The sequence below is a fragment of the Colias eurytheme genome, chromosome 1, assembly GCF_061535395.1.
Source record: "Colias eurytheme isolate Ceu_HAF_F1 chromosome 1, ilColEury1 Martin Lab GWU primary, whole genome shotgun sequence".
Classification (NCBI taxonomy): domain Eukaryota; kingdom Metazoa; phylum Arthropoda; class Insecta; order Lepidoptera; family Pieridae; genus Colias; species Colias eurytheme.
Genome location: NC_142980.1, coordinates 7261178 through 7327818, shown reverse-complemented (window position 1 = coordinate 7327818; position 66641 = coordinate 7261178). Strand labels below are relative to the sequence as shown.

At 32.7% G+C, this 66641-nt stretch overlaps 1 protein-coding gene across 1 annotated transcript; it reads left to right on the top strand.

The window, feature by feature from the left end:
* The first annotated feature begins 20100 nt into the window (after nt 1-20100).
* Nucleotides 20101-62171, top strand: TrpA1 (Transient receptor potential cation channel A1). The gene is made up of 21 exons (XM_090109132.1): nt 20101-20250; nt 30272-30424; nt 50906-51062; nt 53495-53585; nt 53723-53792; nt 54661-54786; nt 55044-55340; nt 55467-55706; nt 55863-55970; nt 56266-56444; nt 56636-56915; nt 57064-57233; nt 57460-57604; nt 58500-58598; nt 59386-59659; nt 60145-60380; nt 60496-60702; nt 60919-61191; nt 61319-61478; nt 61561-61691; nt 61830-62171. Exons 1-21 carry the CDS (start codon nt 20101-20103, stop codon nt 61962-61964), a joined length of 3681 nt encoding a protein of 1226 aa, XP_089965258.1. The 3' UTR covers nt 61965-62171.
* Nucleotides 62172-66641: the final 4470 nt, after the last annotated feature.

The following is a 66641-nucleotide window of genomic DNA, read 5'->3' as shown; positions in this document are numbered from 1 at the left end:
GTTCTATAAAGAATGTTCCACGTCCATAGTGATAGAACCACTGGATTTTTCCATAAAGAATCCATTGAAATAGTTCGATTCAAACTCAGCACGCATGTGTAGCGGGTGGCACGAATGACAGCTCATTTGACATTCGCGTCGCGATGACCAAACCTGACACGCTCCCGTGGCGTTCCGAAACCGTTTTCATTTAAAAAGAAATATAGGTATAAAGCGTGCATGCAAATGCGAACTCTACGCATCCGCGGGGTAAGTTTCATGTTTGCATAGCGATCGTATTATTTAGGTACTTTTTTAGGTTCATACTGGAAATACGATTTGTTATTTTTCTTTTAATAAATTATAAATAAAATATGTTTATTTCATAATTTTATTTAGCTATGGTTAGAGGAGCTTTCTTTGTTAAAAAAAATAATCAGACAATACTCCATTTTCGTTATAGACTTACAATCGATTTTATTGAATGGCATACAGTTTTCATTACTTTTAAAATAACGGTTGTTCTGTTTAACAAATTTGTATTGGATAATCTTCGCACCTCCACTCATCCATACTAATATTATAAATGCGAAAGTAACTCTGTCTGTCTGTCTGTTACTCAATCACGCCTTAACTACTGAACCAATTTGCATGAAATTTGGTATGGAGATATTTTGATACCCGAGAAAGGACATAGGCTACCTTTTATTGCGAAATATGTACCACGGGCGAAGCCGGGGCGGACCGCTAGTTATTTATAAAGTCTAAGCATTTAATCTAAAAAGTATTTATTGCAGATCAACTATTTCCCGATATTAATTCTTCTTTATTCGCAATCCTAGATTACAATTGTGCAACAAAATTTCAGGTTTATTTACATTGCGGGTTATCTGTTGTTATCGCAAGAAAAACACATGATCATTACCGTTATTTAACTTCGATTTAGAAGGATTCCCGCTTATCGCAAACTATTAACTAGAGTGAAGTGACGCCATAGCATCGGCAATATACATATTATGTCTTTTGACAGCTGTAAGCTATATCACTTGTAGAAAGCGCAGATAAAAATAAAAAATAAAAGGTTTTATAACATTATTACCTCTTAAAGTGTACGAAAATATTTTTCGATACAAAAGCAGAGAAGATACGAGCGGGCAATGCAGTGCTATTATATCCCTTAAGCTGCAACTGCATCGCAATGCAGTCGGTGCTAGTTGGAAGGATAAAATGTGGATAAAATCAATGGATACATATTATCGTACCTATCTCTTTGTTGTTTACTTTACCGTTGGCTTGGCCATTTTCTAGAACATCTAGAATGGGATTTATATGTACCTACTTAAAACAAATTGAATATTCGCAACTTCTCTCAAAGAATTATGGGTTGTTAAGTTCTCAATGAAGACGGGTAGCCTTTAAATTCACTGAGAATACTCAACGCATATTTAATTAATTTTAATATCTTTAAAGAAAGGCTATCTATTTTTGAAATAATTTTTTATTTTCGAAATAAAGAGATAGTGGAAGATAGTTCAAATGGTTCCGAAACTCAAGCTAACGTAATTAGTAAATAAACGAATTTTATCGACGTCTGGGTTGACTACTGCCGATAAAACCGCATCGTATTTGTGTATTATCGTATTTGATTTTTTAAAATTCAAATTCAAATTCATTTAAAAAGAAAGTAACTATGCAAACAAGAAAGACGAGAGAGAGATAATAATATTATGTAAGGATGAGCGTTGTTTTTTACAAATAATTGAAGAAAGTGAGGGTGTTTGAATTCATTACAAATTTTGTAATCTAAGGCCCTTCGCTCATGGAGCTACTCAAAAATGACTGAACTAATCAGTAATTACGATTACAAACCAGTTACAAATTGTATCTCGCATACAACGCTACTCAATTTATAAGGTTTCAGTCACTTGTCAATGTTTGCTCGTTCATTTTTATCATAAAAAACAAAGAAACTCGGGAAACCAGTAGCGTGGAGACCGACACGACGCGTCGCGCGTGATTTGTTGCTAACGCGTTACTCACCAGTTAGTAACTAGTCGCGTCGTGTGCGAATCTCCATAGAACATGTATGGGCTGTGACGCTCAGGCAACTCGTTAGTAATTTGAGTTTGTGACTAGTTCTTTTTGAGTAGCTCCATGAGCGAAGGGCCTATGATTACAAACATTAAGACAAACATGTTGTTAGGTGACTGCCTGTTTGACGTTCAACGTATACCTATGTTTTAAAATTGCCAATCTAATAAGAAAAATATATTTTTTATACTTACCGTCTATATATGTAGTTATGAAATTTGCCGAATATGTCACTGAATACTGGTAGCAGGCTACTCCAGAAAAGATGGAAACTTTAATTGCGGAATTTTTGACATAAGAATACTCCAACAGTTGGAAATTTGGGAAGGTTTATTTGGCCCAGAACTGTAAGAAGCTAGAAAAATAATGATCTTACAAGTCTTACAATGTATCATAGACTAGAGTAGATAATTTTTGAAACAAAAAAAAATCGCAGTCGGATGAAACCCATTAGAAAAGGAGGGGAATATGATAAAAATGTAAGGAAAAATAAATTACGGTCAATCCGAGTTCGGGAAGCGGGAGGGGGGAGCTTTTAAGAGAAAAAAATGGTTTCTCTCGATTTCCGACAAAACTACAAGTCCTATAGAAAAAAGTTCAATGGCAAAGTTGTAGGTAATTAAAAGTTCTACAACTTTTGTATTCACAATTTTTTCACATAACCTAAAAATTTAGGTGAAAAATTCAAAAAACCAAGTTTTTGGTCTTTTATTTCTATCTACTTCAAAATTTATTTTTTTTCTACGAAATTTGGTGGAAACTTACTTTATTGTGTCCCAAATACACTGTAATTTATTTGATTGAAAATATTTATTTTTTCGCCTTATTTTGAATTAATACCAAAAAAACAACCTAATTTTCAATCGAAAAGTCACCCGTCAAAATATCAGCTTTTTTCAAAAACTTGGGGTGCCTTTTATTCATTGAAATCTCTACTTTTATATGGTGTAAAAAAAATAAACACCACCATAGTAAATGTTCTCAGGAAATGCATACAAACAGTGTGAAAATTAGCTTTTACTAAATCAGGCACACTTATCGAACTACCTGAAATGTTTTTATCGACATCATTTTGCTTTTGAATATGCTGTAAAATATTAAACTTAGAACAGATAATTATTATTCTTTTGAAATATTACCGAAAAGCCGATACAAGAGAAGATATAGAGTTCAAGAAGTGTGCCTGATTTAGTAAAAGCTAATTTTCAGACTGTTTGTATGCATTTCCTGAGAACATTTACTATGGTGGTGTTTATTTTTTTTACACCATATGAAAGTAGAGATTTCAATGAATAAAAGGCATCCCAAGTTTTTGAAAAAAGCTGATATTTTGACGGGTGACTTTTCGATTGAAAATTAGGTTGTGTTTTTGGTATTAATTCAAAATAAGGTGAAAAAATAAATATTTTCAATCAAATAAATTACAGTGTATTTGGGACATAATAAAGTAAGCTTCCACCAAATTTCGTAGAAAAAAAATAAATTTTGAAGTAGATAGAAATAAAAGACCAAAAACTTGGTTTTTTGAATTTTTCACCTAAATTTTTAGGTTATGTGAAAAAATTGTGAATACAAAAGTTGTAGAACTTTTAATTACCTACAACTTTGCCATTGAACTTTTTTCTATAGGACTTGTAGTTTTGTCGGAAATCGAGAGAAACCATTTTTTTCTCTTAAAAGCTCCCCCCTCCAGCTTCCCGAACTCGGATTGACCGTAATTTATTTTTCCTTAAATTTTTATCATATTCCCCTCCTTTACTAATGGGTTTCATCCGACTGCGATTTTTTTTATCTTTTCATTATTTTCAAAGGCTTCTACCCCAGTCTATCAGCCTTAGGTATCAGCTTATTGTTATACCTTTTCGGGTTTCTGTTATACTTTTCTCTACTCGTGTTATTATTAGATAGTATTTAATTTTTATTATACAATAATCAGAAATCAAAATTCGAGTGGTAATGACAAACCTCGTAAAATTAGAGCTACAAACTTTATTGGGTGTTGGCGCTATAAATTTGCAATTATTTAATTATGGAAAGTGATCTTCTATGAAAAAAAATCAGGTGATGCACTGCTGAACGATAATACATTTTTAAGGCCTTATTTCAGTATTTTATGTTGAATAGTATTGTGAAAACAGTCTCTACTGATTTAACTGTAAAGAACAGGGCCAAAGATATGAGTTTCAGTAACCTAATTCTGATTGCAAGACCATTTCCTGAAGTGACTTTTTCTAAATATTTACACCTTTGCTATTATCTTTTTAAATAAATATGCTAATTATTATAATAACCATAGCGATTATATGTTTCGTTTCACATGTTTCCTTGTAATTAGGTTCGAGAAAATGACATTAAAGTAAAATAGCCATAATTATCTTAGAACACAGAATACATAATAGTATCTAGCTAATGTCATGACGTAGGCATATCATTAGCATCTATGGCTAACGCCATTTTAAAGCATTAATCATTCTATGAATAACATGAACGTTTAATGTGGTTTAAACATTACCATAACAGTTTACTATGTGAAAGAAAACGGAAAATACTTTTTGCTCTAAAACTTTATGAAATGAAATCTCGTTCCCCTTGAAAACTATTACATAGCATTCTATTCTATATCTGCTATAAGTTGTTTAAGATTTAAGTCTCAAAGTTCATTTACGAAGTAGTTTCATGCTCTTGTTAGTTACTGGATACCTTATGGACAGTTTGTTGCCGTATGCAGATTACTTTGAAACTTTAGAATTCTTTAATCTCCTGCTAGATCTTTGAGAGGACACGTTCTGAAATGTAATACTTACTTGACTTTCAGATAAGTGCCTGAATATTTTTTAAATATTAGATGCATAAATATAATAGGTAGTCTATTTTAGACCTCTATATTATTGTACAGATGAACAAAATATAGTTCGAGTTTGTGTTTAAATTCACAATTGAATGAATTATATTCATTCAAGAACAAGTGTAAATAAATGGAAGCTTATAATAATATAGAAAATTAAGAATCGAAATATTAATTCTAATATATTCCAAAATATTAAGTCCAAAAATACGTGTAAGATCTGCAAATCCTTCGCATTATCAAATCGGAATACACATTTAATCATTCACCGATGCTATATGATTCAGATGAGTAATATTGAGAAGCCCCTCACAAGCCCCTCAACAGCCAACACAGATTCAAAATGTCTATGTCCGAACAAAGTCAAGAATGACAAAGAAATAAGTAATATGTGGAATGGTAATAATATATTTTATAATAATACATGAAAAAAGTTACATTGCATTATATTACTATGAAAATATTTTTTCCCGTTGAAATTGTTAAATATGTTACTGAGAAGGTTTCCGTCAAAGAATATAATACCTATACCTAGTGTATTTATATTGTAAACATCATAATAATGGTGTCTAAATATAGGTAAATTATATCTAACAGCAACTTTAAACTACTACATATATCAGTCGAAATTACATTTTAAATGTTTGTACAATGAAAGCCACAATGTAACAGCACACAGCAATGTAACCAACTATTGGTCGGTCGAACTATAGACTGTATTATGTGTACTTATTGCTATTATATCATCATATATTGCACACTTAGAACATTATGTGACTTGGCTTCTCTGTTATTGTCGACGGAATTGCACTATTACGAGCATTATAATATACATTTGCGTTATCAGAAACAGCTGGTTAAGATGTTCTTTAGATAAAGAGACGCGGCATTTGATAGGAAATCAATGTTGATGTTATTTAAGGCCGGCTACTCACGGGGCATAGGGGCAATATTCTAACAATCTTGGTTAGTCGGCGGTCGGAGCAGTTTCAGTTGTTCTATAAATTGCCCCTGCTGAAGGTACGTAAGTAGCCGGTTTAAAGTAATTCATCGACATCATTTTAAGAGTATTGTAAGATTTAACGGGACGTAACCAAGAATAAGAAATGAACAGAATAGTATTTATCACTATATATAACTTATACGCACAGTGGTTTTATAATTTCATTAATAGAATTTAAAGCTTGACAAGGGTGTAATTAATTAAATATTATTTCCACACGAGAATTGCCGACATAAAAGATGAAAGAAATCCCCACGATTTCTTTCATCTTTCTTTACTATGATTAACTTGAAAGCATGTAGATACATATTACAGCTATTAGTTATTTAGTCATAAAAGCAAGGCATTCCATCAAACTAGATAGAAACTTCTAACTCGATCATTTTCGTTTTGAAGGAAGTTTTATAAAGTTGCGAATACTTAAACTGAAGTTTTATGAAAATGTTTTTTTTTTATAAAATACAAAAAATGTTGATACATTTTCGCGCATATTGTAATTTAAATGTATATCGATAGTATAACTATATCAATACTCTTAATTATTTTTATCTTATGATAGTGGTGATCCATATTACTAGATCTTATACTATAGATAAGGGTATAGTTAGTATCTAGGTACGGCAAGGCTTAAAAGAAGAGGCTGCATTATAATGGGTAATGCACTAAGCCAAAAAACAACGATGTAGAGTTTGTGATGTGGTTTCTAATTTTTGTATATTTAGGTAGTAAAACCAATTACGTGATTACATGCCAAAGGTTGAAATTGAATTTAATTGTTATTTTTAATTACCTACTAAGGCTTTTTATAATGATAAATGATCTTAAGTACCTATAGATACATATGTATATGATAACATCTATTCTTGTGCTACCGCAGTGACGTTATTGAAAGCATTATAATAAATAATTATTATAGTATAGGTATTGCAAAAATGTATAGAACCATAAGAATTTGATCGTATTTTTCCCATTATCACCATGAGTTATATTTTCTTCTCATGAAAGGTATTTTGAAGCGTTAAATTTTCAATAGCACATTTTGAACTAAAACTCCTTGAAAAACACATTAAAACGCCATATTTCAAAAGAATAAAACGACTGCATCGATGCTTACCTAACTGCAAGATTTATCGCCGTACTAGCCTCACGTCCCAATGTTCTATAATACTTTTTACGTCCTTATTCCTTTTCTTACTCACTTGAGCACTTATGTTTATGATTTTTTTATGGTCCAGTGTCTGTTTCATAACTTTTGTTATCTACCTCTATATTATACGCTCACTGATGCCGTGTTTTGTTAAGGCGTCTCAGTTGTTAATCTACGTACATTAATATGATAACAAAAATAATTATTCAGTACAGACAGGAGATTATAAACACAATTTTAAATTAGATTAGTTTGAGCACGTAATTTATCACTTATACGATAGCTATATTTTTAACCGACTTTAAAAAAAGTCGGTGACAAGTACTAAGCACTTAGTATTAAGCCCGTATAAGCCGTTAGCCGGAGAGCTAGTGATATGTGATAAATATTTATAAAAATTGTTGACTTTGATGCTATGAATTTTCTATTCACTAGCATTTAAATTATATTTACGTTTGAAAATCGTTCTGGTTCATGGAAAGAAGCCGCGATAAATTTAATTTAATCCTTGGAAACAGGCCATAAATATAGTCTGTTTCCAAGATTTCTCATACAATGATATGATTTCAGTTTTATTGCTGAGATGAAAGCAGAAAACTTTGACTGCATTACAGGAAAAGTCGTAGTTTTTTCCCAAGAGAACAAAATTTCTTGTAATGAAAAGAAGAAAAATATCCACTATTTTTTCATTTGAGTTTTATTTCTTCCAACTCGAAAGCCAAAGCTTGTTAGCATTTCTTAACATTCAAGTTACAACCTTCTTTAAGGTTTCACTTTGAAAGATGATATTTATCGTGATGTTTTTTACTATTTCTTATTAAATTCATCCTAAAAGTAAATGCGTCTGCTTTTTAATGGAAGTGATATTCATTTAAGTGTATTTCCAAGACTTCACTCATGTGTATTTCAAGTTGTTGCTCAAATGACGTTCCCATTTTATTTTCGCAGTAAAACCGATATCATTATCTATCTCCTCTCATTTATAAAATGAATATTCATGTAGATTATAAATCGGTATCGCTCTATCTATCGGTATATCCTAAAATTTATTGAGTGAAACTACCTATATTGTGTACCTATTTATTTATAATGCATTATACAAAAAGGATAGTATAATATGGGTTCCAGAGTTAGCAACATAATATTTCCCGACAAATTTCGTCCGAACTGCCACATTGTTCGACCACATTTATGAAAACATCGTGAATCTCAATCCTGTTTGAAATTAAACAAAATCTATGTAAAAGTGTCACTTCCATACTTAATATCGTGCAGTTATCACGACCATGACTGTCCACATAACCTGTACCGACAGTCCATTCCGAGTCGGTCAAATGTAGATTGTCGGGATTGGTTTCAAATCGAATCCTAGATGAATTTCAAACTAGAATTTAGAATATGAGGTTTTCGTTCCGGGGTAACGACAGTCGGATTTTGTGGTAATAGTGGTTATACTACGTATGACTTTGATGCGTTATTGGGAAAAATAATTGAAAATAATATCGTTTATCCTTCTTTAAAATAACATAAGTTTATAATATCTAATAAATTATGCAAAGTGTGTTTGTTTGTTTGACTTTCTTTCACGCCGCAACCGAGGAGGATATTGAAAACTTTCCACGTAAACGGCGGTTTTGGCAATGATAATCTTATATATATAAAATTCTCGTGTCACAATGTTAGTCTGCATACTCCTCCGAAACGGGTGGACCGATTCTCATGAAATTTTCTGTGCATATCGGGTAAGTCTGAGAATCGGCCAACATCTATTTTTCATATGTACCACGGGCGAAGCCGGGGCGGACCGCTAGTCTTATATATTACATAAAATATCATTGGGTTTTGGTGCATTTTTTAACAATTATACTTATTTTCGTATGATTGTTTCACTCAGAAAAAATTGTAAATGTAGTTTATTTTAATGTATCTACTTACTTACCTACTTCAATTACAATATTTAATTTTCATAAATTTTATTCAAAACAGTAAAGAGATCAGGCATAAAAGACAAAGAACTTCTGCATTGGAACCAGCATGAAGTATTAATCACTAGGATTTTAATTTGATTAACTGAAACTTGAAATTGTGCCAAGAAAATTTTATTCGCCTATCTGGTTTTTATTTTATGTAACTGGTAGAAGATTCTCTCAATGTATTGAATATTATCTTTAAAAATACGTTAAAGAAGGTAATCTTTGTATGATAAATAAATAAAAGAAATTTAGTGACTAACCAGATATAGAGATGCCACTTTCTCTCCTTCAGGTAAAGCAGGCGATGAATTTTTTACCGTTTTACCCCTAAAAATGGTAAATTCATTTTCAAAATACTGGCAGCATACGTTGAAGTTTTGAATTCCTTTGTATAGGTATGTAAAATTTTTATTTGTATACAAAATTAAATAAGCCAAATAATCTACAGAAAACCTGTAAAACGATGTTTTATCTTTTTGTTTGTTTTCGGGAACAAATTTTACAGCGTTTTAATATCACAAGACAGCATTTTTTTACTAAAATATCAAACCCCTTTTGACGTATTGCATGACACTAGGACTCGCTATAGCACTGGCGGAGGTTCGTATTCGTTTTTGATTTCGTATTTTCTTTGACAAGGGCGATGGACGATTGACTTGCTCCATCTGCCTTTTATTTTGTAATCTAAGCCTGAAGTAATTTCTGTTTGATTTTCAAATAATTGATGATGAAACATTTTGTTTTTAATATCGCATTGTAATTTGTATTCACTTGCATAGCAGTTCTAAAAGAACTTTCAAAATTCGATCGCAATTTTACAAATCATTCTTCAATCTTATATTTTCTTACATCATATTATTAACTAAATCTATATAAAAGAACATATTACATTTTAATGCCTGTATTATAAAACTATTATTCCTAGATTTAATAAATAAACCTAGGCTTTAATAATTTTCTCGGAATATTACAAAGTACGAAAATACTTTAGCGGTTAGCGAATATAAATACCCTTTAATATAATTAAAATAATCAAAATAGATTAAACTCGTTTCATGGAATCGACGCGTGTAAAATTTTGACACGTGCAATATTTTCCTTTTGTTGTTATTAATTATTTTGAAATTTCATTATTACGAACAATTTTGTTCAATACAATTCAATTTTGTTCGAATAATTTGATTAGATACTGGTTAAAATTCCGATGAAGACATAATTATATTATAAATACATTTATATTTTAACAGTTATTTATAGTCCCAAAATAGATTGTTTAAAATAATTCGATGAGATATTTTAACTATTTTTATAAGAATAAATATAGTATTCTAGATAGGTACACTGCCTAGTAATAAATATTTCTTACTAAAGGAAAATCAATGTAAACTCAATTCAATAAATATGATATTATAGCATGTAAATAGAGGCATTGTACTAAAATTATATTCTAAATTTATATAATATATTTAATATTTATCTATAAGTAATAAAATTAGATTCTAAATGTATATAGTGCATAACTATATAAATTTAGAATAAAATTTTACTGGTTCCAAATAGTAGGGGAGCCCAGGATGCTAAATGTGGATTTACTCGAGCGTCACGGGAACCTATTAGAATTGGTAGATTAGACCATAGCGAGAAAAAAAGGTCCTATAATGTTTTCACTTTTAGCGGTGGGGAAGGGTTTTTTGATTTTTTTAATTTAAAAAAGAAAAAAATTGGCTTGGAAATACTCAAGCGCGTTAGATATTGATATTTTGCATGCTCCAGGACGTCACTGAAAAAAAGTATACGTTAATCTGACGATTTAAGTGGCGATTTAATCGCTATGAAGAAAGGGTAAAAAATTAAAGTAATATTATTCGAGCGCGTCAGATTAATATATGGGGGGGTTAATTACAATATAAGAAGTCCCCATTTCGCTAATCTGACGATTCGAGCTCAACCTTAGGGAATTATGGATTATTCAAATTTTCCAGCGGGGCCCCTGAGCGCACCCACCAACCATAACTGCTCATATTGACTAGAGGTACTAATGAATAGCTAAGGTACCGTCCCTTATAGTAATCTGACGCGCTCGAGTAAATCCCAAAATCCCCTCTTGGCCTCCCCTACTAAAACACTCCTTGCAAATTCGTTCTTCCTCCTACTACGGTCAAACGCGATATTATTATGTTTGAGACGCATCCCATTTATTTTTACACTGTTACCACAATAAAAATGCTTAAATATAAACAAGTAACGCATTTAAACATAGAAAAAGACGTAAATATCAACAACAATACAACGTCAAAACAGAGCCTATCAATAAAGACCTTCGTAACTTCATTATAAAGTTTCACTGAGGAGTGAGGACTAAACTAAAACGATCTTACATCATAATATTATATATATATGTATTATTATTGTAACTACGCTTTTGACGAATACTCCTGGGAAATATCCTGTTATAATATTATGTAAAAGATCATTAAGATGTAATCATTTCATTTCATTTCATTTGCTTTAATGAAAATAATTAATGAAGGTATAAAGTAAGCAATAATAATCAATATTATCATTTGAAATTTTATAATTGTATTTGTCTCTAAAAAAATTGAGCATTCAGGCTTTTTGAAATCATCATTTAAAGTAACGACGAAAAATATTTGTTTTGTTTCCTAATCTATTTGTAGCTTACGACAGATTATGTTATAATTTTGTAACTGCATTCTATTCCACTATAAAACAGATGAAATTTCAATGATTTTGACACCATGATTCAATAAACGAGGTTATCGTACGTCCTTTGTCCTAGCATGAACGTAATAAGGGGTTGAAATTGACGCTTTTTTGATCCTTGATTTAAAATGCCATGAACAGAAATGCTTCGGAGGGTTTTTTATTATAATTTAATCATTACGTTATGGGCCTTACCGACATGAGAGCTTTTTATAACTATTGTCTTAGATTTTTTATTATAATTTAATCATCACGTTATGGGCCTTACCGACATGAGAGCTTTTTATAACTATTGTCTTAGTAGGTAGAAAATGGCGCGCTTTCTTTGTCTTCATCTATAAAGTTAGATCGTAGCAAACGAACGAATTTTAAAGCTTTCATGGTAGAAAAATTACGTCGCAAGATCTGCATGGTGGAGTTTGTTTAATTGTCGTTTTAAACCTTGTCCTTGTGGTTTTAACCATGTATTTATACGCTTATTTACTTAAAGTAAAAGTAAAGTAAAAAAATTATTTATTCTTAAATAATTTTTATACTTGCTTCAAGAAAATCAGTTTAACTACGAGACAGAAGCAAAACTTACTAAAAAAAGCGTAAATAAAGCGTTAGCATAAATAAAGACCATGCATGCAAAAATATTTTACTAGATGGTTGGATATTACAATAAAAGCTAACTTTAAAAACAAGATCTCGTGTGGATTTTAACTTAAGTATCTATGTACATTAGCATTTTAGCATTTAATACACATAGGTACGATCTACTCGTATGCTTGCCTTGCCTTGTTTTCTATATTATTAAATAGTTTGGAAAATCCAAAAGTGCACGCCTCATAATTTTTTTTTAATAATTACATATTTATTAATTATTATTTTTGTTTATTTAATAACAATTAAACCACATCGAATCAGACCCTGAAAAATGAAAGGGTTCTATTCCTGAGCATACTCAAGCGTAAGAGAAAAAAAAAAAGACTCGATTAGTAAAGTATTTCGGTCGCTATCGTGTTAACAAGAAAAAGGATCCGCACATACAGACACACGGACGTCCAAGACAGAACTTTTTTAAAGTGTTTTTTAACTAGTTTAAATAACAAAAATGACATCAAAAATATCATGAATGTTAAAAATAGTGTTTTTTCTTAATATGTGTGTGTATGTATTATCTTACAAGTGCAATGTATGATACATAAAGACATTTTAAGTTAGAAAAATCAGATGTTTTGCGCGTGGCGAGGCGTGCAATTAGACAAGTAGCATGAAAACATTGTATTTCATCGTAAGGTAAGAAAGAAAAAAGACGTGTGGCACTCGGGGACAGCCGCGGTAAAGCGATTGCATGTTATGCCTTCAAGCCACACCTCCCGTCGCCCGCCCGTCGGAGTGGGGAGCGTGAGGTTTTTCGTTACGCAATTTCTGGATTCGGTCCTCGCGCTCAAGGCTATGCAATAGCTTAAAAATTAAGAATATAAATTTCTCTACGCATTTTGGTAAAACTTTGCTTGAGAAAAGGAGTAAAAGTCGACGTTTTAACAGTGAATAACTCTTATAAATAGACATGAACACTTGGAGTAATCGAACGGCTTAATCAGGGAGAAGCCTGTGATGGTTAGATCATTATTATTGTCCCAATCGAGAATGCTATATTGAATGTTATATTGCTATAACGACAATTTTGAGACCTATTTTCTTTGGTAATTATTATGTAAATTATTTTATTCTTAATTCTTGTTTATCATTCCGTGTGTTAGTAAATATGTAGGTACATATTTGGTATTCCTCGTTTTAAATGAAGATGTTTACAATAGAATAAGTTGAAGGCATTTGGAGACATTTAATCTTCTTCAGAACATCTTATTTCTTGCCACAATGTTAAGAATTTTGTACGTCTGTCACGTAGATACTGCTTGCAATGTAAAAGCCCTTAAGGTCACGTAGCAAACACTTCTCAAAAAGCGTGTCTACGAATATTATTGAATATGTCAACCGGTAAGACTGAATATACAATTCCTTTATTTTTCTAATGATATTTGGTCGTATTATTAACTAGCTGTGCCATGCGGTTTTACCCGCAGTGCTTCGCTCCCGTTGCTCTTAGCGAGATGATATATAATAGCCTATAGCCTTCCTCGATGAATGGGCTATCTAATACCGATTTAATTTTCAAATCGGACCGGTAGTTCCCGAGATTAGCGCGTTCAAAAAAACAAACATTAGTATAGATACAATCGTATCCTTGCTGTAATTTTTTTTTGCAGAAATTAATATTTTCCCTTCATAAACTAGAAATATATTGCCCACTTCACAAGGATTTTTTATTATAATATAGTGCTTCGAGAAAGTGGTACTTGAAATAAATTTCAAAGAAACTGAAGCAGATAACAAACGTAATATAAGTGTTCTTCGTAGAAAATATAAAAAATATGCATATAATGAGTGCTTCATAGAAAATTTGCTTGCGCGTGTAACCCGGACTCCTTGAACATTATGAGCGCATTCAAGAGTCTGCGATATAAAGAAAAGCTCCGCTTATATCATTTGAAGCTTTTACACGAGAAGGAAAAACAAACTGAATATCAACAATAGCGTACCGATCAGAGAAATGAACAATACATTTTTCTTGATTTTACACTACTTTACGAATACTTAACGACTACATAGACATGTTTCAAGTATCGAACGTTTAAAGTATTTTAAAGTTTGTACAATATACGTTATCACGACGTACCTTATGCGACCTGCTGGGGAAATTATTTGATATGATGACACGTGTAACAGGAACGAGATTCTGTTTGATGGAATTTGGAAAAAATCCATACTAATATTATAAATGCGAAAGTAACTCTGTCTGTCTGTCTGTTACTCAATCACGCCTAAACTACGGAACCAATTTTCATGAAATTTGGTACGGAGATATTTTGATACCCGAGAAAGGACATAGGCTACTTTTTATCCCGGGAAAATGATGCAATCCCGGAAATCCCACGGGAACGGGAACTATGCGGGTTTTTCTTTGATTGCGCGGGCGAAGCCGCGGGCGGAAAACTAGTAGAAAATAAATTGTTATTAACCAAAACTGTAGAAATGAATATCATGCATACAATGTTTAGATTTATCAGTTTGAGTAATTTGGTTTACCCCTCCTCCTTCTCTAAGGGGGGACGAACGGAATCTAACAAAATAATATTGGACAGTAATAATAAATATATCACAAGCTACTTCATCATCAATGAATATTATTGCTCTGGTGTGTAACCATCACGGAACAAAGGAGAACTGAATATTTTTATGTTTTCCGAATGCCTGATTCCAAGCCTCTCTACCATTTGACTATATTTTAAATATACAGAGTCTGTTCTATCTGGAAGTATAATCACTTAATTGAAGCATTATTTTCGGGTATTTAAATTATCCAAAAAACTTATCACTTGTCCGAATTAATTATGGAATTGTGAAATACGACAATAGCTTCAATCTCATGCAAAATTTAAATGTTTATTAATCACTATTAGAACATTTGAATAGATGTGATGATTGTGACTACAATAGTTTTCAACCAAACATGTGCATGTCAGTTACAGCCTCAACTGTCAATTTTATGGCTGAAATGAACACATTTTAACAGCTATGGAAATATTTACTGCTATTAATTCGAAACAATTATTAGAATTAGTAGTAAGTTATATTAAATTGAATCAACTAGGTACTGTAGCTGTTAATGAGCTGAACATATTTAACAAGATAATATTAAATTTGGATGTTTGCCAGTGTTATCTTTAAGTTGTTAAAATCTGGTTGTAATTGAATAGCTTGAGAATATTTGTCCAGTTCCTTGACGTAATTATTATTGTTACAGATTCAACGCTAAATAAAATACTGACATGACACCTTTCTTAGAACAAAATAAAATTGAAAATCTAAGTTGTTCTTATATTGTTAATGGAATTGAATTTTTAAGTTTCAGATTTCTAAAATAAAATTAGCTCGCTGGTTCCACTTTTATTAAACTTTAATTTAATTAGAAAAACTACAACGTTTACAATACATCATTATCAGGCACCTGATGAAGCGAGTTCATTTTTAATTTGAAACACAAAATATATCAGTGTCTCATCGAATATTCGTTATAATGTAACTAAAAGACAAAAACACAAGCCAATCACATTCATAAGTCATAACATATGTGTGACACGTACGAATACGAGACGACGGCAGAAGCTTTCAAAAGCACGTTTTGCGTGTATTCCTCCGATGAGTGCATTGTTACTCAATTAAATTAGAGTACATCCGTCTATCAATCTTTTTTACCAACGTTTTTTACAGATAGGGAGGCAAAGGGGTGGCGAATTGTTGTTGTGTATGCTAGTACTTCTCTTTCTATTTGTTGTATAATAGTATTTGTCTCTCTATTTTGTGGTATAATCCAGTTGCATTTTTGCTCTTGGAAATGGTGATTTCACTGTCTTTACTTTTTATTTAACTAAGCTAATACACAAGTGATTGATGATGATTTGTAAGAGGATTTCAGTTTTATATTCCACCGCCTGACCACACCTGAGTTAGATAAAGTTATTAAAGAGGGCATTTTAATCAGTTTTAAATTTCTATCGTACAACCACATAAATTCTTCTGTTTTCTAAAATGACTGTTGATACATGCTACGAAGGACAGAATTTATATGCTACGGAGCTACGTCATCGTAGCAACATGTCTGCTACGGTATAATTATAACTAAGCTTTTACTCGGGGACGACTATTACTTTACTTTCATGTCACGTTAGCTCTACTTAATATGATGTTCGTATATTTTAAGTGGTTCCATATACCGGTTAAGCTCGTCTCATACAGGTTCGAGGATAGAAAGTTCCCTACGTTAAGTACAGGTTCCAAACTAACCGTGCGATCAATAAACATATATTTACAAGAATAAGACTACTCGTCATTCTTGTAGTAATTATTTTAATAAAATTTCAAAATGTTAAAACATGTAATGAAATCTGCATCTTTTGGAACAAAGTTATGCATGAGAATTGTTTCAGAAATGTCGTTGTTATTTATATCGCCGATTAATCACTACATAGTATAAAACAAAGTCGCTTTCTCTGTCTCTATGCCTCTTTAAAACTACGCAACGGGATTTTGATGAGATTTTTTTAATAGATAGAGTGATTCAAGAGGAAGGTTTTAGTGTATAATTTATTAGGTTTTAGACAAAGCAGGCGAAGCCGCGGGCGGTAAGCTAGTAAGATATAATTTACAAAAAAGGTGGTGGATGTGATGGATGAAGGATGGTACGTGTAAAATGTACGAGATGTATCAATTTAAACCTATCCAGTCAACATAAAAGAGAGAATTCTAGAAGAATTTATCCAATAACAATACAACTATTTTTCCATAACCGTTTATACAGCTCACGTGATCATAATCAATTTGCCAAATAGAATATCTTGGTTACAATTGTTATAGACTCGGTAACTGTGGCCAATTTACGTAATTTGATGTGAGTATCAGCAAAAAGATCACTCATCGGGTTAATGGGCCAACGCCTATTAGAAACTAGAGACCACGTGTCTGGAAACATGTGTTTTGCGTGCTTTTACATGTGAATATTCGTAATTAATTAACTTCTTACGATGTTACTTGCCGTAATAATTATTTGGCTTTACTACTTAAGGGTGGAGATAATAGAATTTCATTGTCATATCGATTTCATATATTTTATAGATTGTAACAATAATATTGTCTCTTTTTGAGACAAATATTTTATATTCAATGCGAATTGAAATGTATTAACTTGACTCACTAAATGATAAACAAGATACTGAACTAATTAATAGTCCACCAGTAGTCTCGGCTTTTCTTATGTAGGTCAGTTCCGTTGTATGTACTATTACGAGTAGAGCCACGCACATCAGACTATTTCATACTAAATTACCTGTTAATTAACAAATACTTCAGTGAAGTTCACTTTGAATATGAAAGTAATTATTTTGTTAGCAAGTCCCTGGAGTAAAGCCGTGTCGGAGAAAATAATATGAACATGTAGTTATAATAATTATATATGGGAAATTTAATTTCTTTGACAATTCTACTTTTTAATCTATCTAAAATATATATATAATAGTATAAGATCCCACCGCAGGATTAGTGCGTTCACAGTTTTTTTGCTAAAACCAAACTTTTATGAATATTTATTATTCTCTCCATAATACACGGGTACCACCAGAAGGAAGATACCCGGTCCTTTGGAAGGCTTACGTGGGGACACAGGTCCAACACGCAGAGGCCCTTTAGAGAATTTAATGTGTTGTGGGACACCAGCCGCAGCCTGCCCATGACTGCACTATAGAGATACAGCCCTGGGCAGTCCGCGGCCAATGTAGGACTATTGCAGAAATATGGAAATGAACAAAACTGGGTTATGGAAGGGGGTGTTAGATGGACTGGTATATTGGTTCTATGGGGACTATGGACGTCTGCCTTTTCAATATTAAAAATTGAAAATAATGGCAGACGGTGACTCGCCAGTTCGGTCGATGGGCTCCCAAAAAGGTTACCGAGAATGGCAACAAGGGGGCAACATCAGCTGAACGGCTAGGGGTGTAGAGAGGTGCGGCACCGGTTTCACCATCGCGGGCCCGCGGGCCCGGAGCGGGTTTCCCCGCTATTACGCCATTAGACACTTCCACCCCCGAGCATATAGCTCTGGCGGCTCCACTCTGGACGGCCAACAAAGGCAAGCCAGAGGTGGGGGATCCTGAACCTCGTCATTGTTCACTCCGAACTGCCACTGGGACAGTCCAGAGGTGAGGACAGGGACCTCCCCCGGGAGCGCTCGGTTCCCGCGGGGTCGCTACTCCCCGACACCTCGCCACAAGGTGCCCTGCGGGGTGACTGACTGCCCGGTTGGGATATCTATTGTAGATATGCCAACCGGGGGCGATGGGGTCGTCACATCCCTACGCCTTTTATTATTTATTATTAGGAAAATATAATTATATCGACTAGGTTGCCAGTCAAAATTTGGCAACGCACTAATCCTGCGGTGGGATCTTATACTATAATATGTTCGGGATTATTATTACCCCTTGAATATATATTTTATTCAGTATAATTGGAAAATATCTAGTATTTAATTGCAAAAATCTGATTAACAAAAGTTCTTAATGGATGAAAAATATGGAATGTGCACCCTTTATATAAAAAGCACGTGTAATATGAATCGCGTTTTGGAATCGTCAAAAATACAGTACAATAAAAAGGCGTATCCACACAGAGCAATCAGCCTCACGAAGGAATTGCTACGCGAAGCAGCTGGATCAGTGTGGACATGGCTTTTCGAGAACATTACAGCACACGCGTTTTTCTCGGCAGAGCCACGTCAAGTCAATACTCTGACTAACTTTTAAGACAGTTCTAGGTACCTTCTCTTGAAAACAATATCAGAATTATATTTCTATAACAAGCCGTATATATAGCCCCATTGTTTATCAATATTAATTTTATTTGCCCAATAATAATGAATCATTTCATCCCGCGGCGAGCAATAAAATGTTCCATTGCTCGTCTATAACAACAGATCTAATTTGTATTTTCTTCATTTGCGCTGTACTTAATTTTATTCACGACCCCATATAATGTCCTTCGAGTTACAATGAACATCATATATCATTGTCTGGCCGAGTCTAGACGTGAAAAATATACTAATTATTCATTCGCTTATTCATGTAGGAAAAAAAAATATGCGTAGGAGAAGAGTACAGTGACTTTATTTACCATGTATTTTGTGTCATTAGTATTTTGTGAATAAATATGACTAATATTGTATTACACACCTATTTCAATTTGATATTGTAATTGATCGTATTTTCAAATCTTACAGGTGATATTTTAATATTATTTGATGGATAAGTTTTAACCGAAGGTTGAAAAAACGACCCTTACTTATTATGATATAGGGCCCAAACATAAATAGCTTATCAATTAAAAATAACAGCTCGATGTAATATTTATGTCGCCGTCATCTGTTTGAATCTGCTATTTGATGGAATGACTAGCGCGTTTATTTAATGACGACATTCAATTGAATGATTAGACCAGCCCCTATTTCGAACTAACGAGTTCTCCTTTAGTCAACCAATTAAATGTCGCAATTCAATAATTATTGGTCTAGTCATTCAATCGAATAGCAGATTCAATTCAGGTGACTGGTATATAAATTTATTGTGTAAATTATTAATACTTTATTGCTCAAACAATGAAACCTTGTTCATAATAAATTAAAACAATTGCCGGTCTGATCGCTTATCGCGTATTGTATATATCTACAGGTGCGGATGTGATGATGTGGCTGTTCCGAGGTGGTAATATGCAGCAGCCAGATCCTCCTCGTCCTTGCAACGGGCCAGCTATCGTGTCAGCGGACGCGCCGACCGCACAAGTCGCCACCAATAATGTGTTCAATGAAGCGTCCAGGAAATCTGGTATAGCCGTAAGTCACTGGCTTCCAATTCTATCAGTGTAGACGATCGGTGCATAGTTAGGTATAGCGAAGATATAGTGCTAGGTTATTTTAGTTTCGGTTCGGAAGTTCTGGTTTATAAATATTGTACTTACCGTTTAATAGATATTACAGCAGCACGACACTAAAATGACATAATAATAGTTAACTGCATTATGAGCAAAGGTTTGAATCTAAAATACGTTTGTTTATCATATTATTATGTCTTCGTTAGCAACTTATTAATTGCTAACAAAGAAAGTTTGAGCATTGAAGCAGTTTATTAATGTCCAAATTTCGTCCGAACCCACAGACATCGAATGAATAATACGTAGCAATCCTGAGATGTCAATACGAAATAACAGTAATTAGAACTAAAACCAAAATATCTCAGGCTCAGCGCTCGATGAAAACAAGTCGAAGGTCTTATCAGGAGGACAAATCGATATTTTATAATAAACAGGACTATAAACCACTAGAGGATAACTTCATTAATATCGTCTTCACCTTCAGAAATTAAGATCAAGGTACAACAAACTCTTTGCAGTGTTTTTACTTTTTATTTGGTAATACCTATGGTCATAATATGCTATCAACCATTCGTAAATAATAATATTTAACTTGTATTTAGACCACAGATTTAGACTATGATTTAGACTCTTAATGGTTAGGGAGCCAGGTGCAAATTTGGTTAACTATTTCCTCTCAAGAGATAATTCGTCAGACGCATGAGAGTATAGTATTATAAAGCCTCGTGAACGTCAGCTGGCGCTCGGTTGGGGGGGTGAGCGGTTGTAGCCTCCCACGCACATAGGAAAAAAAATACATTCATTCATTCATTTCCTCTCAGCTAAAAATTTGTCAAATTGTAGCTAACCCAATATCTCAACGAAAAAAAATAGTCAGCTGGTTACAACATGGTGTATTATACGTCAGCTGGTGTCTCGAACATGAAAGTTAAATTTAAGGAAAAATTTATTTTCCGTTATTTCCTCTCAAACAAAAATTTACCTGATGATAGCTTATATGTAACTGTGGATAAATATATATGTCAGCTGGCTGTATCTTGGTGGAAAAACCGTCAGCTGATACGGGAGGCTACAACCGCTCTTCCCCCCAACCGAGCTCCAGCTGACGTTCACGAGGCTTCATAATACTATACTTTGATGCATTTTACTAATTACCGCTTGAGAGGAACTTGGTCATAAAATCTGCTGCTGGCTCCCGGACCATAATGAAAGTGTCAAAAATATGATACTTTGATGCGTAATAAAAACTTGTTTTGCTACATTTTTAATTCTGAAACCTAATAAATATATAACGTCCCGGGAGTAACTTTCCTAGCAATTAATCATGTTGTATGGGTAATCTCCCACACAAGCGAGGATTATGGAAAATGTGTTAAAATAATATATTATCAAGTAAACATAATATTATGAAATATGAAGATGATTGATTATCGAGACAGACTTTATTGCTTTTTTTAAAGTTTCTTTTTTACTTTGAAGTGACTCAAAAATTAAATAAACTTTTAGAGAAGATATTAGTCATGTATTTCTTTTCAACAGATACTTTAAAGTTTAAAGTACACATTAATTTCAATAATTAAAGAATTGTTTATATAATTACTAACTAACTGTAATTAGTAGGTACTAACTGTGTCGAGTTACACTAAGCTAAAAAACATCATTTACGACACAAGAACAATTATTATTACAAATGGCACCTATAAAAGCCACACAATACGAATACGTAGAAGTGTTTCACCTTGAAAAATTAAAACACAGTAATATCAAATCACTGGTCCATAGGTGGGTACTATCCTTTGCATAATCTGATTGTCTATCTACGTCCCTTGGCCACAAATCGCTAAGTAATCAACACGTAGTTCGGATCGTAATCAAATGAACGATCCATACGTTATCTAGTAGGCGGTTAGATATTATGTGGTATGGCTAAATAAACCAATATGTGCAGCCATCTGAGCGAATTTCGTTGAAAATTAGCCGCTCACTGCATTAAATAGCCGCAGGCTGTTACACGTGTACACTCTATAATCTATTTCGAACATCATTTTTCTAGTTGCAATATCACTCCTATTTTTAAACTTTAATCAAAGTATGTAGGGATATTACAGTCAGTTTGATCAAGGTTTTAAAATTTGATCCAGTATTTGGAATATGAAATATTTTCGGAAAAGCATGCAAATCATATCTTGTGAGATTGGTTGATAACTTTATTACATTCATGCTTATCTTGTAAAATCTTCATATGACTAGAAATAAACAATCATGAGAGCTTTTCGTTTATCGAATGAATGAGGAAACATATAGCAGAAGAACACGAAAAGCGTAAAGTCGGTAATTTTCCGATTGAATTTTCGTTTCATTAACATAATATGAGCGTAAAAAGTAGTAATAAGTAATTAACTTGCATATTCGATTCCTATTCGGTGGACACGCGAAACTCGCGATAACTTTTAATTTTAACGTGAGAAACCTCGAGAAGGATAATTGTAAATGGCACGTGTTTTGCAAAATATATTCGACGTCTTCTATCGAGCGAATGAAACAACATCGTAAAGTCAGGCTGAGTGCCAATGAATATTTAACAATGCATCATTTGTTTTTGAGAGCGTAATCCCGTTTATTTTATTTAAAACTATATATTTTTATGAACATAAGATCTAAACTAGACAACTAGGTACCTAATCAATAATTTGTTTGAAAAGAGAGCACCTACCTACATGTATATATTGTATACATTTTGAATATTTTTATATATATAAGATGTTAGTTATGTGTGAGTGAGTGTGAAGTCCCGTGTCCCCGTAGTGGGGTAGGGGGCAGATGCATTATTCATACATCTGTTTCACTGATCGATTTTTCTTTAGGGACAAGTAGGTGATCAGCCTTCTGTGTCCTGCCAGACCGAGACATTTTTTTTTTCGTCTCTACCGGGAATCGAACCCAGGACCCCTCGGTTCTACGCTCACGCGTCAACCACTGTACCGAGGAAGCGTCAAGTTATGTGTAGTATACATATATAATGATAATATAATAAATATGTATAAAAATCATACGTTCTTTAAATTAAACATCCGGGTGTCTATAAATTCTCATATTTCCTGATACTATAGGATTTCATAAATATTCAACGTGTTGTTTACGCAAATCTGGATTGCTGGTGATAAGGTTGGGGAACTAAACGAATCAACTCACAAAATTACGAAACTCTTGGGAGTTGTGACATAAAAAACATTATTGTTCATGAATTTAGCTTAAATGTTTGCTTAGTTCTTTTCAATGAACACAATTTAGATATTGAAAATTCAATTCCAGAATTTGGAAGAAAGGAATATAGGGAAAGAATTTATGAAGATACTCGGGACCAGGTGGTGCACGTCGGAGGAAATAACTATAGCTTTTCTATTAACTGATCACGATACAGCTTGTGTATTTTTGCATGAGAATAAGAACTGGCATAATTACATTGGAGATATAAAATTGAATTAGTAAAGGGTTTTCCTGTTGATCTCAATCCCATATAATATAATTATACTAGCTGCGAACCGTGGTTTCACCCGCGTGGCTCCGCTCCTGTTGGTCTTAGCGTGATTATATATAGACTATAGCCTTCCTCGATGAATGGGCTATCTAACACCGAAAGAATTTTCGTGTTCAAACAAAAAAACAAACAAACTCTTCAGCTTTATAATATTAGTATAGATTATGCGAAGCAATATGTTCGTACGTATATTTCGCTGAACGAAAGCATTATTGATGTAATACCTACATAATATCCACGAAATATTATGTTGGATACGGGCAATACAAGACTACTAAACGTTATCGATTTACTTTTCTCTTTTATGTTGGTATTATCATAGTCTTTACTATGGAATTATACTTATCTTATATATAAAATTCTCGTGTCACAATGTTAGTCTGCATACTCCTCCGAAACGGGGTGGACCGATTCTCATGAAATTTTCTGTGCATATCGGGTAAGTCTGAGAATCGGCCAACATCAATTTTTCATATGTACCACGGGCGAAGCCGGGGCGGACCGCTAGTATTTCTTATATTTTTTTATTCATTTTTTTATCTCTAAGTTGGTACAACTTACGTGTACTTAATCTACACAAAATGTTTATCGTATCCTTTTCCAATTATTATAAATTCATTATCATACTTCAAGCAACTATTCGCGATAAATAATAACAGAATCACTTCAAGTACATTGTGAAAGTTGGCTCCTTAAAGAAATCCTACAAAGACGTAATAAACTAACTCATTTCAAGGGCATCATTTTTCAATTAAACCATTGAAGTATTTTATCTTTATCCACGTGATTTACTTGTTTACACGTGCGATGTAAATAAATTCTGCTCTAAAACGGTCGTAATTGCTCTAACCGTTTCAGCAAACGATTTTAGTTAGTGGACGATATTTTCGGAACGATAAAAAATAGCGGGGTATTTTTGAAATATTGTGGGCTTCTTTTTCATAGTTACACGTGATACATGAGTCAATATTTTTACAGAGATATTTCTGGAAACAAAATTACAAACTGTAAGAGGATAAAGGTGAAGGAGCGTCTAAACATTATAACTGATAATTATTTTATTTTTCGCTAAATTCTAATATCATAAATTGACGTCTTTTTTATTCATTTTGTTTTCTTATTATTTTACTGCTTTTGTCCGCCTACTTGGTGCAATGACGCATGTGCGTAGAATCGTGGGGCCCTGGGTTCGATACCCGGTGGAGACGAAGAAAAAAAATGTCTCTGATCACTTACTTGCCCCTAATCGATCAGTGGAACAGGTGTATGAATAATGCATCTGCCCCTTACTCCACTAGGGGAAGCTGGTCTTCATTTACCTACTTACTACTTATTTATCCCTGCTTTTGGTAATGTTTCAGAAACTTAAAAAGATATTAAACGATTTTTAGTACATATATCGATACAGACCTGAAACAACTCTCAACAACTTTATCACGGTTAGTTTTAACACAAAAGTAGAGATAAATTACCAAATAACTCAATAAAGTCAAAACAACCCTCAGGTAAGCTTAATTGATTTTATTAAACTAATACAGCGCTATAGTACTACTAGTTTTCAGGCCGGTATGGAACGAGGTCTGGGTTGATTATTTAATTATATTGTTTCTTTATTGTTCTAAATTGTTAGATACACTGTCACACCGAATAAAACCATTATCAAAGTATGTATTTATTTTTTTTATTATTATAGAATAGTGTTACAAAATTCTAAACGCAAAAAAGTAGAAGTATTTTTGACTGTCATATATTTTTATCAATGGTATATACCAAGGTATATACAACAATATTGATATTTGTACTTTTGTAGGATCGATACTAAGTCTTAATAATATTTACGTCAAAGAATCGGGTAGATGTCAATACTTAATGTCAATATATTATTATTGACATTTTTTATTGAATAGGCATAATCAAGGCGGAAAATAGTATAATTATCAAATTCCGATTCCGCCCAGACGGGAGGCCCAGTACCTAATAATAAATAATAATATATCCTATATAAAATAAATAAATAATAATAATATAAATAAATATATATATAAATCTCGAGTCACAATGTTTGTCCTAAATGGACTCCTAAATACGAAATACTCAGTTGATTAATATTCGTCAAAAAAAATTGCCAATGCATTTGGTTCGATCTGTCTTGCTTCGGACAAATGTTTGCAACAGGTGAACATGAAAATCTCATACATTTCTTATTTACCCTCTATATCCCGCTAACCCTGACTTAATTTCACAATAATACCAACAATGAGGTCACGGTGGCTTTAACATTGTAGGTATATTACTTTAATTGAGTCATTTTTTTCCTGGATTCTTAAATATTCTAGAAGTTTTAATGTTTTGCATATTTTATATCATAAACTAAACATTATGCTTAGAGCTTTAACTGTTTGTTGCTTTTTAAATTTTTGTAACGCTAATATTTCTTAATTTACTATAACTAAAATAGTAAATTAAGAAATGTATTATTTATTATTTCATGAAGTATTCCCATTTCCTACATACATTTACATATTTACATTTCCTACATACGAACACAACCAATCACCGCGCGCTATTAAGCTCCCGCGGCATAATTTACAATGTGAAGTATTGTACTGGACTTGGTGTGCCTGGCGCGAGCTGGAGGACCCTCAACCACGCACGGTGTCAAGTTCCTGGACGCTACTCCCTCTTGCATCATAACATATCGAGGTATGCGCCGTGTGTTCCCGTCTTTACCTCTTTTCTGTACCACGTAGATCGAGTTTCACAGTTCGCTTGATATCGAAATAAATATTTTATACGAATTATATATATTATATATATATATATTGGCACGATATATAAAAAAATACGTGTCGTTACTAATTCGGCTTTCTTCTAGATATAAATAATGACGAAGATTGTAGAGAAGCTTTTTTCATTTTATTCTTGTGTTCTATATCGCTAAGGTTTAAGCCCCTTGTACATAATCTGCTATGAAAGTTTGTTAAAGTGTGATATTATCGTTGAATGGATTTGCTATGACTTCATTGTGAAGAACTTTTAAATATTGTGGGTGAAGTATGCATAATAAGCGCCTTGAGTGCTGTAACTGCATATAAAATTTTATATAATACTAGTGGTCCGCCCCGGCTACACCCGTGGTACCTACATGTTTAAACTATCCTATCTCTCAAGTTGGATCGAACTGCACGTGGTGTGCGAATTTTATTATAATCGGTTAAGTGGTTTAGGAGTCCATTGAGGACAAACATAGTGACACAAGATTTATATATATTAAGACTAGCTGACCCGGCAAACGTTGTTCTGCCTTACTCTCATCACTTACGGGTGTGATAATAGATGTAGGCCGATTCTCAGATCTAACCAATAAGCACGCAAAATTTTATGAGAATCGATCCAGCCGTTTGGGAGGAGTATGGTAACTACTGTGACAGGAAAATCCATACTAATATTATAAATGCGAAAGTAACTCTGTCTGTCTGTCTGTTACTCAATCACGCCTAAACTACTGAACCAATTTGCATGAAATTTGGTATGGAAATATTTTGATACCCGAGAAAGGACATAGGCTACCTTTTATTGCGAAATATGTACCACGGGCGAAGCCGTGGCGGACCTCTTGTATTTTATATATAGAGAAGAAAAGAGATAATTTATTATCACGATGACATGAAGTTTGACGCACGGTAGTTATGAAAGAGTCTAAAGTAAAATAATTATTTTATTTCCAATCTATATGTATTATTTAAAATAATATATAATATAAAATATTTCAAGACATTTTTCACACACGGCAAGATGTGATCCCGTACTAAGCTTTTCACACAAATATTTTCCATGGCGAACCCTTGGCTGGCTTCGAGTGCCTGCCTTCTAACTAAGCCAACCGGTCAGTCAAAAATATTTCAATTTTCTCATCTTGAAGTTATTTTGTTAGTAGATTCGAATTGTCCTATTTTAAGAAAATCGTGTCCATAAAAATATCATTTCTACAAACAGTGAGTCGTTATGTAAACTGAGTATTTCGTCGTAAATCGCTATACAATGGGTATTACACGTTTTACGTTTTCATTTTTCGCAATTTCTTCATTGTTAATTACGGTAATCTTTATTTGGATCCTATTTTAATTGCACGCTCGTAACCGTTCGTCTGCTTTATTCCGTTCTTATTTCTTGTTACTAAAAATATTTTGACTTAAAGAAAAACCTCGATATTTTCTTTTAACAAATAATGTAACAGAGCAATTAGCACTAGAATAAAGAGAATTCAAATAATTATTTTCAGCTTAGCATCAATAGCGATTATTCATATTGTTAAGTTAATTTGTTTAAGCCCTTTCCTACGGTTCGATTTGACCAATTATATCCAGATACAATGGTTTCATTCAAATTTATTTATAGCCAGATCATAAATTACAAGAATAATATTTATACTGATGATATTAGTTTAGTTACACAGAAAAATATTAATACTTTATAATATAAAGCTGAACAATTCGATTGTTTGAACGGGTTAATCTCGACTTACTTGACCGATTTCCAAAATTCTTTCACCATTTGTAGGCACGTGATCCCTGGCCCTATGTACCACGGGTGAAGCAGGGCAGTAAACTAAACAATATTTTACCCAAGCCAAAATAAGTTTTATTATAAACAGAATCTAAAGTAATTCTCGCAGTACCTCGTTTATTATGCCTCAATTTATAGTCGAGAGATAGCACTCTCATAAACAATAGAAGCAATCGCTTTTATAACACCATTGGCTTTTTCTCCGACGCGACTTCCACATCGCTCCGTCAGTAAGTTCTTTCACGTCATGCTTATAAAAAAAAGAATTAAAATATGAAAATATTGTAAGACTCTTAAAACTTTTTCAGTACGGTTTACAACATAGATTCAAACACAAATAGTATTGTACAATATTATCATACATATCATATCATTTCAGCTACTTTTGACGATAAAAAATAAAAGGACAAAGTAAAACAATATCAAAGTTAACCACGTATAAACAACTAGCTTTCCACCCGCAGCTTCGCCCGCGCAGTCAAAGAAAAACCCGCATAGTTCCCGTTCCCGTGGGATTTCTGGGATAAAACGTATCTTATTTCCCGGGATAAAAAGTAGCCTATGTCCTTTCTCGGGTATCAAAATATCTCTATACCAAATTTCATGCAAATTGGTTCAGTAGTTACGGCGTGATTGAGTAACAGACAGAGTTACTTTCGCATTTATAATATTATTAGTATGGATTAAACACACACACATAATATGTCATACACAACATTTTTTTCTCGACATTCTGGATTGGATATTTGCCATGGGTTACATAAACATTTATTACAGCAATTTACCAACTCCTTACTCCTAAGTAAACTAGTCCATTATAATTTACGATCGGCACTTGATTCTTGAGCCATCAGTTCTATAAGGTATGGACTAAATCATGTGAGTAGACATACATAGTCCATTGAAATGACATGAGCTTTGCATTTTTTGTCCGTGGACAAGGGTGGCGACCGCACAAGATTGGAGTTAAGCTTCTATTGACCCTCTAGTCAAAAATAAAATTGTGTCCTCTAAAAATGCAATATTTGGTCTTATTTTTGTAATATTTCAATGGACTAACAATCCACCATGAAAATGGGTAAAGCGAAATAATAAAAAGTGTACGACTGTACGACCCTGTAAATGTTGTACCAACGATTGTTTTGATTGTTTTCTGCTCAATTTATCTCTATTCTCTAAAGGGGAAATAATAAACTAAGAAAAACATGTCATTTCATGACGACAAATTTCGTAATATAAACTCAGCACTTTACCACATTAATTAATCATTCATAATAAATATATTAATTCATGAAATTCTGTTTATGAATAACTGATGGTTAAAAAATATTATATTGCGAATACGATTTCAGAGGAGACTACGTACTCTAGTGAAAGATAAATCTCGTTTCACATAATATAAAAATATATTTAGATGACCATGCAGATCAGTATTTAATTGAAATGTATAAAAAAACATATTTAAATAAATCTATCCGTTTTAACAGCGCTGGCAACCATTACAGTACTACAGTTGTATAATAATAACATTGAATCAGTTTCATTGTTTCCAATAATAACATGCCTGACCGCATCCATGTTATATTATGTCAAATTGTCATCAGAATGTTGCGTTCAATTTTACACAAATAAATGGATGGTTAATTATTTTAATGAATCACGGAAATTTTGCTTTACCGACGTGCACGTGTAATGTCCTCGTGCGGAAATATTGCTATTTTGAAAACTATTTCCCTTATTTTAAATGAAGATAGTTTTATCATAATTACAAGTACCTATTCTGCATACTGACGTTAATTATTTCCTTTACGTTATACGTATATTTTTTCAAAGAATTGTAAAGAGCAGTGTGATATAATACTCATAAACTTTTCTATAGAATTGGCTGTGGAACCTGACCGGGCGTCGCCGCCAACGCCGAGAGAAGATGGGTGACCCCGGTGGAGAGATGCAGGTGATGCTGACCACACAAGACAGAGTTAATTCCGGTGACGTGTGTCTATTGACCGAGAGCCCTTACAGAATATTGAGGGTAAGTCATGTCTTATTAAAATTACAAGATTATAATCTTACTTACTACAACCGAAAGTAATAATGTGTCTCCTATCTTGGATTGCATCAATCCTCGATTATTATATTATATTAGTCGACCGATATCTAATATGCATGCCAATACAAAAATAATCCTTCTGTTGATCAATTTATGCTTGCGAATTTTAGTTTAGGATTGATTATATTATTAACATCGGCTATCAATTTTCATGTCTAATATATAACGAGTATTCCGCAAGATGGTTTTCCTAGATGCAGTGTAGATAAACTAGGTATTCACTTACAAAAACATAACTGTATTAACGATAAGTGTAAATGATTAATCTAACAATCATTGAATGAAACAACATTTTTAGTACGCTTGCTAGCAGGCCAAGGAAGTTTTAATGAAATAAAATTTGCATATTAATGGGAAATCTGTTCATTAAAGGATCGATATTTCTCGATAGCAATACCATCTAACGTAAATGACATGCGTAGCTGAAGAAAACTGTGTCAAAAGTGTGTCAATTACACAATTGAATCTTTAAACTATTATTTTATAGAGTTTAGATTCTGATTGTTACAATGAACTGCGTGATACGATGAAAATTTTAATTTTTTAAGGAGAAATGAAGATAATTTCTAGGTTATGTAGTCAAAGAGAGGGATGTTGAACTGTAGAAGATGAGTAGTCATATCGATTATATTCCCAAATACTTACAAAATACCAAGTTGAGATTTATAGAATTTGATAGTTCGTAACGCACCACTAGACTTTAAAGTTATAGAATACAAAAATAATATCGGCAATACTTTTTTTTAGGTATGTTGCATTTTACCTACGGAAGGTTAAATATCCGTTGTATAATTGTTATTTTCCATAAAAATTCGTTGCGGATTAAACACTGAAGTCTGAACGATGTTAATTTTGTTGCTAGATTATAAAAAAATAAATTTAATATTCGTTAAGTCGTATTTGCCACTTCATCTTTTTAATAAACATTAATAATTATAACTTACTATGAATTTTACGCTATCTCAAACAAGACCATCATCACCTTACACTCAAGACCTTAAATATATCTACATGTGTTTAATATATGTAATTATGTTCGACAAACCTTTCAGACAAAGACATCCGATCTCGATTAACTTCGTTTTTACAATTTAACTAGCTTTACATTAGTGCTCAAGCAATGCGCTTAATTACAGCCTGAAACTAGAAAAGGGAAAATGATATCTACTTCACTTTGTTTGCCTGTTTAGCCTTTTAAGATCCATTAGTAAGCTTTTTGTTATTTATTCAGTCTAATTACTAGAACGAAACATATTATGCAGTATTGATGAGAAAAATACGTGATAAACATTCATCGATTTATAGCTAACATAAAGCTTTGGCATTTAGATAAAGGTTTATTTGCACAAGTAATGGACTAATCGGGTTTTACGATTAGAACTAGCGGACACTTGACATGCGTGGAATCATTTAATATCTATGTAACTCACGGAACGGCATGAAACAAAACGTCAAATATGTGTTGATGTGAACCATCGAAGAATTATGTTAAAATTTCGTCGAGCGCAAACACTACCCTGCTTATTGTTGGGAGCAGCGACGTTGAGAGAGGTTAGTTTTTATATTCTTGAGAATGTTTACCACAATTATTATAAGATTATGTATATGACATTGATTCAACACAAGTATCAAACTTAAGGTATAGGTAAGTATCAATCCCTACGCAACTACTCTAATATTATAAACTTTACTTTTTCATTAATTAGTAAGTAATTATCGTACTAAACGTTCGAAAACTGTCTTCTCAACACGTAATTTAAATAAAATTTTACACGTGCAAATGGAATTCCCGACTTTTCTGGACAGACCAACTTTTATCCGTTTATCTCAACTAGGACACGTATCGTGATCGAAAAACAAGTTCTCTTCAACTAAAACTGTAAGTTCATGTCATCATGTGTATGAACAAATACTTTTCGCATTTAAGTTATTCTTGACTTGTAATTCGGTTGCATAGAAAGTTAAATGGACTCAGTTTAAACTACGCGGTGTTGTTAATTGCTTTGTCAACCTTCTGCTCTTGTTTTCTTGTCAGAAATCATATTGGACTTTTATGTTTGCTTTTAATTACTCAAAATTTAAATGGTTTTACATTATTTGTTAAAATAATTATACATTTTTTTATCATAAATAAAACGCGATTATAAAAATTATACAAAATATTTAAGCATTTAATTTCTTGGTAACAAATAGGTACTTAATTATTGAAAGAATAAAACTCTCCGTATTTCGAAAAAAAAATAATTGTAAGTTTGTCCTAAAGTCAACTTTAAAAAATAACATTTATTTTGTGATCTTTTACCAATCTGCCACTTTAAATTAAGTCGGATTGAATATCAATCAAATACTTTTCAGCTAAAATCTAACAAAAATTTAACGCTCTTAAATATCCCTAAAAATAAACATAGCTTGCTGCTTGTGATAAAATAGAAGCTTCCTTTTGTACAGTTTTGCTACTTTTATTAAGAAATTCCATACGAAATACGAACCCATGTCCCAAGTCCCTTCGCCAATAAATGTTCCATATTATTTACTTAATCATTATCAATTCGTTATCGAACAGATAGGAAAAAGAAAGAATTACGACGATAAAATATTGAGCGATATAACAGGAATGTTAGCTCATTAGGAAGTGAGAAAATAGGCAAAAGGTTCCATTGAAGTGCAAAGCTTTGTTGAAATCTTCAAGTTTTATCGATAAAAGAATAGCGTGAGATCAAATAAAGAATAATATTGGTATTATAAATACTAGTACATAAAGATTGTGTGAAATAGTACTAGTTCTTTGTTGATACAAAGTTAAAAATCGTAACATCACGCCCTTTTGAGATTGCTATGATAAAGTAAAGATATTTGATGTGTAAAACTGAAATATTATTACATTTGTAATTTTATACCTTTTCTAAAACCCAAATCATCTAATCGAAAAGCTAAACGTGTATGTTGAAATGTGGTTGGAACTTAATCACTACATAGTAAAAAACAAACTCGCTTTCTCTGTCCCTATGTCCTTAATTATGCTTAAATCTTTAAAACTACGCTACGGATTTTGATGCGGTTTTTTTAATAGATAGAGTGATTCAAGAGGAAGGTATTAATAGGTAATTAGGTATATAATTAGGTATATAATTTATTATGTTTTAAACAAGTGGGCGAAGCCGCGGGCGGAAAGCTAGTTGTAATATAATCTACAACTTCTAATATAATGTTTGCCAAAATACGTCCTTGCTACGTTGCATTGATAAAAAGTATTAATTAATATATTTTTAACCTTTTACTTGCTGATTTCATTAGAAATAAAAAAAAATATGAAGTTTTCTGCAAAACTAAAAATAACATTATTAGTTCATTTTTACTACTTTTATTTAATCTTAGCTTAAACGCCTTGCTCTCAGAGTATCGTCATAAAAGAAATGAATAATTTAGTTTTGCCTATGTTTGCAGAGATCAATATTTGTATACTTGCTTTAAAAGTTTTGCGACAAAGAAAAACAACGTCTTTCCAGCTTAAGATATTTTCGTATTAATAAAATTAGTAGGGTCATTGACCTATAACTATTCGTGTCTACACACATGTATTTTGAACAAATTTATGCAGCTTCTGTAAGATTTTTCTAATAATCCTACTAATATTAAAAATGCGAAAGTTTGTGAGGATGTGTGTGTGTGTATGTTTTTCTTTTACGCAAATACTACTGAACCGATTACAATGAAAGTTAGCACACATATAGAGGGTAACTTGGATTAATACATAGGAGAGGTTTTATCCCGGAAATCCCACGGGAGCGGAACTATGCGGGTTTTCCTTTGAAAACGTGGGCGAAGCCGCGGGCGGAAATCTAGTAAATAATAAAAGTAAAATGAAAAAATTAAAGCTATATTTTAACGTTAAACCGATAGCTAAACAGTACACACAAGTATGCCTTTTATTGGACAGCTTGATTTTAGTGAAAACTAACTTAAATATTAAATTAAGCTTTTCAATATGTATCCTAACGCACGAATTTACGGTTTATTTTAGAATAACATCCCTAAGTATATGAGACGTTTTGTTTATTTTTGCTCCAATACGCAAAAATTCGGCTTTTCTATAACAGAGGTTGTCAATTTTCAATAGATATAACTTTGAACATAAACTCAGAAATAAGGTTGAAATTTGTGTTAAACGTGATAATAAGAATGGTCGACTGTGTCATTCATTGTTATTTCGATTACTATGGTGACACTCGTAATACTTGTAATTAATATTCTATAATTTTAAGGAAAAACGGCAATATTAATTTATAAACAAAAATGCTTACCGGTGAAATGTTATTCCTTTATTAGTATAATTACAATTTATGGAAGAATTTCCGCACTGGGAAATGCTGTAACACACCATGTTTACTCACGCACGTGTCAGTAACAACTGAACAAGCGACCACCAAGCGACGAACAGACTTGTGGCATGGTAACCACCTGAGCGGCGACAATGTCACGCGCGCTTACGACTTCTATTGCTTTGTTATTTAGATTTCTATGTAGTGTAAGCTTTTAAGGTTATTATAGTCAGACTGGCTTTCAGCAAAGACATGTCGTGTAGCACTAGTGCATAGTCAAGTTAAAGCTACAAAACTATGTTCTAATTTAATTTCAAGTTACTACTTAAGAGTAGTTATGCATCTCGAGCGATAGAGCTTTAAGTCTCCAAATGAAATTGTTATTGTATCACTATAACATAGTATAAAAGACAGTCGCTTACGCTGCCTTCACGTATGTAGAGCTTAGATATTTAAAAGTTATATAACATAATATGTATAGCTCAAATTACAAATATTATGTTTAATATATGTAAATATTAATGAAATTAATAATGTTGCAATCAGCTGAAGCTTTAATTATTTTATTTCATAAAATAGGCATATAGCATAAACGTACAGTTCTACAAAAGTAATAATGCGCATAGAAATCTTCGTCACTTTTCGACAATGTCACATTCCCGGGGTCCGAAGATGATAATATGTATAATGTATATATAGAGTAAGATCCCAGAGCGATTAGACATAACTTATTTTCTAAAAGATGAAAATTTAAGTTCTCAGTAGTGTCTCATGTACTTTGTATACCTGCGTGTTTGTGAAGTTTGCCCAGTGACACCTGGGCAGGTACCAGGTGAGAAAGGTGACTAAAAATAAGAGTTACTTTACTTAAATTTAGATGGCTGATTTTTAGATATATTTTATAGAATATCATTCTCAAATGGTATCGCAAGTATCAGACACTGTTCATGGACCAAAACTTTTGTCAGACGCTTTAAAGCTCCACCAAAAATAAATAAACTTTAATTATTTTTTAATGTCTGATTTTTTATAATAGAGTGGTTAAATACATTTTGATCATGCATAATTTAGTCAAATTATGTGTTTTAATATTGATATGTAAGTAACGATTTTGTTTCGATAATTCCTTGTAAGTAAATAGCGAGGATAACCCCACGATTGCGAATATATCTTTGTTGGATTGATTTACTTGGAAAATTTTATACTAGTACTCTTAAAGTGTCTTACTGAAGCTGGTGTAATGATGGAAGAAAAAAAGGTTAAAATAACACAAAATTTATATTGTATAAAATATGGTTTTCAAACACAAGTTTACATTTAAACCATATAAATCTAATCATTAAAATCTCAGTTCAAAAGTATTTACAGTACTTATCATTCTTCAATATTATGACATTTACATAAAAAATAAAAATAAAAACAATCAAAATCAGGGATTATCTTTATTTCTGACATTTTAGATATGTAATTTTCATTATGCCCTTCTGCATTTTCATTTTCTCTACTGCCTTCACCTGTGTAAATCATTACATCGATTAATTCAATTCACCTTTAAAAACAAAACCAAGAATGGTATGTAATAGCAGCTCTATATAATTCCACACATAGAGAACACGTGCAGTCACCACCAATATTTAAAGACGACTGACGGATTTTTGAGTTTTTTGACTGACAGGCTACCGTCACTTACCGCCCGATTTATTTTTGATTTTGTATGACCGTGAATTGACGTCTATTTCTTTTGAACAAGGTGTAAAATGCAAGTGCATTTTTTAGGGCTCTTACGATTCAATGATTCGAGTGTTTTCGGAAATACGACAATTAGCGAAGATTTGTATGCGCATTATTAATTTTGGAGTACTGTATATATTATGCTACGTTATAACGTAGCCATGTGCTACGTGGCTACTACGCGCACTAAGTTATTATAATATACATAATATATGTATTATATATTGTGTACATACAATATATTATTTTTGTAGTTGTTGCATAATTAGTACAGTATTATATTATCTGTGGCATAATGAAAGCTTTTTCGTCACCACACAGTTGTTTAATGTATTTGAATATATTATCATCGTCACTTGTAAGTGAAGAATACACAAAAATCATGTAAATATAAAACGATTTCTTTTTTATAGACATAATATTTTAGATTCAAATGTGGCTATGATGTTGGATTAATCTATGAAATGAATACTAGGAAATTATTAAAGCAAAGTGGATTTAAATCATCTTTGGACTTTGTTAAATTAAGGAATTACTCAAATCTAATTTTGATTTCTTGTAATTTAGTTTTCCATTTCAGTCTTACAAACAAAGTTACAAAGGGTAAATTTATGTAAATATATTTCATTGTTGTCAAAATTAATGGATCCCAAGATGGTTCCAAACATTATTCTTATTCCAATATATTTTATCTAATTAGGTAATTAATTATGATTTGTAAAACCTATACTTGCTGTAATAGGAAATATCCGCTAATCACTACTCATTTCATGGAAACCATGACACGTATTTGCTGTTTAAATATGTAACTTATAAAAAAAATGTAGGTACGTACTTGGAATTTTTAACAATAATTTACGTCTAAAAAATGAGATAGATTTAAATATTAAAACGTTTTTAATACAAACCGTTACAATATGTAATGCATAATACACGAGTATATAAATAAAATTTTAACCATAAAACATAACCTGAAGTAAAAAATTGTGCATATCCAGTCATCTAATTAAAACGCGAGTCCGGGCTAGAGTTTCAGTCAGCCATAGCTGGAACGTGACGAAATACCGGGAGCCGGGATAGGGCGTGAAGCCGGGGAGAGACGCGCGGACTGCAGTCGGAGACATGCAGCCACCCAGAGCGGTCGTCCCCAGGAGCGAGCTTTCGGAGTAAACTTGTGCAACTAGTGTCCTCTCACTCTGTGCGTGATACGAACTGTTTGTATGTGACATTGTGAAAAACTGTGATTGTTCAGTGAATTTAAAAATGATTCCACACATACGAAGACGAATCACTGCGACCGTGAGGGCAAAAGAAAACGGCACCCCCGAAATGCCCCCTCATATAGCCGCCAAACTTCAGCCTACGCCAACTGTAGAAGACGTACTAATGGTAAGGAAAATAAAACTTTTTGTGTAATTTGCGGGTGCTTTTAAAAAACTGCTGCGAATTGTTTGAAGCGTCTAATGAAGTAATATCGTATTTTAGTCGCGTTGAAATCTTTTCTTGTATTAATTTAATTTATATTTTGATTCTAAAAACTAAAGTAAAAAGCTCAATATTTCATAGATTTTCTTGTCAATAAAGATTTTTTTTAATTTTCTTCAATATTTTTGCGCGAACTTTTAAGTACATTATAAATGATTTTCAGTCCATCACATTTTTCCCGGATTAGTATTACAATAATTGATAGAAAAATAAAACTTGTTAATTGTTATTTACTTTATCATTTTTAATGTTTTCGATTTACTTAACACTAGATTTTTATTTAAATTTGTGTTACCTCTGCATAGATAATAAATCACGCTGGCGTGTATGCATGAACTTATACAACAACATGCAGATGCATATGCATGCAAGCATGCTCAGTAGCGCATAGCCATGCAAGGATGTAAACATGCATACATCCAATGCATAAGTATGTAAACATGCTTCGTATACAAACATGTTTAAACACGCAATAATAAGCATGCAACACAAGCATGCAAGTATCAACATTGAAGCAGATGAATATGCAAGCATATATTTTATGTAATGAAATAAAATTTCATCAATATTCAAATTATCTGTGGTTCATGTTATCTGTGGCACGGATTGACGTAGCAGTGGGAACACAGGGTGGGAAGGAATGGAGATACGATTGTGTGTTGTGTGTTGTGTGCTGGTGTGCAGCGCAATCTATACTAATATTATAAAGCTGAAGAGTTTGTTTGTTTATTTGTTTGTTTGTTTGAACGCGCTAATCTCGGGAACTACTGGTCCGATTTGAAAAATTCTTTCGGTGTTAGATAGCCCATTTATCGAGGAAGGTTATAGGCTATATATCATCACGCTACGATCAACAGGGGTGGAGCCACGGGGGTGAAACCGCGCGGAGCAGCTAGTTTATGATAAAACTTAAAGATGGAATGGATATAGTTGGGGATTTATTATATGTGGACTTTAAATGTTGTTTCTTTGAATTTACAGGTGGGATTGCATAATATTTTAAGTTGTTGTAGTAACAAACTTGTAAATTGACTATTGTAAAACTTTCTAAAATAAAAACTTTGAATTTACAGAGAAACAAATTGGTTTTCTTGAAAATCCTCAATAATATTATATCTTATATTTATATGCTAGCATGGAACATGCACACGTGGAGCACATAATTATGTAAGCATGCAAGCATGCAACACAAGCATGCATGAATCAACAATGAATCATATCATAAAATATACATGCTGATATGTAAGGTGCAACCTATAAATGCGTTGTGATTTATGAATTCTTTTAATCCATACTATCCATAGTCACTACATAGTATAAAACAAAGTCGCTTTCCCTGTCCCTATGTCCCTATGTCCCTTTGTACGCTTAAATCTTTGAAACTACGCAACGGATTTTGATGCGGTTTTTTTTAATAGATAGAGTGATTCAAGAGGAAGGTTTATATGTATAATAACATCCATTAAATAGTGGAGAAGTACTGTTATTTTTGAGGTTTCTAATGTGATGTCGTAAAAAATTACATTGTTTCCGCTTATATTGCAAACGCAGGCTGAACCCTACGAGTTTTATCAAAATAATGTACTAAGTATTATACATATTGAAAAGGTCTACAGAAAAGTCCGCGATGGTATATGTCTATCTCTTATGGATAACCCACAATAAAATTTTTTTGTCATTTACTTTTTACGACAAATAAAAGCTAATTTTCGAAGCGATTTTCACCAATTTAGCATTAATCCTTAACAAATTAAATACCTTGAATACATTGTTCATTTAATATAGATCTATATGGCACTTTACACCGTATGATTTAAGTGAATATTTTCGAAGATATTACAGATTTAAAAATTGCGGGACGTAGCGTTTGCGGCGGTACCGGCCGGCCGGGCCGCTATGTTTTTATATACAACGTTCACAGTTTTTCTGTAGTGTATTTAGTATCAGCATTGCACCCGTGCGAAGCCGGGGCGGGTCGCTAGTAATATTATAAATGCGAAAGTAACTCTAACTGTCTGTCTGTTACTCAATCACGCCTTAACTACTGAAGCAATTTGCATGAAATTTGGTATAGAGATATTTTGATACCCGAGAAAGGACATAGGCTACTTTTTACCCCGGGAAATAGGATAGGTTTTATCCCGGAAATTCGACGGGAACGGGAACTATGCGGGTTTTTCTTTGACTACGCGGGCGAAGCTGCGAGTGGAAAGCTAGTTTTTTATAAAATTAATTAATGACTGACAAGTTCACCGACAAATCCGCGCGCGCACACACACGTACGGATTTGTCCGGCGCGGCTCGGGTGCGGCGCGGCGCTCGCGTTTCCAGACGGCGAGCCCGCGCCGAGCCGCGAGCCGCGCACACCAACACATACACACGCAGATTGGTCCGCGGACTTGTAGCCAGCTACAAATCCAGCGGATGGGTGCGCCTGTGAATGGTACCCATAACAGTGACGCGTCATCAAATTCATAATGGACGAACTTTTTTTGACTAAAGTTTATCACTTAGGTATTTAGAAGCAATCGGATGCTAAAAAAAAATATTAAAATGAAAATTATGATATAATTTGAGACGTCCACATTAATTATATACATAATCAAAAATCAAACTTAGGTACGCTTACGCTTTTAGTTATTGCTCAATTATGGCTCAAATCAAGCTTCATAATATGGCGGAACATCAAATTTAAAAATATTAGAGATGAAATACACCAAAATCATAGAATTATACGTTATCTTTAAAACATAACAGCATACCTACTTAAAGTAAGGAAATCGTAAACTTCGAACAAAAGCTTCCCGACTATTGTAATTGGAAGCCTAGTTCGATTCCCTTATATTTTACCGTTTCAGATAAAATAAAAGCCTATAAAACCAATGGTTTCACGTTCAAGTCGACCTCTTTTGGGTTCAGTAAATTACTGTTAGGTTATTTCAACTATGTTTCTTCAAATCAATCTATAAAAGAAAATGTCCATTTAAATAATAATTACAAAGAGGCATAATGGAACAAACAATGCATCGGTATTTTTACTTTACGATTTTGAAAGTGCCAAGGATTTAAGTGTTTTCTTATAATTGTGAAATATCTTAAACACAGTGAGGCAGGGTTCTCGTGTTCGGTTTTATCGGACGACTTATTTCAGTTTACCTCAGTAATTGAGTATTTGAATAAAAAAAAATTATTGACTTTTTTTATGTATTTTGAAACTTTATTATTAATAATATTGATATTTAATGCAAATAACTTACAAAAAAAAAATGTTCCGTTAATTATAAGCAATTAAAAATTGATGAAATTTAAGTTAGAATCACGTGACTAAAAACGCGCCATGACTGGTCACCACAGTTGTGACGTCATAATGTTATAGCTATTATTAACTGCAGTACATAGCGTTTACATACGATCTGTTAGTTGGTTCCGAATTAGTTAGTTAGTTACGAATAATATTCTTGATGTTGATATATTTATGATCACCGTTGATATATTTTGTCAGGAGTTGCCTTTGTAGTATTCGTACATAATGGTACAAAACGATAACTTTTGAGGTTCGCCATTTTTAATATAAATTTAAATAATATAATTAACAATTAATATAATTAATATGTAATTTAATAATGACAACAAAATTAAATAGATCAAAACACTGTATTTATTATTAACACGCTTTTATTATCTTCACCTGTATGTTTGTATGTAACCGACTCCTTTCGAAGTTTCGACTCGATTTTGACCCACTTAAAACCGACGGATTTTGTTCAAATTTTCAACACTTATCAAGGTCCGATGACAATACAATAATATCATAAATTTATCCTGATAAGGATCGCCAGGATCAGCTTAAAACATATGTTTGTATGTAACCAATTCTCCTTTCGATTCGATTTAGACCCACTATAAACCGACGGATTTAATTTAAATTTTGTATACTTATAAAAACCCGGTAACAATATAATAATTTCATGAATTTATCTTTTTATCCTGTTTAGTTTTTCAAATTATATTTAATTTTCTTTCAACTGCAATGAGTGAAAACTAACATTATGACGTCACACGCGCTCGGGTGACGCTTCGGGAGTTGTCGGCGTGTCTTCGGTACTGGATTCAAAGACTAATTTTTATTTTGAAATAACTTTTGAATTATTGCAAAAAAAATAAAAATAAAAACAGTTTTGTTATAAAACTAATATATAATCTTTCCATTTATCACAAAAAAAAATTTAATTCAAATACTCAATTGAATTACAAGTCTTTCCATTTCTGTTCGGTAGGAAAATCTCAGTCATTTATCAAGAGATGCGAGAATATCTCGATTAGTATGATTTATTTAGATCACGTTGGTACAATTCTAATAATTATTATCATCGCTTATTACATACAATCGTAATTTCGAAAAGAAAATAATTAAAAGCCGTTGTAGAATACCTATACTAGGAACTACCCGGCCATATTTGGCCACGATTACGCATTATATATTCTAGACTAGCGATGCCCCGCGGTTATACTTGCATTAATTGAGGAATAATTAACAATTGGTACATAAACCTTTACACAAAGGAAGATCTCAAGAATTATTTCTTCCGACTTTTGCATCATTTTTCATTTTTCACTTATATTGGTTGGAACGTGATATTATATAGCCTATATAGTATAGCCTTCTTCAATAAAAGGACTTTCTAACTAACAATAATATGTCAATAAAAACAGTAGGTAAGATTTCCGTAGGTTCAAACCAAACAAACTCAAGATTTTCTTTAGTAGGGGAGCCCAGGATGCTAAATGTGGATTTACTCGAGCGTCACGGGAACCTATTAGAATTGGTAGATTAGACCATAACGAGAAAAAAAGGTCCTATAATGTTTTCACTTTTAGCGGTGGGGAAGGGTTTTTTGATTTTTTTTAATTTAAAAAAGAAAAAAATTGGCTTGGAAATACTCAAGCGCGTTAGATATTGATATTTTGCATGCTCCAGGACGTCACTGAAAAAAAGTATACGTTAATCTGACGATTTAAGTGGCGATTTAATCGCTATGAAGAAAGGGTAAAAAATTAAAGTAATATTATTCGAGCGCGTCAGATTAATATATGGGGGGGTTAATTACAATATAAGAAGTCCCCATTTCGCTAATCTGACGATTCGAGCTCAACCTTAGGGAATTATGGATTATTCAAATTTTCCAGCGGGGCCCCTGAGCGCACCCACCAACCATAACTGCTCATATTGACTAGAGGTACTAATGAATAGCTAAGGTACCGTCCCTTATAGTAATCTGACGCGCTCGAGTAAATCCCAAAATCCCCCTCTTGGCCTCCCCTACTACTTTATGTGCTTTTCTATTGTTTTTCTTTTCTTTATGCAAAGAAAAATAGAGTATAAATAATATACCTAATTTGTAACACCTATGAGTAATGTCATGTTGTTTATAATAATTAATAATAATCATCTCTAGGATTCAGTGATCAGAAAATAAAACGATTAAAAGCACAATGAAGCTACTTTAAACTCCATGGAGAATTCATGTGATCATGTTTTCTTGGATTCAAGATGACATATTTTCTACGTTTTCATAATAGACCGGACTCTCAGTGGAGTTTCGTTTGCAAAAATAGCGGACCTAAATCTGACTTCTGATATATATTGTATAGATCCCAGACATCCTATAGACAGATGTTGCCAACCAGTTTTGTGGTTCCCCTCCCCCCACCCCGGTAATTAAATATGGCATACAAAGAAAAAAATAAAAATTTCCAAAACATGCCGTGTGGGGTATCAAATGAAAGAGCTTATTGAGTAGATCACGAATATATAGCATACTATAACATTTCTTACACTTTATCTAAGATTTTTTAGAAAATTTACGAAAATGCTCCATTTTTGAGTTAACTTTGAACCACTATAGATTGAAAACTCATGAATATATTTTTTAAATTATTATTTTAAATAATTAACAATAGTCCATTGTTTACGATTCAATAGTTCTTACAGTGAAATAGTTGCATGGGGGAGTGGGGGGAGCATTCAAAGATGACGAGTATATTTTCAAGTTTATGCCAGAAATAAAGGCCTAATACAAAAATATCGGTGTAAGGGCTTAGAATAATTATCTCTGCAATATCGCAGAACATTCTTGAATCAGCCTCTGTGTGATTAGACTTCAAATCGGTAACTTCAGTGAAAGTTGCGCCTTGCAATTTAAAACATTTTGTGGGGTCATCAAATCTATCACTTATTACAAACTATTGAATCGTAAACAATGGACTATTGTTAATTATTTAAAATAATAATTTAAAAAATATATTCATGAGTTTTCAATCTATAGTGGTTCAAAGTTAACTCAAAAATGGAGCATTTTCGTAAATTTTCTAAAAAATCTTAGATAAAGTGTAAGAAATGTTATAGTATGCTATATATTCGTGATCTACTCAATAAGCTCTTTCATTTGATACCTCACACGGCATGTTTTGGAAATTTTTATTTTTTTATTTGTATGCCATATTTAATTACCGGTGTGGGGGGAGGGGGACCACAAAACTGGTTGGCAACATCTGTCTTTAATCCTAAATCTATACAATATATATCAGAAGTCAGATTTAGGTCCGCTATTTTTGCAAACGAACATCTCCTTGGAGCCTGCTCTATAATAAAAAGAAGAAATATAATAACTCGACCGTATTCTTGATAAAAGACAAGTGCCGAGCGTCATATTTTACATTACTTTCAAAACTCGTCTCGTGTTTCCTTTTATTACAAATGATGATTACACAGCTCAACAAAAAAACAATTTTTTTTTGTTGCCCTGGATATTTCTAAAGATTTATATAATTCAAGTACCCAGTTTGCGAATGTAATCATTAAAATTATTTAATTGGCTCTAGTTTTTTTTTAATTTGGATTTCCATATATTAAATTTTCTTACGGCCCTTTAGAATACGGCTTAATAACAAGTGTTTATTTTTTGGTGAATTATGTTTTCTGCACATTTATTCGCTCAGACATAACCCTATTCTATAAAACTGGCTGTAGAATATCAGAATAATAAATGATTTCTGTAAAAAAATCATTTTTATGAACAACAATGTCCGATTTGTATTGAGTTGAAGAAACCCAGTAGCACTTGTTCAGCAAAGTGGATAGGTATACGAAATTCCCTTGATGTTTTTATTAATAGAATTAGACAAAGCAAATTAATTAGGAATAATTAATAAATATGAGAATTTAGGCCTTTGAGGGAATCTAGAAGTATAAGAAGAATACCCGACGGCCCTACAGGACGGGCGTGTCGAAAATTGATAAAATATGGAAATTTAACAAAATTTTATAACTGATGCGGAATGTAAATTATGGAGAGATATAGTATTGATAAATTTAAGGTAAATTTAAAACACCAAATTATAAAGAAATTGCACAACAGTTGTTAAAAAACTTCATTATTTTATCAGCAATTACGAACATAAAGCTACACTTTCCCCACAGTCTTCTGGATAGATATCCAGTAAATCTGCGAAATTTCTGTGAGAAACAGGAAGAACGCATCGAAAAAGAAGTAAAAATTATGGAATAAAGGTACCAGGGTATATGGGATCGTCACATGATGGCAGATTCCTGATGGTCCATAACAAAAGTATTGTCCCAAAATTAACTAAGAAGAGAAGCTTATAAAATCTATTTCCTTGTACTATTTCATAAGTTTTAATGATTTTTCTCTATTTTTATATCCATTTGAATTAATTAAATACTAAAACAAAATAATTAGTAAAACTTTGTAATAAATAAATGATATTAAACAAATATACCTTCTATTTCATGCTGCGTTTTAGAGTCTATAATAAGAAAATTAGGATTAAAAAAAAACTAGAGCCAATCTACCAAAACAATTAATAGTTTTATATATAATATGCATTAAATTATTCAAAACCACTTTCACATCCAGGGCAACAAAATCATTGTTGACCAGTGTTATCTGTGCCAAATTTCATCAAAATCGGTCCAGTAGTTTATGCTTGAAAACCATACATACATACATACAAACCTTTCCTCTTTATGATTATATATATTACTAGCTTTCCGCCTGCGGCTTCGCCCGCGTTTTAAAAAAAAAAACCCGCATAGTTCCCGTTCCCGGGGGATTTCCGGGATAAAACCTAGCCTATGTCACTCAGAAATGATGTAGCTTTCCAACAGTGAAAGAATTTTTCAAATCTGCCAAGTAGTTTCGGAGCCTATTCAATTCATACAAACAAACAAACAAACAAAAAATCAAACCTTTCCTCTTTATAATATTTGTATAGATGTATAGATAGTATAGATTATAAAACTATGTGTCATAAGTGCATTATCAAAAACAAAACAAAGACGAATAGAATTTTCGAATATCTCCATAAATATTAAATTTTTTGTCAAATTCAATATATAAATTTAATCCAATTCCAACTGCTCGTTCACCTAATGGATCTTCGAAAATAAAGTTAGGCGTCGCGTCGTAGAACCTTTCATTGCCTTGCGGTTTCCAAATATTGCAGGTTAAATTGTGTTACTTATAATAATTGTTCATATAAAAATATACAATACTAGCTTTCCGCCTGCGGCTTCGCCCGCGTTTTCAAAGAAAAACCCGCATAGTTCCCGTTCCCGTGGGATTTCCGGGATAAAACCTAGCCTATGTTACTCGTGGATAATGTAGCTTTCGAATGGTGAAAGAATTTTTAAAATCGGTCCAGTAGTTTATGAGCCTATTCATTACAATCAAACAAACAAACAAACAAAGTTTTCCTCTTTATAATATTAGTGTAGATTATAATATCCATAAAAGAAGAGGTAAACAAAAAAAAATTAAAAAAATTAAAATGGCTATTCTGATCATTCATTTTTATTTCAAGTGTGTTTTATTACAACATAAAGAAATAAGTTCGTTGCATTAGATATGTATGTGTATTACAAAAAATAGGACTAGAAAATAAATAATATAAGCAGGATATGCCGCACTAGCAACCGGCCTTCATCACGTTTCAATAAGACTTCCACATTATTCAGTGTGACTTCGGTATAGGATATATTTAATTCCGCCCTTGACGTGACAGCGGTAGAACCAATAAATTCTTAAACATTTTCATGCTTCTGCTAAGCATAATATACCTATGATCAACAGTTTATTGGAACGTGCTAGCCATTCCTTTTTTCTTTATAAAAGTTTTATTTCAGAATTCAAGTATTGTACCTATGACATTTTCGGATGTAAATAAAACTTTTTCCGTTGAAAATTCAGTGCGTTTTCCACTATAGGATATAGAGAAATTATTCGAAATGACTAACCAAGACCTCATTCTGGGTCATAATTCTCATGCCATAAATTGTATTCAATTGAGCGGATACATTTTTGGTGGAAGGTATATGGCATTGCTTTTGTTTGTTAGTCCCTTCTTTAGACATTTTAGATGTATCTATAGCAATAAGATGTTTAAATTAAACATATAGAAAGCGTTCTCGATATTTAAGGACAAAAGATAAACAATAAGTACCAATATTCAATAGAAATTTACTCAAATAGCAATTCCTGAAAATAATTAAAAATCACAACTTTTAAAACTAAGAAAGTAGGTACAAAAGATAAATGTGGAGAATATGAATTCTCAAAGGAAAAATAGAGGACAAAATAACAATGAAGGGAGAACAAAATAATGTGTCTAGATAGTTTCGACCATGCGTCGACCTTTTCTGCCCTTAGGTAGGTAGGTATGTATTAAAGTGGGTCATGAATAATAATTAAACAACTAGTATGTTGTAAATCAAACACACCAAGGAACTTGTTTCCCTTTATTAACTAAACAGGATATAAGTACTTTTTATAGGATAAATTCGAGAAAACAATCAAAGCTAAACTTGTGAGAATTCGGTATCTGGAGTCCTTGCGATTTGAAATTTTCTAAGAAATTTCTCTTTCCGATATTCAGACCTAAAAAGATTCAAGTTTCGTGTGCAATAAAATTTACTCTGTTACAAAAATATAGAAACATTTTATGTACTGCAATCCAAACGTTTATTCTTTCAACAATCGCCAATTCGCTTCCAGAACACAGAAGTAAGTTACAATGTCCATTTTCTACTCGATAGCTTTTATGTGCAAATAAAACTCAGGATAATTTTTAATACTTTTGTAACCAACAAAAATCGGTGGAATAAATAAATGTTAAAATTTACTTTACTAACTACTACTTTACTATTAAATTACAAAAGCGATCACAAATATACATAACGCAATAATAAGATTTTTAAGAATGGAAACTTCGAGGATCTCTGACCTATATAGAAATGACACGAATGCCAATAAAATATTATCACTTCGCGGTCAAGGCTTCAGGATGACAGTATTGGACCTTCGGATACGTTTATTAACTATAATATCGTACATCTACATGTAACGGAAGTCACGTATGGCTTGCTTGGACCAGGGTTTGGACATTTATCGTTATTTCCTACAATAACTATCTAGTTACTGACCACATTAGAGAAGAGTTTGCCCAGATAGCAACAATAAGGGATGTTTTGCTTGCGAAACGAGAATACTTGGAAACTTATTAAGTATTTTGAGAGATAACTTTTTACTTACATAATAATAGTGTTAGTGACCGGTATTAAGTATACCTCCTAGTAGTAATGTACACCAGCTATTACGTAAAATGTATAAGAGCTGCTTACTATAGCTTAACCATGAACAATTATGGCAGTTTAGGAGTGTGTCGTGAATCAGATTTACGCCCCTTCTCTTTAAAAGAAAGGTGTGATTGAGTAGAACTTTAACAAGATTAGTTCTCTTGTAGTAGACAAATCCTTGACCAGTTGAGACTTAATTATTAATCTACCCGTAACGAGTTGCCATGTGCTAGTAATATAGTAATAAACCAAGGAATAAAGGATTTACTTCAAGGAACAGTACAAAGGAGTGGAATGTTTGTTAGGTACCCAGAGATAAGAAACTCGGATATATTTAAATTTCCTCTACTTGACTCTGATTTTCTTTGCCACATTTCCGATTAAACCACTGGGGATTATCGCCAAAGCCTGTACAATACATTTCTTTTTACTGATTTTAAACTAAATTTAAAAAATAAGAAATAAACTTCAATTAAACCTTCTCTAGGAAAGCTTTAAACTTTGCACTAAGCGCTACACTATTTCTATGGAAAATAATTGTCGCTCCTTGAAACCAGTTGCAAGTTTCTAGAAAATAATGCCTTCTGACCTGACCAGATTACAGATATTTCAATTGAAAGCATATCAAGCTACGTTATCGCTAAATTAAAATGAAATATGAGATTCTATTTTAAATAGAAATATAACTACAATTTTCTATAATGTAGATCAATCCGTCTTCTAGTATACTTTTTATATTATTTTATTATTGTTAATAACAACAATAAGTATAGAAACACTGGAAATTCCACAAACTTTTATAAATGTTTATTTATTCAACGACGTTCATCACAAAACATCGTTACCTAATTACGGGGTCTCAACTGATAGATTCGTAAAAGTATTTGTCTTCTTTGTAAAGCATAATATTTAAATCTGCAAATAATTAGGTTGTTACTTGTTACTTATATATTTACGCAGTATAGCCTAGGCAGAAGGCAATTTTTAGGGTTCACGTCGTTTCGCATTCACATAAAATATAATATAAAAATGTCCACGCACATTTCAGGTGACACTTGATGAAGGAATAAAATATTCATGGAAATTTCGGATCTCATTATCTTTGACACAATCCTTTTTTACATTTCGGTACCAGGGTATTAAAGGAAAGATTATGTCCGTGCGTGTTTTTTGTATTAATAAAACTTGTGTTCGATTTAGCAACAGAGAGTCTACTGCAAAAATAAGTCAATTTTATGTATGCAACAACTTCTACATCTATAACCAATCTATAGGTTCTAGATGTCTCAGTTACGCATTTACAAAATTGATTCTACTGTAATAGTGTCCAGTCATTTGGCAACATGCAATGTGCAATCGATACACATCATGCGATGGTGAAATTGTTTTATCAACTATAGTAGAATTGCTGGAAAAAATGCTACCCACTTGGGAATAAGCCATGCAATTAGTCAGTATTGTAGATAAAATATTTTATAGACGTTGCGGTCAGCAATGCTTATCATTTTACATTAGAAAGATATGAAAATATTTTGTATGATTTTTTCAGTTTGGATAATCGTTTACTTTTAAAAAGCTACCTTAATAACTTGAATTAATCTAAAATCCTGACAATATAGGGCGAAAAATTATTTTTATAAATCTGATCTTTCTCGACAGAGTACCAATAAACAAAATGCCCGTGAAATTGTCCTGGACCACATTCATCCTAACCTGACCTACAAAGACCAACCCATTTTATGGCTTGTGTTGTTCTATTATAACATATTTTGGAAATTTATTAAATATTAGCTTAAATAGAACCATCCAAAACATGCATCAGCGGTTCGTTTAGTTCATTCGATACGAATGGGTTAAGCCTTTTATCTACGTACGGAATTTATAGCAATATAACTTCAGATGGCTTTACCCTCTCTGGTACTCTCTAATGTAGGCAACGTGTTGTTACTAGATACTACTGCTATACAACTTTATTCCATGATGTTCAATCGTTCAGTAGAGCAAGAACAACAAACATCATTAAAAACATTACCATTCATGAATAGTAATCAAATGAATACGTTGAGTATAGTCACCGCTTTGCCAGGTGGACATTGCGTAATCGGGTACCACACAAAATTATATTTTAAAAATAACTTTCAACATATTAGCCATGTATGAAGGTTCACATATAATATTTTATGTACCTAAACTAACCAGGGTTTTGTATTATAGGCTGCAGAAAGCGGTAATGTCGAGGATTTCATGCGCCTGTACATTGGCGACCCAAACCGCCTGACAGTACAGGACGCGCGCGGGCGCAGCGCCGCTCATCAAGCCGCCGCTCGAAATAACACTAATATTCTGCAATTCATCAAGACCTATTCTGGCGGTGAGTACTGAGTATTTCTATAATCTATAGGTGTATGCACATATTAAATTCTCGTGTCACAGTGTCGAAAAAATCCTCGGACACGATTTGAACGATTACTATGAAATGTTCTGTCCGTTATATTTAAATAGGCGGATTCCACAGAGCGAACATCTGTCTCAGATGAACCTCGTTCACACTGGCCGAACTGCATCGCACAGCAATTGCCACAACATAATACAGTCAAATGGTGCTGGAGCAGTCTGTCACCTAAGTTTTTATAACGGCATTAATGCTTGATTTTTGGAAATCACTGACAATCATTGGTAGACCTCACATATCAATACATCATCATTCATTCATTTTTTTATCCAGTTTTTCTAGAGACAAAAAGCTCCAAAATTAATATAATCAAGTAGAAGTAAAACAAACAATAAAAAAAGTTTTTTCAGATATAAAAAGTTATGATTTTAATTGATCTTATATTATAACAGCTCATTGTTTTGCGAAAAAGAAGATATTTACAATGTAGGGATTGTATTTTATTCCATAAATTCCAATTTACGATATAGGCTGTATTGATAACGAGGGCGCTATTTATACCTCCTAGATACGAGCTTAACCAAAAATCTTCATCAAATTTTTTCTTCTTTAATAACAGGTTTTGACTCACGAAATTAGATTCATATTTCTTATTTATAACCTTTGAACTCTCTTAATATTCTAGACTTGTTCTTCGATTAAGCTTTAAATTTATTATCGGGGTATCGTAGCTACTTTTTCCATTAATTTTACATGACAAAACTGAAAGACCTTAAAACCAGACGCAGGTCTAGATCGATAATAAACTTACAATGAGTATTACATTTTGTTATTTTCGTTGTGGTTTTGGTATAACTTTAGCTTTAAATACCATTAATTTTATTTTAATTTATAACACTAATTTATAGTCTAAGATCCCACCGCAGGATCAGTGCGTTCATCGGTTTTTTGCTGAAAACCGAATTTTTATGTATATTTATAATTAGGAGAATATATATCGACTAGGTTGCCAGTCAAAATTTGGCCGCAAGCATGTTTAATTAAAATTTTTCTAATCGATTTTTGGGAAAAAAATTCGTTCACTTGTTTTTTGAATAAAATGTAGTCTACATCACGTCAAATGATATAAAAATTCTAAAAAATCACGGTTGCCGCTTTTCACCTGGCCGCAACATCTTGGCAGCCTGGTGCAAACAGGTATGATTTCGATTCATTTTTACGTTCATAACGCACATTTATGAATCATATATCAAATTAAAGCTAATTTTTTTCTATATATTATCATATATGGTTGCCTAATTAAATCCCGCCGCAAATAAGGGTTGCTGGCTTTTAAAAATTATAAATATAGGATTAGTGCGTTCATCGTTTTTTGCTGAAAACCGAATTTTTATGTATATTTATAATTAGGAGAATATATATCGACTAGGTTGCCAGTCAAAATTTGGCCGCAAGCATGTTTAATTAAAATTTTTCTAATCGGTTTTTGGGACAAAAATTCGTTCACTTGTTTTTTGAATAAAATGTAGTCTACGTCACGTCAAATGATATAAAAATTCTAAAAAATCAGGGTTGCCGCTTTTCACCTGGCCGCAACATCTTGGCAGCCTGGTGCAAACAGGTATGATTTCGATTCATTTTTACGTTCATAACGCACATTTATGAATCGTATATCAAATTAAAGCTAATTTTTTTCTATTTATTATCATATATGGTTGCCTTATTAAATCCGGCCGCAAATAAGGGTTGCTGGCTGTTAAAGATGTTGAATATTTAAGGTTGAGTGTAAACATGCTTGCGGCCAAATTTTGACTGATAACCTAGTCGATATATATTCTCCTAATTATAAATACATATAGTTACATAAAAATTCGGTTTTCAGCAAAAAACCGATGAACGCACTAATCCTATATTTATAATTTTTATAAGCCAGCAACCCTTATTTGCGGCCAGATTTAATTAGGCAACCATATATGATAATAAATAGAAAAAAATTAGCTTTAACTTGATATATGATTCATAAATGTGCGTTATGAACGTAAAAATGAATCGAAATCATACCTGTTTGCACCAGGCTGCCAAGATGTTGCGGCCAGGTGAAAAGCGGCAACCGTGATTTTTTAGAATTTTTATATCATTTGACGTGATGTAGACTACATTTTATTCAAAAAACAAGTGAACGAATTTTTTTCCCAAAAATCGATTAGAAAAATTTTAATTAAACATGCTTGCGGCCAAATTTTGACTGGCAACCTAGTCGATATATATTCTCCTAATTATAAATATACATAAAAATTCGGTTTTCAGCAAAAAACCGATGAACGCACTGATCCTGCAGCCGGATCTCGTACTATTAGTTCCTCTATAAAGATAAAATTGAACTGCGATATTATTTGAATTAATTATTTTAGATTTAAACGTCCAAGACAAGGCTGGAAACACACCACTTCACGTGGCTATAGAAAACGACGCGCTTGATGCAATTCACTTCCTTTTGGACGCGTAAGTATAATTTAAGGTCAAAGAACAATTCGAATCTATTTTTAAATGTTCAATTAATTTTAATAATTGCCTGGTTTATAATCAAATTACATACATGAATTAAGTACACGTTTATCTCATCCATTAAATGTTTACAGGGGCGTCTTAACAGACGTGCTGAACGGAAGACAGCAGGCACCAATACATTATGCTACTGAATTAAACAAGGTTCGTGAATTTTATAATTATACTAGCCGCTCCTCCCGGCTCTGCCCGGGTTGACCCAGTATAAAAACATCATAAAATATAGCCTTTGTTCATCAGGCATAATGTAGGATTTTGTTGGTAAAAGAATTTTTGGATTCGGTCCAGTAGGTAGTTTTAGAGCCTATACAATTCAAACAATAAAATCTTTCCTATTTATAATATTAGTGTAGATAATTATGCTGTAGGTACAGTTCCAACGGAATTTAACGAGTATAGAAAATTATATATTGCGTAAATACGACAATGGTGACATGGAAATTTTAAGCTGCCTTTGTTTGAAATTGTTGTGATAAAATTTCGTGCGTATCTTTATTGGGTAATTGTTTGTTTTTCATAACTTTATGTTGTTAAGTTACTGAATATGGTAAAAATATTGGTACAACTTTCAATTCAACACTTCTTGTAATTACCATCAAATATAACATTAACATAACATTTTAAAGAAAAACTTAAAATTTCAAAACAAAACTTACTTCTGGATTGTAACAATTCAGAATTTACCTCATGTTACCGACATAATATAAGTTTCTATTTAATTTAAACTCGTTCCGCCAGAAACAGGCTGGAGCTGCAATCTAAATTTCGTCTTATTTTTAAGCTATTGCATAGCTTCTATCGCGGGCCTTGAGCGCAGGGACCGAATCCATAAATTTAGTAACGAAAAACCTAACGCTCCCCACTCCGACGGGCGCGGAGGTGTGGCTTGAAGGCATAGCATGTAATAGCTTTACCGCGGCAGTCCCCGAGTGCCACACGTCTTTTTTAATCATATATATAATCAAGTAACATGCAATAAATTTCATTACAAACCAACTTCTTAAATTCTTAGGTGGCCGCGCTTCAAGCATTTGCAAAGTACAAGAAATTATTCGACGCGGACCTTGGTGGAGAGCACGGTCGTACCGCGCTGCACGTCGCTGCTATACACGACCACGACTTGTGTGCTCAGATTCTGGTAAATTAACTATATTTTAAGGAACAAAGATTTGTCTGATCAGTATAATCGATTTTTTTGCGTGGGTTACCAAGTTACAAGTGAGCCAATTGCCATTATGTATCTGGATAGATATTGGACATTAGGCCAAACCGTATTATTAAGTGAAAATACAACCAAAGTTACAATACCTGTTTTATTAGTTTTTTAGAATCAAAATATCCCTCTCTTTTCTTCCTTTATGTTTTCGTAAAAATGTAAGTAAATCTCCTTTATAGATATCCGATTTAAATGCGGAATCAAAACGCCCCTGCAACAACGGATACTACCCAATTCACGAAGCTGCCAAGAACGCTTCATCCAGGACCATGGAAGTATTCCTGCAGTGGGCAGAGTCCAAAGGCTGCACCAGAGAGCAAATGCTCTCCTTACATGATAACGAGGGCAATGTGCCCCTGCATTCCGCGGTCCACGGCGGAGACATAAGGGCCGTAGAACTCTGTCTCAAATCTGGGGCAAAAATTTCTACGCAGCACCATGATTTATCCACCCCAGTTCATCTTGCCTGCGCTCAGGTATAAAGCATGTCTTAATTTTATGTAAGAGTTGGAAAGGCATCGTATCTCATTATGAAAAGACCTGTTGAAATAATTTAATACAGCCTTAAATACAGCATTGAAAATTATTTAAACTTTTTTCAGGGCGCACTTGAGATCGTGAAACTGATGTTCACAATGCAACCAAAAGAGAAAATAGTGTGTCTAAATTCGTGTGACGTTCAAAAAATGACACCTATACATTGCGCAGCCATGTTTGACCATCCTGACATTGTTAGTTACCTCATTTCTGAGGGATCAGACATAAATCCATTGGACAAGGAAAGGCGATCCCCCCTGTTGCTGGCCGCCTCCCGGTGCGGTTGGAGAACCGTCCACTTATTGGTAATAATATACCGAACAATATTATCGCCCTAGGTCTTAATTAGTGCCCAGTTATTCAATACTTTTCTTAACAATATTTCAGGTTAAATTAATTAGAAGTCATATATTTTGTTTCAGCCATTTTTGTTTCTTTATGACACCATCTCTTATTTTCAGATGGAACTTGGAGCCAATCTCGAGTTAAAAGATATCAACATGCGAAATGTTTTACATTTGGTCGTAATAAATGGGGGACGACTTGAGGATTTTGCGAAAAAATGCAAAGTAAGAAAGACGCTTGCGTAAGAACACAAATGATAGATGCAATTTATAATTTATTTATTATAAAAAAATTTGATTATTTGTTAACATATTTTTAATAGTGTTTTAAACATTAATTTATCAACCGATAAACTATTGCTTTATAATAATTAATAAATGTTATGAATTTTGAATTTTCCAAACAATTAATAACATAAAAAGATTAGGAATAATCAAGGTGTGTTGTAATATTAAAGAACTATCTTAACACAAACAAGTTAATCGATACGTTAGTAATAGATCATTTTATTATTTAAAGGAACGTAGTGAGAGGAGTCTGGAAGTCCTCTTAAATGAAAAAGATAATACCGGGTGTTCCCCGCTTCATTACGCCAGCCGTGAAGGTCACATTAGATCCCTCGAAAATTTAATCAAACTGGGCGCTTGTATCAATCCCAAGAACAATAACAATGAGAGTCCACTGCATTTCGCTGCCAGGTGAGGAAATTTTATTTTATGGAAAATTATTACTTCACAAAAGTTCCGAAGTTTTAAATTGTCTAGTAATTAGCTTCCACGAGGCTTTGAAGTCAATATAAACTTTCAATATTGCTTTTCCGCGTTTATGAATACAAATTGGCTTTGGCATATTTTAAAGGCCGAAGCGTTATTGTAAAACCTAATTGCAGGTATGGCCGTTTCCACACTGTTTGTCAGTTGCTGGACTCCGATAAAGGAACGTTTATCATCAATGAAAGTGACGGTGAAGGTTTGACACCGCTTCACATTGCGTCGCGCGAAGGGCACACCCGAGTAGTTCATTTGCTGCTCAATAGAGGGGCTTTACTTCACCGAGACCACAACGGTCGCAATCCGCTCCATCTAGCGGCCATGAGTGGATACACGCAAACTATTGAGCTCCTACATTCCGTGCATTCACACCTTCTAGACCAGTTGGATAAAGATGGCGTAAGTCTCAAAAATGCTTGTAATTACAAAATATTAGACAACTATTGCCACAGTATCAATTCGATTATTTCAATAATTTCTTCAAAATTATTAGGAAAGCCTTCTAACGTCTATGATTCTATGAGTCTAATAAATTGATCTGATTCAGAATACCCCGCTTCACTTGGCCACGATGGAGAACAAACCGAATTCCATAGCGCTTCTACTTTCAATGGGATGCCGCCTCGGCTACAATAGGCGTGAAATGAGTGCTATTGACTACGCTATATATTACAAATTCCCTGAAGCTGCACTCGCAATGGTCACTCATGAAGAAAGGTATAGCATATCATTTTAAAGTTTGATTAAAAAATTGTTGTGTTATAAATTATTTTGCCTATTCCTTATTTATATTCAACCTAGTGGTGCTGTAGTTGATACATTATGAAAACACACACACATAATTTCACATAAAAAAAAAACAAAAAACTCATGCAAGTCAATAAACAATCTTCTAGTCATCAAACATTTGACACTACCGCAAACAAGAAAATAAATGTTCCAGGGCTCAAGAAGTAATGGCCCTACGATCTCATCGCCACCCCTGCGTGACCCTAGCATTGATAGCTTACATGCCCCGTGTGTTTGAAGCAGTTCAAGATAAATGCATCACTAAAGCCGACTGCAAGAAAGATTCTAAGAGTTTCTATGTGAGTACCTGTGATACGAAATTATAATTCGGCTACCTCAACCACTTCTGATAAATTTTGATGACCATTCATATGTAGTAGATAATTAATTTTGTTATCACATTTATTAAAATTAATATCTAAATAATATGTGAATATGGAAATTTACAAACATATCAAAAAGGTGAATAACAGGAGCTTTTAGTATTTTCTTTGTACAGTTATATAATATAATGGTCTTTACTGCGATTAAGTTTTTCTCCGTCATGATTATCCAATTAAGTGTAGAAATTGATATTAAGGGTTTCAGACATAATATTATGTAGAAATACTTACACGAATTAACTTTTTTTTTAAATTGTGTTCATAGCTTATTTTATAGATTAATTTGGAATAGATAAATATCACCAATGGATGTAATTTTCATAATGGATTGTAATGTATATCGAAAACAAAATAAGATAAATGTATGGTTTTAAAAGAGAACATAGTTACCTGACTAAATATTTTATTAACTACGAAATAAAAATATACAACCTTTCAATATTATCACATCTGTAACTTTTATATATTATGTTTGTCGAGCAACTGCCATACCTGAAGAGTTATAGGTACCCAGAACTGCAGAGATCTCTAAAGAGGTAAGACTTCAAGGTCGACAGTCAAGATATTAAGGAAATTTAATCTAGCAGAACTAGTAAAGTGTGTAACTATTCATGAAACTAAACAACATTGAATAAAGAACAAGCATTTGTCCCGGACGGACGGACAAACAATGTTGATATTGCTTCTGTGTAATTTTCACATAATTATTATGCGTAGTTTTGGTTCTCTGTTTGATTTACGTCAAAATGTTAATATGCATTATAAATAACAATCTATTCAATGTTCAAATAATGATATTTATAAAATTTAGATCAAATACTGCTTCTCCGCCCTATGTCCTCCGTTAAAACCTGAGGATGGGAATAAGAAACCGGATAGCGCTATAAAATCACCATTACCAGCCCTAAACGTAAGTTCTATATTTGAAGTAGATAATACATTTTTAATATTTGTTTGCTCCGTCACAGATAAAATACTGTTTTGAATACTACCAACATTCGAAGCTAGAGATACAAGCGCTCAGACAGGCGCTCAATGACCCAAAGTTTCGGCCTGAACCGTTGTGTGTAATCAACGTGAGTGCTGTCACCAACACATGATGATGCTTTGCTTGATTATAATCTACTCACAATTTTATATCAGTACTAACGTTTGTAAAATGTATAGTCACATGCAAACTGGTTTTATTTTCATCGACCCCACTCTAAAAACTCCAAAACACCATTTAGTATATTTTGGTCTATGGAAATAAAATATCGATGTATGTCCCCATATTTTTAAAGACACTAACTACAATTGACCTTAGCGAATTGCACATAAGATCACGGAACACGGTTTATTTCTAACTATTTTATAAATAATACAAATCAAATAGCAGAATATGTAAATATCAATGTGCCGTTTCAGATACGACCACAATAGCAAGCTTTCATCACCTGTGAGTGTGGGCAAGGTTTATTGGTGGATTGTTTTTTTTTTTTTCGCTTTTTATCGTTCACATGTATATACACTTAAGTACACGCCATTATATTATATCGCCAGAGCAAGTTTTAAAATAATGAAAAAAAATTATTCCTTATGGTTCATTATTTTAGTTTTATCACAAGTTTTATTAACAGATAGGTACCTTGTTTTGGCGATACACAAAACACACGTTTATTCTTGAGAACAGCATTAAATTTTTCGTAACATTTCAGGCAATGGTAGCTCATGGTCGCGTTGAATTGCTAGCACATCCGCTCAGCCAAAAGTACTTGCAAATGAAATGGAATTCGTACGGAAAATACTTTCATCTGACGAATTTGTTATTCTATTGCATATTTCTTGTGTTTGTGACCCTCTATGGCTATCTCTTGATGAAAGGACCGTCTGATAATAAGAAACAGATGAAAAACGTATCGGAAGTTATAAACGAAACACTAAGCGGTGAATTTGTGCTCGAGAATGAAAATAATACGAACAACAACATAAGTAAGAATATAATTCCTCTGTCATTATCCTACAATGTGTATGGTATTAGTGAAATAATAAGAATAAAAGATTAACACATATGTATAAACTAGCTTTCCGCCCGCGGCTTCACCCGCGTTCTCAAAGAAAAACCCGCATAGTTCCCGTTCCCGTGGGATTTCTGGGATAAAACCTATGCTATGTGTTTATCCAAGTTACCCTCTATATGTGTGCTAAATTTCATGCAAATACATCCAAGGAATAAAAAGTTTCATACAAACTTCTACCCCCTATTTTACCCCTTTAGGGGATGAATTTTCTAAAATCCTTTCTTAGAGGACGCCTACGTTATGACATCTACCTGCATGCCAAATTTCAGCCTGATACGTCCAGCGGTTTGGGCTGTGCGTTGATAGATCACTATATCAGTCACCTTTGAGTTTTATATATATATATAAATTCTGATTGATCATTGACACCAATATTATATTGAAACTGTATTTCAGGTAAAATAACAATATTTCCGTTCACCTTTGCATTCGAAACCATGGTGGCATTCTACGTAAGCAGGGTTACGATCCTGTCCTACAACTGTGTCTGCCTGATTCGAGAGCTGTATAACATAAAGCAACAGAAATGGCATTACCTTGCTGATCCTTCCAATTTTGTTTCCTGGATATTATATGTCAGCTCCACTCTGATGGTTTGCCCCAGCCTGGCTTCTCATTCAACTGATCTGCAGGTAAAATTATGCCTACTTCCTTATACATTCATTAAATACAATAAATATTATAATCTATAAAGTACACAATACTCTATGTAAGACATTACTATATTAGTCTTTTTTGTTATTACAGTACTCTGCGGCATCGATAACTATGTTTTTATCCTGGTTTGGACTACTTCTGCTCTTACAACGCTTCGACCAGATCGGAATCTACGTAGTGATGTTCCTGGAAATCCTACAAACTCTGATCAAAGTGCTAATGGTCTTTTCCATTTTAATTATTGCATTTGGATTGTCATTCTACGTACTGCTGTCAAAAGTTGGTTTGGCTCTTACGGTATCTACCCACTAGCGAATTATTTTTTGCACTGCACTTAATAAAGTATCCAGTATTGAATCCCTTCCTTCAAAGAATTTTTTATTCATGACGTCATGAACTTTTGTACAACTTTTCTGATTTAAAAGCGTGATGCGAATGATAATAGCTACCGCGAAATTAACTGATATTTTTGGCTTGGCGAAAGACCTAATGTGTACCTTTTAACCTTTTCAGGGAAATCATCTTTCTTTTGGAAGCATTCCCATGTCGCTGTTGAGGACATTTGCCATGATGCTTGGTGAAATTGATTTCGTTGGTACATATGTGCAACCGTACTACAAATCTGAATCTGAGGTGTTTCTACCATATCCTTTAATGACGTTTGTAATACTAGGACTTTTCATGGTACTCATGCCAATTCTGCTAATGAATCTGCTCATCGGTTTGGCTGTTGGTGACATTGAGAGCGTTCGGCGAAATGCTCAGTTGAAGCGTTTAGCTATGCAAGTGAGTGAACTTCTGCATTTATATTTATAAAAATGTATTTCATTTACCGCCAATCATTTAACTTGTTCGTAGACTAGTCTATAATATTGAAAGATATTAATTTTTTATGATATTTTCGTGATTTCAGGTTGTCCTGCACACGGAGCTGGAAAGAAAACTACCTGCTTTTATTTTGGAGAAAGTAGATAAATCTGAGGTGATTGAGTATCCCAATACTAGCAAGAGTAAACTGGGTTTCCTCGACACTCTTTTGCGTAAGTGGTTCTGCAATCCTTTTACCGAAGACGGTAAGTTAGCACGGTAGACATCATATTGAAAACTTCATAAGAAATGGAAGCATTATCAAGATTTTTTTTTATATTTTTACAGCTGGTTTGGATCTTGTACTTGAGAGCAGTGATGATTACATGGCATGTCAATTAGAGAAACAAAAATTTCGTCTCCGGGAAATAAGTCGTGTAGTGGAACAACAGTATATGTTACTGAGGCTTATTGTGCAGGTATATTTTCACATTCTGCGCTCGTTTCCTTGTTTTATTTTACTTTTTGAAGATGAAAAAGAAAGCTTATATAATTATTAGTTTGATCCTTATTAGTAGGTATGATGTAACAAAGAGCATATTGGGTTGTTGTTTTAGAAAATGGAAATAAAAACTGAGGCGGATGATGTGGATGAAGGAATTATACCAGGCGAGTCCCGCTTTCCCCGCTGGAACACCCCTCGGCTCCGCCAGAATGCTCGCCCTCCAACTAACACCAATAGGGTCGTATAGGCTGATGGTACATTTTAAATACACCTAACCGTAACTTAGTACTTTGTACAAATTTACATACGGTAGGCTGTACCTGAAAAAAAAACGGTTTTGGACCGTCACGCGTCTAAACAGACAACCGGCATGTTAAATGATAATGAAATGATTTAAACACAATAATATTATCTTGATATATACAATCGCTTTCTCTACATACTGTTAGTATCCCGTAATGAGAGAAGAACATTAACTTAATAACAAAAAAAAGTGTAAAAAATCTTCTTGTCTCAAATCAGACAGTCATTTGAGATATTAAGATGCTATTTTCATCTGAACAGTGAAATTTAACCTCTCATTATGGAATACGTTTATAGAACAATTAAGTATTTCTTCTAACTATTAATTCCTTCTTAGTTTCAATTAGTAGAGATCATCTTACACAAAAAAAAAATAGATTTAGTGTAGCTATGTGTAATTTAAAAAAATGTTAAAAATAGGTACCTACATTGCATGTTATGTTATGATAGAATTTTAATGAATATGTTTTGGTCTACGTTAATGACCTCTTTAATATCTCCTTGAAGCAAGGTAAAATTTTCTCCTATGCTGACGATACAGCTCTAATATTCACTGGGAACAGTTGGCAGGAGGCTCAGTCAAATGCTGAGGAAGGATTAAAACAAGTAATTACTTGGCTTCAGAATAATAAGCTTTCCCTTAATATAGCAAAGACCAAGTATATACTTTTCTCCCAAACGCGTAATCGTCCTGAGCAAATTTCATTGAAGGCACATCTGAGCTGCCAAATTTCTTCCTGTGCATGTCCTGAACTGGAACGCGTCACCTCCATCAAGTACTTAGGAATTATCCTAGACAGCAGGTTCTGCTGGAAACCTCACATTGAGTATCTAAGTAAGAGAATTCGAAAGCTCATTTATGTTTTTAAAAATCTCCGAGAAGTCGCAGATCGTGACCTAATAATTAAAGTCTACAATGCACTATGTAAGCCACTACTAACCTATTGCTGCAGTTCTTGGGGAGGTGCTCCAAGTACCAATATGTTAATTCTGGAACGGGCTCAAAGAGCGGTATTGAAAGTCGCCATTTCCAGGCCTTTTTATTTTGGTACATCAGAGTTATTCGCTGAATGTGGGGTACTAACTGTAAGACAACTCTTTATTCAAAAAATTCTCTTAAATCAGCACCAATTAATCAGTTCTAACCCTATAGGTAAAAGAAGGAAAGATAAAGTCTTCTCTAAGCCCAAAACAAGCACTAAACTTGCTCAACGCCAGCAAGCATTTCTTGGACCTCTCATATACAATAGAATGGCCAAAGATATTGTAGCTCTGCCTTCGATGTCCATAAGAGATGCCAACAGTGCCATAAGAAACTGGTTGATTGAGTGTGATTATGAAGCTATTGAGAGAATGCTTAAAGTTATTGTCTGATCCATGTTATTTTCTCTGTCTTGCCACAAATCGCACACACACACGCACACACACACACACACACACACACACACACACACGCACGCACGCACACACACACACACACATATTCACACATAGTTACACACTTATAAATAAAGGCGTTAATTTAGGCGCAGATTTCATTTAGTTTATAAATTAATAAATAAAAATGTAAATTTAATCTTAATATGTTTAAATAATGTTTTATCTTTATGTATAAATAATTTTGATTGATAATATCAGATAATTTTTAATACCTGAATTATAATGAGTACCACTTACCTTATTGTGTAATCAGGAAGGGTTGCAGGCCTACGATACAAGCTGTCTTAGTGTAGGTCTGCAGGTCATATTATCTTTTTAATCATCAGGTCCTATTATAATATCCTTGTATTTTTATGTTTAATTAATTAAGATAATTATTTCTATGTATTTAATTTTGTATTTATGGTGAATAAATGATTATGATGATGATGATGATGATGATGATGATGATGTATTATTATGTTATTTTATAATGTCCAGTTTACAATTTAATAGTTACCTATTTAATCGATGTTTAATATTTTTCTATTAATCGATATAATACCTGTTTAATCGATGTTAAATGTTATATTACCAGATCTTCCATGTTTTCTTTCATGATAATAGCCCCTATTTTTTGTATGAAAAATAAAAAAATCAAAAATAAAAATAAATAGTAGAACATTAGTAGTTAGTTAAATACTGAAATATTCATAATATAATTGGCCCACCGTGGTAAAATACATCATTAAGCTAATAATTACTTATAATAAAATAATCCTTAAATATTAAATATTTGATATGACCTTGTGGTATACAGAATATGTTTCTGGCAACATTTGTTTATTTTAAACACCTAAGAGTTCTTCTTAATTAAGACAAGTAGAAAACATATTAAAAAAGTAAAAAAGTATTGTAAATAACTGATCATATTAGTAAGAGATAAGTGATTGATGATTATTATTATTAAAATGAGCATATATTACAAAAAAAAATTAGAATTTTTATATGTGGATATTTATGTTTGGGTGTGCCTTTGTAGAGAATGTATTTTTGAGAGAACGATTATTATACGTGGATTTGTGATAAGCGAACTCTAAGTTCTTTGTATTTTAAAAAAGCTTTTCGGTGTTTTTAATTTTGAGAAAATTTAATACCATTTACTTATCACGCTGAAAAAAAAAATCATATAAATAAGAATATTTGTTTACAATAATAATAAAAAATAAAAAAAAACATAACTTGAGACAAAAATGAAACCCTTTTGACGAGATTTTAAATAAGAATAATATATGTAACGTGTAGATAGTTTAAAGTACCTAAATGTCTAGAAATTATAAAGACATCATTATTGTACCTTTAATGAAGTATGTAATAGTATTATATTATTTACTAGTGGTACGCCCCGGCTTCGCCCGTGGTACATATTTCGCAATAAAAGGTAGCCTATGTCCATACCAAATTTCATTTAATTGTTTATTTGGTTCAGTAGTTTAGGCTTGATTAACAGACAGACGGACAGAGTTACTTTCGCATTTATAATATTATATAATATGGATAGAATTATGGAAGTATGATTGGCCTCTTTTGTGATGAATAAGTATATATATTTTTAATATATTATCCATACTAATATTATAAATGCGAAAGTAACTCTGTCTGTCTGTTACTCAATCACGCCTAAACTACTGAACCAATTTGCATGAAATTTGGTATAGTGATATTTTGATACCCGAGAAAGGACATAGGCTACCTTTTATTGCGAAATATGTACCACGGGCGAAGCCGGGGCGGACCTCTAGTGTATTATAATGTAATATCAAATATGTATTTTCTTTATGTCCGGCCAGTTTGATAGTGAATCAAATTAATTATAATATATACCATTGTTATTTATTTATTGGAAAATTATAAAAAATGCTACATGGATTTGAATATTTATAATTTTATAACTATGTATCATAATTTATTTAACTGAACCTTCACAAGGTACATAATATGTCATTAGATCTCTTCATTCCTGCCCCCCTAGTCAAGTGGCTTTCTGTTAGCGTAGCGTTCAATAGAATAGACTACGAATGTATGAGATTGACGTAACCTGTAGATACGTTCATCTACAGCCTACGTCAATCTCATACATTCGTAGTCTATTCTATTGAACGCTACGCTAACAGAAAGCCACTTGACTAGGGGGGCTGATATTTATGTTGTAGGTATCATCGATGGTTATTAAAAAATAGAATGTAGTTGCCAAATAATTATACCTGATACATACGAATTATATTAAAATTACATTGTAATATTAAACTTGATAGTAATTTAGTCATAAAATGATATTTGTTTATTTTCTCTAGTTGTTTGTATGTCGTCAATTAATGTCTAAATGTTATACAATTGTGGTGTTGTACAAAATTGAATTTAAATGTAAGAGCTTTTAGATTGATGTCTATTATCGATGTAATTTTATTTAGATTAAGTACATTTCCTTTAAAATATTAGCTTTATATCCATAAATATCCATTATTGATCTCTATTCGTTTAGTAGGCTCTAAAATTAAATTGTAAATAAAAATTAATGCCTGATGAGTCACGTAGAAAAAGGTATATACCTAATAAAATATATCATCAATATTACTCAGGCACTTATAATACGAACACAAGACAATCCTTGTTCTTGATTATATTTTTGGAAATAATTGATCACTTATTGTGAGGAAAAGTACCTAAGCATTTCCTCGGCTACATATTTCTTTGTCTTAATCTTAAATTAAGAGAGCACACGAAAATATGTAAGTCAGTGTTAAACTTTAAGCATGAGATAGTCTATTATATTCTTTCATTATTCGTTTGTTATAAGAATAAATGTAATATAATGTTAATAACAATTGAATGTTGTAGAAAAATATGTGTCCTATTTATAAAGTTAGTAGTTTTATTTAAGCATATATTATTTTCTCTTTTGATACTTTTGCTCCGACGTCAGCCATAATAGCTATTGTTGATTTATAAAATTTCCTGTGTTGTTTAAAATATTCTATTTTAATTTATTTATACTTAACATATATACGAGCATATTAAAATAAGTTTAAATTGTTTGTATATTCTAGTCTATCATCGTTTATTATATTATTATTTAATTAATCGATGTATATGTTTAAGTTTTTTGTTTGTTGTTCAATAAAGTATGATTTTTAATCTTTAT

Excerpts from the sequence above, each read along its gene's own strand:
- TrpA1 (XM_090109132.1), top strand. The coding sequence starts at position 20,101 with ATGATGTGGCTGTTCCGAGGTGGTAATATGCAGCAGCCAGATCCTCCT. Across the intron at positions 55,971-56,265 it reads ATTTTGCGAAAAAATGCAAA|GAACGTAGTGAGAGGAGTCT; the intron begins GTAAGAAAGACG and ends TATTATTTAAAG. Across the intron at positions 60,703-60,918 it reads AAGTTGGTTTGGCTCTTACG|GGAAATCATCTTTCTTTTGG; the intron begins GTATCTACCCAC and ends TAACCTTTTCAG.